This window comes from Myripristis murdjan, chromosome 3 (assembly GCF_902150065.1).
Source record: "Myripristis murdjan chromosome 3, fMyrMur1.1, whole genome shotgun sequence".
NCBI classification, from domain to species: Eukaryota; Metazoa; Chordata; class Actinopteri; order Holocentriformes; family Holocentridae; genus Myripristis; species Myripristis murdjan.
In genome coordinates this window covers 1,529,273-1,601,361 of record NC_043982.1, presented here as the reverse complement: position 1 = coordinate 1,601,361, position 72,089 = coordinate 1,529,273, and the positions used below count along the sequence as shown (strand labels likewise).

Below are 72,089 nucleotides of genomic sequence, written 5' to 3'. Positions count from 1 at the left end.
CCCGGGATTAGGCAAAAGGGAATTTACATTAGTGTACAGTATGTTGCTAATGCCACTGAAATCCACCCCATCTGCCAACCTAATGAGCACAATGAAGAGTCAAGACTGGGAAACAGGCGCAGAGAGCTCCAGGGAAAGAACGGGGAGGCCTGCTGAGCACTAAAGTTATCCTGAACAAGGCTATAATGAATTACAGATCATGACTGCTGCTCAAAATGCAGGGGAATGGAACACCTGTGCTGAAAAAAAAAAAGAGAAGCAGGGAAGATATTAGGGCTTTCATGACAGAATGGCAGACATGGACGGGCGGGGGACTAGTTTATCCTGCAAGTCTTTTTCAGGGATGTGCTGCGCAGCAGATGGGTTAGAGTTTGTGAGTCTGAGATTTCAGTCATAGTGTGAGTACAGCTTTTCCCATGGTTTGTTCTTTGAAGAAGCGCGGCTATAAATGTTGCATGAGGGATACGGGCTAAGCCGGGCCGCTGCGGAACAGTGTGAGTCTGCTGATGCTGAAAAACAAACACTGAACTTTACCCAAACACAAGCGAGCACAAAGTTAACGAGGTGTAGAAATGTGTTTGCCGTCAGCCGAGCTGCAAACTCCTCTGTATTCGGCCAAGGATTCAGGGGGCGACGGGGAGAGAGGCAAACAATCATTTCTGCATCCAGACAGCTACTGTAACACCACACCAAGGAATCCTAACACAAGCAGAAAGGCAGGGCTTACTTGAGACTTCCATCAGCTCCCCTGCCTGCTATCAAAGCTCTTATGTAACGTGTGCAGAACTGCCAGTGAAGGCTCCCCATTCACCAGGATTCAATTCTATTCCACCTTAGGGTTAGACTGATATAGGCTTTTGAAGGCCAGTACTGTCACTGATGTTTTTTGACTGACTATTTTGTACATTTTGCATCTTTACAGGACCATATCAATGATTTGGAATGTTTGGCAGATTAACTACATTGCAATAAAACATGTGGGGGTGCTAAAGATTTCATAATATATAATCAAAATCCCTAGATTTTTAAATTTGAATATTTGGTTGAAACACCCACCTTATAATGTTCTTCTTCTGTGGCTACCAAAGTTGCCAACATAAACCAAAGAATTGATAATTGGCTGTGGAAAGCAAACACTCCAAAACTAATGTGGACAACTTTATTAGGGAATGAGTGATGGAATACTGGTGTGAAGAAAGTTTGAAGTCTCTGTTTGAAGTTCATTTTCATTTCGTAGTGGAATGAGTGGAAACGGATGTCTTAATAAAAGGGAGGAAAAATGATATTAGAGTTCTATGACTGCTGTCTTTCGGAAAAGATTAACAGAAATGTGAAGTATATACATTTAGTAGAAATTATGCTAAACATGCAAAATCACTGGTATGGTCCTTTAAATCTGACCATTTTCACATACAAAAAGCACATCCTTCCAGTGTCTTCAAATTCAACAATACTGAGGTCTGCTTGTGTAGATTCTGATCTAAATGTCACCTGAGGATGAATCAAGGTTAAGGGCCTCAGTCTATTATCAGTGTATTATTAATAAACTCTAAAATTAATATATAGTCATTTACATCATATCCATCATATCAGAGGCCACATCTGATTTTCATAAACAGTCAAAATAAGCCCCATATAACTGGTCGAACCCTGTCTCTGTAGCCCTGCTCTGATTGTGATCCACAGCTCTGCATCTCTGAGCTCGACATTAGCATCAGGCTATTTTAAAGACAATTCATTGCATGTGACAGAGGGTGAGAAAACAGAGTGAGGCTGCTGCTAATCAATAATACCGCTGTTAACACGGGAATGAACGGAGTTAAGCACATACTTAAAGTATGGAGCTGGGATGGGACTAATGACTAATGAATAATGAGATTCCTTTGGACAGGGTGTTAAGTGTTAAGTGTTTTTTGTTTTGTTTTTTTTAAATGAGCCTTCAGTGAGGCTCACCCAGCATTGATAAAGGTGTGGTAGAAAGTGCCCAGCAGGCACACACCGGATTGAATTGGACATTTCAGTGAGATTACACATTGCCACTCACTCACGCTACCCATAGCTTGTTGCTATGACAGCAAAACCAAAATCTCCACCCTTTCCACTGCGACCTGAAAGTACCTTTACCTCTAGTGCGCGTATGTGTGTGTGTGCATGTAACAGCTTGAATTATTTATGCCTACAGTACTTAAACATTGCTGGGAAACTAGCTTTTAAGAAAATGATGAAGGAGTAGGAAAAAATCCTGGACACAGTCTCACACACACACACACACACACACACACACACACACACACGCACGCACCCTTGCATTGCTTTACTGCCATTTATTCCCTTGCCAATAACTTTAACACTACCAAAATGTATCCCCTTGACCCCAGCTTGCCTAAGCGCCACCACAAGATTGTCTCATTTCACTGTAAATCCTACCATTACCTAATCTTAATTCGCCATTTCTAATCCCAGCCCTAAAACGAAGAAGAAGAAGAAAAAAAAAGAAAATTCTCTTGACTTCTAAAGAACTGGCCTCACATCACAAGCGGCTGCCTCTCTGGGGGTGTCTATTCTTATGGGGACACTTGGACCTCAGAGAATATTAAAACATAGATCACACAGGCAAAGACTTTCCAGACAGAGCTCAGAGGAATATACAGGACACACACACACACACACACACACACACACACACACACACACATAAACTGAGATACAAACACCCCCAAATCCGACACACTGGCTGGATTGGTACTCAAGTGTGTGCAGGGTTATAATCTCATCACCATAAATCAATATGTCAGCCATGGAGCAGCATTTACAAGCAACTCAGAGTAAGCAGGAGACACACACACACACACACACACACCACAGACCACAGTGTGGCTGCAGGGTATTCCGTCTCCAGCACATGTCACCTCAAAAATAAGCAGTGGAGCTCAGAGCCATTAGGCCATGACCACAGTTTCCCTTTTCACTGCAACTGGAAAGCCAGTTCCAGCCCATCCACTCAATCGCGGGTAAATCTGTGCCCTGCTTGGCTGTGGACACTGTCACTCATGCCAGGCATCCTCTGTCTGCACGGCCCAGTCATGTTTGCTAACCAGTTATTGATAAGTAAAATATATTCCAAGAAAAAGAAAGCTTGTCCAAGCCACTGAGGAGCTTCTCGGTAAATTGTTTCTTGCAATGGGTTTCTCAAACCCTACACTCAAACCAAACACTGAGAAAAAAAAATTAAGCAGTGTGAATACAAGCAAAGTTAATAAAAGGAGGTGAATGATATGAAAGACACTCAATTTCAGTCTAGGTGACGGGAACTGATGTAAAAGAGTTCAGTCCAGTTCAAATTTTTCAACTTGAGCAAAAAAAAAACAAGCCAAGCCAATCATGTTGAGGCTGGACTCCATCCAGCGGCTTGTAAATGTCTCTCCCCACCTTCCATTTACAACCGGAAAAATGCCCTTTGCTTATTTGTGACCAAAGAAATGGGTACAGTTTATAAAAGCTAAATGAGACGTGGCTGTTGCCACTGACAAGCTAGTAGCAAAGTGATTAAACTGCAGCATTATAAAAAAAAAAAAAAAAAAAAAAAAAATGCAATACTGAAGCAGATGTAACTAATCCACTGGTTGACTGGTTGACTTCAAGCTGGGGTCTGGCTTAATTAAAGTCAACTTGGATGAAACATAAAAAAGTTGAAAACCTCTGAAATAACACTATCCCATTTAAGTTCACTGACCAGAAAATAAGCCAAAAAACAAAAACAACGACAACAACAACAACAACAACAACAACAACAACAACAATAATAATAATAATAATAACAATAATAATTATTTAAAAAATAATAAATAAAATAAAATAAATAGAAAATGTCTTAAAAGTTAGCAAGCAAATAAATAAATATATAGACTATTAAAACATGAATAATATAAAATAATATAATAATATTAGAAAAAATTAATTAGAATATTTGTTATTATTAGAAAGTTAATATTTTGCATTTGATATATTTTAACAGAATTTTAAATATATAATTATAATAAAGTTGTCTGGAATTTTTCCCCTCATTCTTTGATAATTCTCTCTCTCTCTCTCTCTCTCTCTCTCTCTCTCTCTCTCTCTCTCCCTCTGTCTCTATTTTTTTTTTTCTTGGATTTTTTTTGCTGATTTCTTGATTTCTTCTTGTGGTTAAATTTAAGCATTTAACCACAAGAAATCTAATGTCAATCCAGGTTTAAAACAATAACACCAATGAGGGCACACAACTATTTTGACAGAGCTGATGGCATCCTGTGTAGGATTAGGGCTTTCCTGCAACAGTTGCCAATGCAAATATACTGGGAGTTTCCTTCACTTGGTGTATATACATGAGATCAAGAAAACAAGATTCACCTACACCCTTTTTACAACAACCAAACAAATGATGAGTACAGCTGGCATGGCTGTTTGACAGTTTCAGGTTGCTTGGATGAAACTAGTGCTTTAAAAAAGCTCCCAGCACTAATGAAGCTCGCCCTCAGCCCAGACGAGGCTCCTGTGCAAAGCAGAGCTAAAGCTGGTGAAGAAGTGCACTTGATGGTTGGGTTACAATCCAGCAAAATGTGCTCTGTATCTCTGCTGCATTTCCCTTTCCTCTTGAGACTTAAACAGTTTATACAGGAAAGAAGTCACCATCGATCATCAGCTTTGCTCTCATCAGTCTTTCCACATCTCTTTTTTGAATCCACTTTACATAGAGATGAATGAGAACACTTTCTATGAAATGAAGCTCTGCCGGTGGCACGTCTAGGTGTAGATTTATGTCTATCTGAGGCAGGAGGCTCCTATTGTAGCGGGACCTTAGGGAACTGAAAGAATTATCAGTCACCAAGTGCTGCGCCTCCCTCCAACACTTGTAAAACGTCTCAACTCTATTCTCATAACAAATGCTGCTACACTTTTCTTTGCCATGCTCAATTATGCTTATTCCCGTGTGCTTCTGCTAATGTGTTAGATAGGGTTGCACAATATAATGGAAAAAAAATCTGATTGCAATTCTTTGGAAAATTGCAATAATATTTTAGTGGGAATGACTGATTTTGAATCATAATTTTCAACTTAAGTGAAAAAAGTAGCAAAATGAGGCTGATGTGATTTTTGCTGGGGTCTGCACCAAACCGTCATGTTTTCTTTATGTCTGGAGAATATGCAGCTGCTGCGATTTGGATATTCCACTTACCTATACTGCAGTTTCGATACGATTTTGATTGACTGTGCAGCCATTGTACCAGGGCCATGCAGTAAAACCTTGGCAGAATGGCATGCTGTCTGTTGTGAGTTATGGTGCTTTGCTGTGAATGCAACACATTCAAGACTCCATCCACTTTACCATGCTGGGAAGGAGACCACGACATGAAGCACCAAGCCAGACAGGAATATAATACAGAATCCACAAAGGGTAGGGAGAGAAAGAGCAAGAAAACAACCATGACCATGCCACAAAGTGAGCGAGAGAGTGAGAGAAAAACAGCCTCGGATAAAGATGTTGCAGTTTGAGAGATGCTGCTGTGCTTTATTGACTCTCCTGCTGCCATGTGTCCAGGCTGCGTCATCTTCCATCTCACAGCTCAGACCTCTCTCATACGATGAAAAAGAACTGGTGTCACAACTGTGAAAGCCTGACAGGCCACATTTAGTGCATTTCAGCATAGCTTGTCACTGCGTTCCTTGATGTCTTATTATATGCCCACCAGTCACACCTCAAATGCACAGAGCACAGAGATGTGCGACCAAAGCAGCTCTGAGTCAAAGTGCTCTGATGGCAGTGAGAGTACACATGTAGAATGCAGCTGGACTTGGTTTCTTGTGTTAACTGGCTCCATTTTGGTTTGTATGAATCAGTCCCTCTGAGTTTGCAGAGGCAAATGATGCGGGAACATATGCATTACAGTTGCAACGTGTGCAAACAGCCCCAATCTCAACAAATACTGTACGCATATACCCATTGTGACGAGTGCATGCGCTTGTTCACAATGTGATTACTTTGCTTGCTAGGTTACATTGCGTTGTGAGAGGCTCTGATTGTATCTAGTGCTCTGCAGTGACCGAGATTTGACCAAGCATGTAATGGGCTTTTTCTGATTTGGTATTGCCTTTCATAATATTAGATCATTTCAGTAAATTAACAGCTAGAAAGCACAAATTTAGTCACATTAATTAATAGTAAAAACTCATTTTCAGAGTCTACAATTAAACCCAAGCATCATTTCATTTTGACATGTTGATTCCTGTAATCCTGTAATCTAGGAAAACTGAGAGAACTAGGATATTCTGAATGGCAGTAATCAACCTCACTAATCAGCTAGTGCTCCTGAAACAAAATCACATACTGTAGATTAGGAAATAAGGAACCATGCAAATCTGATAACAGTGAAAATTTCAGCCGTGACCAACTTTTTGTGGTTGACAAGCTTGTAGTCTCTGGTGTCATATGCTGAAATGAAGTAGAGACTACACACCGAGAAAAAAAAAAAAAAAAAAAAAAAAAGGCGACTGGGTATCTTTCACTGAGGGATTTCCAAGCAGAATTTTATGGACTGTCAAGCAAGATTGATTCCCTTTAGCAAAGATAGCATGGAGGTGGAGATGTGGCCAGGAAGCAACAATTTCTATGGGAAATATTTTGTTAATTTTGAGAAACACCAACAGTAACAAAACTACTGCCGGGAGATAAAGCTTATCTATCATCTCCACCATAGTCTCATTAGTTCATAGCAATTATACAATGGTATCACTATTAGTTTGACAATGATATATTTGTGAAAAATCATCCTTAACCCTATAAAGCCTGAACTATGAAAGAACTGGCAGAAAATTCCAATTTTTTGAGAATGAACCCTTTATTTAGTCCTATAACAAAATATATATAAAAAACAAAAATTCAATATGTTATTAAACTACCTTTCTGGTGTATGATATATGGTATGTACTTGAAGTGCCAATGGTATGGTCCAGGGTGAACAGGGGAAGTGTTCAAAGGTATACAACAGTATTTTGGTCAAGTATTGATTAAACTGAAAACGAAAAACGGAATTGAAAATGTGTATCATATATGATACAAATGGCTTTATAGGGTTAAAGAGGCAAAGAGAATAATGATGCAATCCAATAACCATACTCTTCAAACTGCTGGAATCTAATGATGAGATGCATCATGCCTCCAAGTTGCATCAAAATATACGACATGTAACCGAGAAACCGAGTCCACCAAAAGTCCACCAAAGTCACTGAGACATTGTGTAATGCAGCAACAATCATAAACAGTGTTGCATATGCACAAGGCCCTATAAACAACAAACTCATTTCACCAGCATCTGCTGCTGATTTAACTGAGAGAATACTGCTTATATATCCCTGTGTGCTAAGCCTGGATGACTTTGTCTAACTTCACCCTGCACAAGCAACTGAGAGAGCCTTGTTAAATGTTTCAAAAGAATCCATCTCGGCTGGAAGGTTATTCAGTGGAAGGCTGTCTTTTATAGAAGGAAGTTCATTCCTGCCTTATGTGGAAAAAAAAAAAAAAAAAAAGCAACACAACATTATAGAAAGAAGCCCTTCATGCCACCCAGCTCTATTCACAGCATGATTACACATTTCCTGGTCGAGACAAATATAATGTCATTCTCCATCTTTGTTCAGCTGTAGCCGTCACGTGAGGGCCTGGCACGCTCTGTTCTGCAGCGACCAGGCCTGTAGTGCTCCAAAAGGCCAAAGCATTCCAGACAGCTCATCCAAGTTGAATCGCTCCAAATAAGGTTTCTTTGTTTCGTTAGGGATCATTTGTATGATATTTGTCAGCTGCAAGGCTTTCAAAACACAATGTACACTCAGGTTCTTAAGCTGATTTATGTGAATGTGTGTCCAAGGCAGAACCGAGAGATCTCCTTATTAACTGCACTCCGATGCCAGATGGATCATTTTACTGCGCCGTGCTGCTTTATTCAATCAAACACAGGGGAAAATGGCTCCACATTACAGAAGTTGCAAAGAGAAGAATGGGCGCAGCGAGGGTGTACGTGAATGTGTGTATAAGAGGGTGGATGTGGGTGTGTATGTGGCTAAACTCAATACCCTTTGACACAGTGTACAAAGGCTTAATTTTCACAAAATACAGAAATGCTTTGAGAACAATTTGCATTTTTAAACTTTTTTTTTTTTTTTTTCCAAACACTGGAGAGTAGCAAATTACCTTACCCTCCTCATCAAAGCACACACAGAACTCTACAGGAATGCAATATGAGGCCAATGCTACTTTTACTACCAAAGACCTACTTTGGTATCACTTACGTTGAAATCAATTTCCTCGCCAAGCTGAGCCAACAGGTATGAACATTTTTTTTGTGATAAACCTTTCAAAAACTAGCTGTGCACTTATGTGTGTGTGTGTGTGTGTGTGTGTGTGTGTGTGTGGTTGTGTACCGATGCACATTTAAATATTCAAGAGTGGGCATGAAAGAATTTGAAGATTCACTGAAAAATGACTGTGGTAATAGCTCTGAATGCACATCCTAAAGAAACTCATTTTGATATCGTACCAAAGTAATTTTAGTCTCATTTGAAACTGTTTGGTGTCTGAAAAACAATGCCCAGTTGTGTTAGATGCTGCTGGTAAACAACAATAATGCGCCTTAGCCTGTGGATCGATGGCTCACATACTAACACTTACAGATGAATATGGAACAGAATGAGCCGTGTATAGACATTTTAGAATCTACCTGAGCCCACCAGGGGAGTAAAACTGCAGAAAGTGAGGCCAGGGGCCATAAAGAAGTACATGAGGAAGAATTAGAATAGTCTGGCTCTGTGTTGCAATCACACCAATAAATAGATCACAAATGAAATGAAGAAACACAAAATATTTGCCCACAAATGATGAACTATAAATTTGTGATCTTACTCTGAGCTCATCACGTGTATTTTTGAATATTGGAATTCAGCAACAAGATGCATTATTTCAGAGTAGTGATGTAGCTGGGCTGACACAAGACCAGAGATCTTCTATTCAGGAAGATATTCCACCTCCAAAGAATATATGAGGCCACCTCCAGGGGGCGACATAGAGCTCTACAACTGGGCAAAACACAGTCAAATGAGTATATGTCGACAGGACTTTTCAAGGAAATCAGTTCTCTAAATTATAATGTTTATTTATTTATTTATTTATTTATTGCTGTGCATTGGTGTAAATGAGCAGACACTGGTTAAGAGGACACACATTCCTATGTGGTAGATGAATGAAATCATGGAGAATTTATGCAACAAGTCAACACCACATAACCTCAATGGTAGTGGAAATCTTCTGATATCACCATGATTTTTTTTTACCAGTTTCAACTGTAGAAATCACAGAGATTTTCCTATGTTATATACATAAGATTATAAAATGTGTCACTATCGGGTACTAGCATTGGCATTACTTTGTACTCGATAAAAAAGCAAATCAGTGGTGAGCAGCGCAACAAGACAAAGTGCAAGGATGCAAAAGGAGGTGAGGTGTTACTGAATAATCTGAAATAGAATTATTTCAGATTATATTTGAATAGAATAGACTCAAAGTCAGGGATATTTATTATATGTTGAGAAATCTTTAGTATGATTTGCAAAATGGTTTGTTATAATGTAAAATGTGGGTAAACTGTAGTACATGGGCCAAACATTCAAAATCATCGGTATGGTCCTTTATGGTCCTTCCCTAGTTTCCTTACTAGCTGCTGCCCAAAAGTACATGAAGCAGGATGTAGGATAGGCAATAGTCCAGAAAATGTGATAGGGCATAATTAACAGTTGTGGTGTAGAGATGCCGACACAAGCGCTGCTGACACTTCAAATGTCCCACCTGCGGCACACACCGGTGAAGTGTAAAATTTGCAATGCAGATCAGTTATCACATCCAGTGCTCTCAGGCCATAAAGTGAAGAAGAGCTGGTAGCTTTGCATTGCACCAACCCTCCACCTGTTGCTCAGTCTGCTTCTATTCCACTTTGCTGCATCACAGTGACACACTGTGATGTTGCTCACACTCACATAAAATGTATGTACATATGTAGAAATACATGTATATATCTGTGATTTGAGCCAAATAAACAGGTAAAATGTATGTATTTTGTCCTCCTTGACTACTTGACACTTATGCATTTTTTGAATATACCCATTGGATTTTGGGTGATGTGTGTTTATGTGCACTTTAAGGCATTGCCTCTAATTTCGTTGTACTACATGTATAATGACAATAAATTTGATTCTGATTCTGATTCTGTATACAGAGATATTGTTGTGTATTGTGTTATATTTATTTTGATTTGAATACATAGTCATTAGAGTTGGTTTCCTAGACCTATATAGTTTTAATAAGCAGGAATTTAAGCCATTTTATATTTATTTTATTTTAAAAATCCAACAATTAAAAAAACAACAACAATAAATTACTTCCAGTTTAAGCCATGCCCAATGAATCTGAACTATTTTGCCCCAAAACAAATACAAATAGTGGTGCCTCCGCACACCTCTAGTATGTATTTATGCACTTATATGTGAATGTCTATGTGCTGGATATGTGTGTTTGCTTTCAGGCTGATGCTAGCCAAGGGATCTCACAAGAACCAACGCCACGGAATCGATGCCACGTGAATGCTGAATTTCACAAAACTGAACAATGAGTAAAGGGCGGATTATGGTTCTGCGTATGCGAAGCTTACAGGGGTATGCGAAACTTGCGGGACATCTGCAACCGCCACAGAGACTTGCCACGCAAAAAATTGTAACTACGTGGACCCCACGTAGCCCCTACGCAGGCCCTAGACAGACAACAAGAGCTATGACTGGTCCACCGAACTACATCATTTCCGGCATTTCGACGCTCCGGCGTCACTTTTCAAGTAGTAAGTGTTTATATGATGTGTATATAAAATTCCTTGTGTGTTTTTGTATTGACTTGCCCTTATAGTCCAACACTTTGCGTTTATAATAAAGCAAGTAAGTTTTGTAAAAAACATGACTCTTTATTTAGCATAGGCTTGTTGGTGTAGGTCACAATATGGCCATATCAATATCACAACAACATGGATTTAAAAAGGTTGTTCGACATTAATTAGCTCCACTTCCAGCATTAATCTTTCTCTCTCTCTCTGGGTGGCCATGTCTTCTATGTTAAAGCCGTAATTTCGAAATTACGGAATTCAACGACTCGAATTCCTATAACGTTTTGGCAGAGAATTGCTTAGCGTATTACGCAGAAGCATACAGGGCACACACCATCTGCATAGCAACTGCGTGCGCGTTGTGTCTAGTGTCCGCAGAACCATAATCCGGCATTTACTGACCAAGACCCTGCCAGGCGCACATGGTAGGCTGACCAAGTTTATTGATGTTGTAAGTTCAAATGGTCTCATAAAATCAATCAATCAATCAATCAAGGGCACATGCTACTAACAGGACACCACAACGACCTGCCCCTCCTGACCCCCAAAATGAAGCCACAAATGGCGATGGAGAAGGCAACATATATAAGCAAAAGTCAGTGCGCAAATGGTGTTTTGGTGTTTTTCAGACGAAAGTTGGAAACACATCCAACCTAAACAAGCCACTGAGGGACAGACATCCTGATTTATATGTTGAGTTCAAGCAGGAAAGTTTCAATTAACGTCATGAACAGCAAGCACTGCAACATACCATGTAAGTCATTTTATAAAATACATCAAAATCGGGCATCCCAAACACGAACAACCAAATAGAGCTGTGTTGAGGTGATATGTAACCTGCCGTATGAGCATTACACACACTGTCACCAAGTTAAGAAGTTCATAATAGTAAAATGAGATGATTGCCCATTTTTTCTGAAGAGCTTTTCAAAGACCCCTTGAAATTTCATTCCCTCAAGGGCCCTTGGGAGTCCTTGAAGAAATGAAGGAAATGAAAGAATAAAGATACTAGGCTGATATCTGTAGTCTATCTCAGGTCAATGGGAAGCCCTTGAATAAAATTCTGGGGGAAACACTGACTGAATATGTAATTTTCTGCATTTTGTTTGGGCATTAAAATGATCAGACGAAAAGATATTGACATGAAAGATCAGCTACTGGTTATCTCAATTCAAACACAGCAGCATCAGCCTCCAGAAACCAGTTTCATTTGAGAATGAATATTTACTGTAAGTGTGTGTGTGCGTGTGTGTGTGTGAGTGTGTGTGTGTGTGTGTGTGTAACTGACCTGGTCATCATATCTGTAGGTGAGGAATTGATCTTCAGTGGTGTCCTCCAGGAAGCTGCCCTGAGGTGAGAGGGCAAACTCTGGCAGGAACACTGCACTCTGGGGCTCGCTCTCTGAACACTGACAACACATGCACACACACACACACACACACACACACACACACACACACACAGACAAATACAATGTCAGTGGGTTAGTCTCCAGGCAGATGCTCGGTAATAACATTAGAGTCCGATCACTCTGCACCCTGGTCTATACACACTAAAGGATAATTCCAGTAATTTGAAGCTTGGGCCTTATTTTGCTATTTTTTGCCATCATGACGATTGAATGTGTCCAAAATTTCATCACTTATTTCACTATGGAGCGCTCATACCTCCATGTCGCTGCTGCTGCTGTCCAACATACACACACGCAGCCAATGGGTGATCTCCAACAGTCCAATCCAAAAGCGATTAAGACATCCTTTCAACACAATAACACTCACACTGCAGTTACTTGTGTCTTTAAATGGCTGTGATTGAACACTTATCTCTTTTATAATAGTCCTTTTGATACTTTTGGAGAATTTGGAAGCTATTTTGTGGCCTCGGTTTGAAAGCTGTTTACTGTTTGTGTTGATATACTCCCACAATTAGTGATGGTGAGACATATCACAACCTAACAAATATTCCCACATATGTGACATGTAATCAACGCTGGAAGGCTGATGTGAATGTGTGTTTACAGTTGCTAGGTCCTATTTTCAGAACATCCAGTGAACGCAGCATGATCAGTTTTACTACTTGCCAGTGAGTGCTGCTGGTTTTAATATCTAAACCATATTATTTTCAAGTTTTAGGCAATGAGTGATGGGACACTGGATGTGAGATGGCCACATTGTTATTGTCTTATTGCGTTGAAAGGATGTTTTAATCACTTTTTGGATTCAACTGTTGAAGATTATCACTTTGGTCATGTCTCTGTGTATATTGGAGCAGCGACCTGGAAGTATGAAATCTCTGTGGTGAAGTAAGTGATGAAACATTCAACAGAATCAATTGACATCATGTCGAAAACTAAGGAAATTAAACCCAGGTTAATAGCAACCCACATTATCCTTTAAACACAGAGGCAAACATACACAAATGTATTCACATTTTTTGAAGCAGTTGGCCAGTTGCATGTGCGCGCTCAACGCTGACCCCAAGGGACCGAATCACAAGTCATAAATCTGGATTTCAATTTCTTCAAGGTTAATTTAGTGAGCTGAGACCTGGACCAAACTGGTGTTTTCTAAACAGATGCTGTGAAATCATCTCCCCAAACAGGACCGGGGCTCCTCGCTCAAATTGCTCTCAACTCACTGGAGAGAAAAGCTGCGTTCGGATATTACCAAACTCTCTGCTGATTCTTCATAAATTCTGCTACACTTGAATATTTCATATCAATTTCTCTGTGATTTATGGAGAAGCCAGCAAGTGTGTATTTCCTATGCTGGGATTTTTGGATGATCAGCATAACCCAAAGGCTGGGAGGAGAAGAGTGATTATCGGGCTAACAGGGACTGGACAGAAGCGGTGCTGCATACTGAAAGACAGAGAGAGATTGGATGGGAGTAACTGGCATCTGGCATGAGAGAGCTCCAGCCATTCCCGAGAGAGAGGGAGAGAGAGAGAGAGAGTATGCATACAGGCCACTTGAATTGTGAGAGAGAGAGATGATCTACCATTAAGATTACTGGGAGTGGTGTCTCCTGCAAGGCTTTTAGAGCCACTTAGAGACAGACACAGCAGAAGTGCCGCTGGTATGCATTTCCCAGAGGACTGTCTGAGGACTGGCACACTTTCATCAGTGACTAACCTCTTGACTCTGGCTCTCTATTTCCCCCTCTCTCTCTCTCTCTCTCTCTCTCTCTCTCTGTGTGTGTGTGTGTGTGTGTGTGTGTGTGTGAGAGAGAGAGAGACGGAGTTCAAGTGTTGCAGTTCCTCTCTGTCACTGCCATTCAAGAGACTTACATGTAAGCTGAATGAAGGATGTGTTGTATTATTTTCCATCAGACCTCATGCAGTGGACCTCGTATTTTAAAGGTGCTACATATTGCATTGTCAATCAATCGTAAGCACATTCATTATGAGATATTAGCATAATTACAACAAATAAGACTATCGCTGGGAAGACTGGGCACCTCCACATTTTTACATCACTGTTTACTGATGGGAGTTCTGCTGATGTAAAAATCACTTCCAACATGTTTATCCTCTTCAGCGCAGGTGGGGGATGTTGCAGGACAAATGTGGTCTTTTCTTTGAGAAACATGAACACCACTTGCATGAAACTGATCGTTTCGACAACATTTGTTTATGACAATTATACAAAGGTATCACAATTAATATGTTGATGGTAAAAAACACTACATGTAGCACCTTTACACAGGAAACATGTCACTGCCCTTGCAGCATATAACGGAGTCTGCTTCTAGACCAATCACTAACATGTCATGTTGCTTGACATGCAATTGTAGTGCCCCCTTGAGCCACTCTATGTTATTATGAAAATGCCACAGGTTCACCAAAATGTGATTAGTGGTGACTAAGATATTATGTGCGATGGATGGATGACTTAATAAACCAACAAGTGAAGGAATGGAGAGTTCCCCACCATCACTAAATTAGATGCCAAATGATGTTTTTGTCATTATTATGGTGAGCATTGGATAAGTTCCCAGCAGGAGAAAAAAAAAAAAAAAAAAAAAAAAAAAAAAAAAAAACATAAGACATATGGAGAGCCCCTGTTGAATGTGGCTGCACAGTTAATTGAAAAAAAAATTGAAAACACAATAGTGACTCTGGTACTTTTCCACAGGCTTATCACACAAGGTTTCAATTTTCATTAGAGGTGAAAAGGTGTTTCATACAGCTTCTTGAACACGATTTTTTTTTTCTGTGGAGAAGTCCTGGTCTACAAATCAAATTGCATTGTTGGAGAAAATCTTCATTTTACTTAAACTCTGCAAATCTCCCCTCCTCCCTCAATCCATTTTATAAATTGTCTGAAAAAAAAGGTGAATGCACTCGTAATTGCGGTGAAGTGTCAATTTTGTGGAGCAATTTTCCGGTCTAGACTCCCACCCAGCCTCCATCCTGCATAGCCCAACTATGTGGTAACCTCAACCCAGCAAACACAGCCACATTGGATATATGTTGATGTGACAGCCTGTACTAACACTGAAGAGCAGTGTAAATATCATGCCAAAATGAAAAACAGGGCATCTGTACTCATCTACAGCTGCTGCATGCATCATTTTGGCACATCATGCCCGTCTGATATCAGTTCAAAACAGTTTCCAAAGCTGCCTTGATATGAGTTTTTACCATGCCATAATCATGTTTTGTGAAAATTCTGCACTTGTTTGGACTGGAATTCATCTTGGAACGATTACCATGTACAAAATACTTGCCAGGGATATGGCCGTGTAAAAGAAAATTTCCCTAATAGTAATGTCATACTGTCAGACTGCATTCAGCTGGCTGTGGGCCTCTGTAATACCCAAAACACAATTAGCAGGTACCATTTGTGCAATTTGCTTACCCCATTAACCAGAGCAGTTTGCAATGAGAACAACTCTCTAGATGAAAGAATAAAGACACCAGCGTGATAATCTGTAGGCTATCTGTGGACCATTTTCATCACTACAACTTATTGCATCAAGTGGTCGCATGGTAACTCTCTCCAAACGCAACTGGGAGCCACAGAGACCTGCCCAGCACCCAGCTACTGTCCACTGCTGCTGTTTACTGAGCCACTGCACTGGAGCAGTGAAGGGTTCAAAGGCCTGACAGCAGTTGCTGGAGGAGGAGGGAGTGTTAGGCATCTTTAACAAGCACAGAACCTCTGAGAGGTGTTCACAACAAGTGCCTGAAGAAAGTGGTCAGGGGTGCTCAGACTCCACTACCATCAGCTCCTTTATTTTTTCTACTGTTGATAACGATGATGGCTCAATCTGAACGTCCCGCCTCATCTGCTGTTCCTGGTTAGATCGTGAAAAGAGACAATGAAAAGCTAAGCTGATTTTACCTTGATGCACTCAGGGGCGGCTGCACACAAAGAAACAAGGATGCTGGTGCTCAGCTGGTGCAAGCACTCAAAGGCCATTGGAAACAATTAAAAAGGGATGCTAATGCTTAGAAAAATGCACGTAGTGGACACAGGACTTTGCACATTCACTTTCCCCACTTATATCTTGGTCCAGGGACTTGAAACATCAACTGTTTGGTCACAAACTGCCTTCTCCACCCCAATATGAGGCCTTGAGGGAAGAACAGGACATCAGCTGATGTGAACTGAGTGACCTTTCACTGCAAACACACACCTACAATCACACGCGCACGCTCACATAATTATACACACATATGCACAGCCCAGCACTCAGACCTAGCCTAAACAGAGCCCATGTGTGACCCTCCAGACCCCCACCCCCACCCCAGCCCACCCCAAATACTCCTAAGCGCACAACCATCTGCTAAAAGTAAAACTCCCAAAGTCCATATGTCTGAACAAGACCAACCAAAATAAACACCTCAACAGCCCTACTCTCTTTCTCTTTTGCTTTCTTCATCTCACATGCACACAGGTGCATGTCTACACCCAAGACTTCAAACATTTCATGGAGACATTACATGGCTATGTATATGTATGTGTGAGCATGTGTCTACATGAGAACATCTGTGCTAGTGCGCCTACAACATGCATGTCTTTGCAAATGTATCCCTCACTGAGCCCTCATGGTGCTTAAAAAAACATGCTGAATTAGCAGTATTCACATGTCTTAATTGATTTATCATATTATGCAGATTTCATCCTCATGTTGCAACTATGACATTAAATAGAGGCACTGACAGATTCTTTATGTTTGGTGATGTTTAGTTGAGGTGATGTTGGAACATACTGTAAGTGTCATTAATTGTGTAGTTTCAGTCGGTCTCTCAAGCTAACCTCTCTCTTCCAGCTTAGAATGCTCTTGAGAGACTCTGCACTGAGATCGGGAAGTTCTCATCTAAAAAAGCAGCTTTTCAGACAGGAAACAATATCCAGCCACCATAAAGTGTTTAGCCATGAATCTTTTCCCCACAGAGACAAAACCAAAAATGGTGAGATAGCTTAAGGTGTTAAATTGGAAATTTACATTGTTTTCCTATGAGAATGAAATGACCAAACACCATGTCTCTAATCAAAAAAGAAAGATCCTCTGCCAAATATGTGAACAGGTGACAGGCAGATTATTGTATGCACCGAAGTCTATCATTAATCATTTATCATTTAAAGTCACAGGATGAATTCTGCAAAGTTCCAAAGGACTGATAGCCTAACTTTATCAAGGACAATATAATAGCTAGCTAGTTTGATCCACCTCCACTTCCTGTATTGGCTTCAGGCATGCAGAAGCATTTAAAAATTGCAGGAGCCATGCGTATTGTTTTTTTTAACTAACAGTGTGGATGGGACAGAACCCTACGGTTTGACCCAGATCCAAGTCCATTCTCAAATAGATAGTTCAAAAGAGTTGACTCTTGGACTGAGATTACATTATATTATTATTATTATATTACATTACTCTTTCTGTCTGACACTTCCACTACTTTGGCCAAATGGCATAAGAGGCGGGAGAAGTATCCTAAGTTGTCTCTATATATACTAAGTATTAAGTAGTATATATATATATATAGTATATATACTATCTTTGTGTGTTATGCTGCAAATGCCAAGCCATCACCTGCACCACTAAAAACTGTGACTGTCATCTGAGCAGTAAAGCATGTACTGTCTGATCACTCAGCACTTCCAAAATAATTTCTGGAGTTGAAGAGTCGATTCTATCAATTCCCAGATTTTAAACCAGAGCTGGAGTCCATTCTAATTCTTGAATTCTAGTTCAGGTAGCATAAAAAGGTCCTAAAAAGTCTTGAGTTTGGTTTTCTGAAACCTGCAGATACTCTGTGGGGGTGAGTCTAATAGGTTCTTCCCTTTTTCTTTCTCAGCTGCTGATAATGCAAAAACAGAATATCAACGGAGCACAAGCACTACATGAGGGCTGAGTTTGGACCACTGCTCTATATAATGTGCAGCCCTCCATAGTGGCTTGCAGCAGTGTGATTTGTCATCACATGCAGAGGGCTATATCCATATTGGGCTACACACACACACACACTCAACCATAGACACCAGCACTTATATGGACTGACATGCCAGCACACTGCTGCCTTAACACACATACACACACACACACATACACACACAGAAATGCCTACACATAAAATGACCTTATACACACTAGCACTTACAATATAAGGGCACATACGTAGTCACCACCAAAGTCATGCCTGCATAAGCCTGTCGCCCACAAAAGCATACACACACACACACACACACACACACACACACACACACACTCACACACACTCACACACAGTTAGTCTGTCCTGCTGTGAAGTTACTGAGTCGTAGCAGCGCAGCCCACCGTAAAGCAGTTCCCCTAATTGAGTTTACACATCAGTGGAAGGACAGTGTCAGGACAGCCTTCACCCTACCAGCACCCTGCAGTGGCTGGTTCACCCTGGTTCACTGGTTTACTTCAGACAAGGCAATACCAGGATAATACCAGGAGAGCACGCCCCACCCCAGGGGATGACGTGCTATACTGTAGGAGGCAGTTGCTCAGCACAGTAGGAGGCATTAGCTGGTGATGCCATGACTGAAACTCCTCAGTAGTACAATCTAAAACCAAGACCTTGGACAGTGTGTCTTTTTCGCACATACAGGGATGGGGAAATAGGCATTAAATCCCAGTCATCTCCATCTGATGAGCACAGACACTAGCATGGGGTTCTGAACCAGTTTCCTGTCAAATCCCCCCTGATAAATTCACAGTAGACCATGGATGCACGGGCTGGGTGCATACATCACTTATAAGCCGTGATTCAGTCCATCCTTGCTGGAAATTCTCTTGCCAATTTTTTTTTTGTCAATTTAAAGTACCCTGATCTAATTTAAAACGTGGCCTGTTGCAAGACACTCAGATGAGGACGCCCACGCAGGCCAACAATTGATTTTGAATCAAGCTGATTTAAAATGTATTTAGAACCTAAACACTGCTGACATTTCCCAGAGCCTTCCTAAGGGTTTGCTGTTTTTGTCCCATTTGAATGTCTTGTACCGCTGCTTCCTATTGGGAATCAATATACTCCCAACTCACACTTGTTTATGAGTGGGTTTTTGTTTCTGGGTTTGTTTGTTTTTTTTTGCTTGTAAGGATTTGCAATATAATGTAATATATGATATAATGTAAAAATACCACTTCCTTGAACATTTAAAACCAACATTTGAATTCATGTCATGGTGCTTACACTACCCGCCACCCTACTGTGGGATCCAGATTTTCAATATGTATTTTTTTTTTTTTTTTTTTTTTTTTCAGAGAGCCAACTAGTGTTTCCTTTCTTGCTGTCATCACATGAAATGGTCACACAGATTCTTTTGTCCTTTACCTAATTCGGCATACAAGGCCTGTTACTGTAAGTTAATATTTTCCTTTTATAGAGGCTGTATGAAGGTATGACAGAGAGGGGATGAGAGGCTTTGATCTCATCATGTCTAAATATACAAAGTCTATTCTGACTCTTAAGACTCAGTACTCAGCACTGAAGTATACAGCTCTACTTCTTACTTCTATACTCTTTGTGATTATTTCAAGAGACTATAAATGTTTTCTGCTGATATTGGGATCTGATAGTTGCAGGAAGAGAAGATCTTCAGTTTTTGTATGTTAGTATCCTTTTCAGCACTGCACAAGTGTCCCTTCGACTTACTTAATGGGATATTGGGTGCTAAATTGCAGTACTGAGCCTTAAAATCTTATTTTACTTAAAGCGAATCAAAAAGTATGCCAGTGGGGTGAGATGATTTGAAAGCTGTTCAAGTGTCACAAGGCAGATTACAAGTTGCTTTGATGAGAAAAGTGGATTTTTCAGCATATTTTTTTCCACTTGGTTTAAGTAAATTATGAACTGGAGACTCTGTAAATCAATCTGTAAATAACATATCAAGATGGATGCTGTGAGCCGACAACACCATTTTATCCTCTATTTTAAGCTGCTGCTTGGCTTCAGCTGGGTCAAAGAAACAAGGAGTCCAGCAGTCATTAATCTTAACAGGTGCTGTTTTTAACCCTGGATGTGTGATGATGAGGTGATGATCTTAGTTTGTAACTTGAACTGTGGCCTGATCCAGCCATGAATAGTAAAGACATACAGGGTAGATCAGTGCTGTCAGGTGCTGAAGATAGACGCAGTGTACAAAGACTCCAAAATCATTGAAATTCACCCCAAACTATCGTGAATTCAAAATCAACTGCGAAGTAGCCGAGACTGTTTGTGCATATATGCTGCACATATGCTACTAATATTTGTCAGAGCCAGAGCGGGCCCAAAGGCAAAAACCATCTGACTGGCTGAGTTCAACCCTGGGGTTTTCCTCCACAGAGGCGCCTTTCTTAAATTTCATGTCACTTTTCAGCAACAGAGACGTAACTAGTAACTGTAACTAACTACTAATTTTCATTGACTTTCACAACACTTTGGTGTGTTTATGTCTGTGTAAAGTTGGTCAGTGTACATGTGTGTATGTCTGTGTATTTAAGGGAGTACATATCTGTGCACATCTAAGAATGTGCATGCTTTTCAAAGGCCGTGATTGAAAGGCGTGCAGTTGCGTGTGTGTACGGGCATGTGACGTCCAGTGCATGTGTTGCAGTGTGTCTACACCGCCTCCTACACTTCAAATGAAACAAAACACAGCTTGCTTCCTGAGATAATTAAGAGTCTCTTGAAGATATGAGGACCCTCGACAGCACCCTAAATAGAACACACGGGACTCTGGGCACTGGAGACTGGGTGGGATTAATCGAGGCTAAGTTGGCGCACGCTCACTCGCCGTGGTCCCCTTTGAGTCAGACCAACCTGCTGGAACATCTTATCAGGCTGATATTTCAGGTCGCAAGAATGCTAAATGGTTTTTACAAAGAATACACAGTAGTCTAATGTCGCATTCCCATCCTGTGGGAATAACCATCACACTGACCTGATAATTCAAAGCAAGTACTCAAATTGGCTTCAGCTTTTTCATATGTAGCATACAGGAATTTACTTAGTGATACATTTAACTTCATGTTTTACAACAAAATGCATACTATAATCTACTACAAATCCTATGCAAGTACCATACTGGCATTTTTATAGTTTTGATCACAAAACACCTTATGTGATGAAAACGGTCGATTTTCAATTCACATCCTCTATGCTTGACTTCAGGTATCCTGTGGTAATAGACCGTCTTCAGCACACGGCTCGTTTTGACATGAAAAAGTAGGGTAAATGCAGGTGTTGCTAATGACATGAATGAAGTTTCAGTTCCATTTAGGTCCAGCAGAGCCTGAGTCCCGGTGCTGTGCATGCTGCTTCACTGAAAAGACTCCGCTGAAGCTAAATGGAATGGAACCTTCATTAGTGTCAATAGCAACACCTGGGATTACCCCACTTTTCATGTCAAAATCGCTGCTGTGAAAAAGGTCCATCACCAAACCCCAAGTAGTATTTACATGTTAAAGCTGCTTTTTATATAGAGTTTAGTTATGTTCCATTGACCTCTTTTAGTTAGTTATTAAATTCTTATTGTATGTAATAGGTTTGCATTTTTCGGGTAAATAAAAACCCAGTTTTTCATTTTCAACTCCTGTCTCCTTGTTGCCTTACTGCTTGGTCCTTAAAACAGATTTACTGGATTTATTCAGTTTAATTTAAATGTTAAATGTGAAATTTAAACACAAGAAATCTGATGTCGATCCAGCATCACTGATCTTATGTTTAACCCTTTGATGCATGAATTATGAAAGCCTGAGTCAAGATTGTTTTCTTATGTGTTTTTACTCTTCTTGGGGCATGAACACTTTTGTGAGTCTGCATACTTCTTTAAGGATGCAGGACTGGTATTACCATGTCATGATACTAGTATTAATATGTTTTCAGCAACAAGAATTGACAGTCTCTGCATAAACCTCAATGGGGGGGAGCAGCAGAGAGCATTCTAACAGCTGATATGCAATTCCACCGAAACTATTGCATTTAGGAGAAAATGACTTTAAAACAGCTGTCCACTGTAGTGACCTCTATGCACCAAAGGGTTAAATACAGAATTTTAACACTGTTTTCTTCATTTGTTGCATTTTTTTCTAGTAATTCTTTGGCAATTTCTTTTTTTAGAAATTTTACTGCAAATGAATATTGGCCCTAAATATCAGTTACCGGTGTCCTTGATTACTAATAATTGGTACCAACCCTGAAAAATCAATATTGTTTGATCCCTATTTTCCAGCTCTCCTCTTTCATCTTTCTTATATGATGTGAATACAGTAATAGCTAAATGAAAAAAAAAACAAAAAACTCCCAAGTCTTTCCTGTAACCTCTCTAACCTCTCTATATTTATGAAACTCAAGTTGAACATGGCAAATTGCCCCCGAGGGATATAGATGTAGTGCGGAGCAAATGAGCTGCTTTCGGAAGAGGTAATTTATCCCAACAAGACAGAGGTGAGGGGTCAAGATGACCATTTTGGCTCAGAACACTGCTCTTATGCCTCCTCTCAGTTTCCGTGCAGTCATTGCTCTAAGGACAAGGATGGCTGTGAGGTGCGGAAACTATTTCAGAGACTGCACTTCTCTCACTGCAGCAAGGATGTTTTTTTGCCGTAATTCTTTGGCCCGGTAAGAACCTGAGACAAAATTGTTGCATATTTCCAAATTGCTACTGATAAATTAAAGCTGCACTAGGCAATTGAGCACTTTGGCGGCCCAAAATAGCAGTAAGAGATGACTGTGTGTGTGTTGGGCAGCAATTTGTACATTTTGACATGAAATGTGCAGGACTGACAAAACAGAGATAAAGATACAAAGATAAAGTCTCCACCAGAACAGAAAGAGGTCTCACTTTGAATCACTCTGCTTGTTCGTATGGAAACAAATCTACAGACATGTCCAGACGCTGTACCATCCCACACTGCCAGGCTGGGTGCCGACTGCAGCAGAAGCTGCAGCAGTGCACATGTAAATGACATTTAAACATGGCAGAGACTCAGCATGGTTTGTTTCTCTTCATTTGGCTTAGGTGCTGTGACAAAATGCTTATAGTGGTAGGGAAAACACATTTTGTGAAGTATATCCACATTTTGGCATATTCCATGATATTCCATGTTTTACAGTTGATTCTATGTTCATTATCAAATTCCGTGATTCCATCCATGTTTTCTGCATCGCGAAATCACGGATGGAATCAATACATTTTTAAATCAAATGTATCGGTACAGAAAATCGACTTACAATGAATGTAAAGCTTGGAATGTGGCCCCCCCACATTCAACCAAAAGGGTTGCCAACCCCTGAGCTACAGCCCATCAGCTAGTGATGCTCCGATGCTCTTTTCTGTTGTAGCCCTACTTCATGAAGACTGACATAAGGCTGGAGGATTTTTGCATAACAAGTCTCACCTGTTGCAGCATAATTCTGCATGAATTCACTGAAACCAAGGCTGTGGTTCCACGTCCTACATGATCCCTGTTCATTTACTAGTGACAAATTCATTCATGTCTAAGTGGAGGCTCCCACTGAACCAAACCATATGTCCCGGTTTCTAGCAATTCTTACAGTGCTTTCAGAACAAAAAACATGTCAATGTCACATTGAGCAGCACCGGAGGCTCACCCCGGGAAACAGTCTTTGTACCCATCTAGTACGTCATTCCCGACCAACATGCCTTTGGAACAACGTGCGCAGATTTAGGCATCCAACCAGCGACTGTGCACCTGGAGAGTTCCTTGTTAGAGTCAGCCCCCTCTACATCCGACCTGCATTAACCTGCATCCCGGGTGAACAGATTGTAATTGGATAGAGCACAAATGCATCAAATTCAGGTATAAACATATGCAAAACGCTTTGAAGATTGGATCGCTCAAGCCACCTCCGCAGGTGGTCAGACAGATTCGGCTACACCGACAACAAAGCACAGTGCACGTCTAGTCCGCATGTAGGAGCTACAGAAAACAGACAGAGTCTTAAGCATACGCATTCAAGCAGGAGGATCATGCAAATCAATCAGGCGGCTCAGACACACTTTGACACACTTTGGATTGTCAGGATACTCATGCGTGGGGAACAAGTAAGACAAGAAGTGTACTATCATTTAAAAAAAAAAAAAAAATGTATGTACACAGATATATATATATATTTTTCTTCTTTTTTTCATTTATTTATTTATTTATTTCAGATGTGACGACATGCACAGCAATCAACACTTTAGTGAGGGAAAATGGATTCAGTATACGAGAGATCCATTTTAATGTTAGGTGTGAATGTAAGCCAGCGAAATCAGATCTAGACACAATCCAGATGTGAGATGCATGTTAATGCCAAGCGGAGGGGAAAGCAGAGAAAGTGCCTGCATTACAAATGATTTTGGACTGTATTGTATTGTTTACAGAGAAAGCTGTAATAGGGCGATTCTCCTTAATGGGACCGCTCTATGCCTCTTAATTAGAGTTAATAAATTATTACGAGCTTCTCCTTAAGCTGGCATTTATCATCTTTTATTTTCATCGGTCTCAGCATCTGCCCTTTTGAATGTCGAGTCATTCCAGGCCATCTCTTTGGAGACTTGCATAGTGCAATCCCACATACACACACATGCACACACGCACGCACACACACACACCATCAGCAAAGGAACATTTCCTTTTCCCATCACCACAGTAACGCTTCTTCCTCTCACCATCTCAGCAGTGATGGATAGCTTTTACAAGAGACCGTCCAATGACAGCAGGCTGTAATGGACTGTGCCGTCCAATGAGGAGACGGGTGTAATGGCGTGTGACACCCGTCACCCACTGCATGTAGTAATAGAGAGGTCTGAGAAGGTTAGGCCTTTTATGAGGGCGAGTCGTAGAGCTTTTACGGCTCCGCACAGACAACAAACACCACTCAGGGTAAACAGAGAGAGGTCAGCAGTGGGGGAGAGAGAGGATCGAAAAACGCTGAGAGAAAGAGAGAGAGAGAGAGAGATGGGGAGGGGGGGATAAGAGGAGAGGGATTGAGGAGGAATAAATAGAAAAATGAGAGGATGAGGAAGAGGAGAGCCACAGATTCCAGCCAGCTGATTGGCAGAGCCCCAGAGCAGAGGAGAAACACAGCTAACGGGTTGGAGTGAATGGCCACACTGTCCATGTCTATGAAAGAGCTTTTCAGGCATGCCTGAGACCTGCTCTTCTCTCTGTACACACACACACACACACACACACACACACACACAAGCCATGTATGCAGTGACTATGAGGGGTGAAGAGGTGACTGCTGAGCTGAGTTTGTGTGGCGTGTGTGGGCATAAAGTGATCTTTTCACTTCTCACCTTTGGCTGAAATACCAGCACTGACATTGAACCTGAGCTGGAGGTGGATCTGTGCCTGTGCCTGTGTGTGTGTGTGTGTGTGTATGTGTGTGTGTGTGTGTGAACGAAAGAGATAAACATGTCAGGAATTCACACTGAGAGAGAGTAGTCATCTCTCGACAACAGCAGAATGTCCTACCAGCTTGAGCTGCTTGGAAAATCTGAAAGTGACAGAGATGCCCTAAAAGCAGATAACAGCGAAGAACTGGAGTGACCACAATTAGGGGCTGGATGTCAGAGCACTGGAGCCATTTTTTAACAGTCATATTTTCATCATGTCAAGAATCCAGTGCAGTTTAACTCGAGCGGCTGGTGCAGAAACAGAGAGAGACTGAGATTTCCACACAATCACTCTGGCCTTGCGATCCCTCTGCCACATATATTTTATTCAACCTTACTTTAACATTAGTTTGCTGCTCTCTCGAGCCTCCCATCCGCACTTGAACACATTCACATGCTCCACTGATTTAAACCCTTATCTGCAGCGCTGCAATTACAAGCAGCTGCTTACTAGTTGCTCCTTCAGGAGATATAAATCCACGACAGGGGAGCAGGGAACGGTCAGGAGACATTACAGGTTAACAAGTTAATGGCAAAGGTAAAGGACTAACTGAAACTTAATAAAGCCACACATGAAACAGCTCTTGTTTCTGGTCCGGAAGGAAGGAGAGAAAGAGGGAAGGAGGTGGCGAGCAGGGCTCAAATCATAATAAACCCCAGAATCGAAATTCACCAAAAAGATGGGAAAAGATAACTGCATTCCAGCCATAATGAATCCACTACTGAATAATAAACATGAAGCAAGCTGTGAATAAATAATGACAACGCCGAGAACAAAGGTGGGGTTAGTGCTACCCGGCAGGCCACATGGTCAAAATTACATTATTCCAGATGGATATCTTAATCGGTCCTCATCTGGGTTTGGGTTTCCTTTGAACAGACGGGGGGCGGGGGGGGGATGACTGACATCGAGAGCCCGGCCCTGACTTTGGCACTATCGCCTGCGAGGATCTAATAGACTCAAATTTGCGAAAGTTCACTGAAAAATCAACCCGTTTCTAGAGGCACAGGCGCTGGTGTCCGCCGGTTCATTTCACACAAGGGGGGAACGAAAGATCCACAACAACGATATATGAAAAACACACAGAGGGCCCACGAGGACCCTAGGAAGTTGTTGGAGGGGCCCCGCTCATGCAGCGCTGTGAACCCGTCCCTGATTTGCACCCTAGATAAGAGCCACCCCAACAGACAGCGATCACAGGCAGTTTTGTTCTCATTAGCCTCTGGTAACCTGGGACTCCTGACAGGCAGGCGAGGATTTGCTCGGACTCCAGCCTGGAGACCGCACTGCCACTGAGACACAACCTGCATCTTTTAACACTTAGACGCACACGTGACTGGAACTTACAGACTGTTCCATGACTCAGTCAAAAATGAATGAGACAATGCATTTTTCAGTCATTTAAGATGATTATTTCCGTCCTTTATTATTATTATTAACATATTCAGTGTGGAAAAGAATTAATTCACCATGGGTAGGCCTATACTTACTATCAAATCAAACTCACAGCTACTTTATGGGCTTCCAAACTCATTACTTATGCTGCAGGTTAGCAGCCATGCAAACTCTACAACAAATGTCATCGTGGCCTCAGCATCTGTCTCTGTCTTGTTGCTCTGTTATATCTACAAAACACCCGGAAAACCTGTAATAAAGTTCACCAGCTGTTTTGGAAAATGCCATGCAAATAAAGTTCCTACTTACTAACTAGCTAAGTTAGCTAGCTACATGGTGTCAGCTGAGAAAGTAGAAAGGCTAATTTGATGTGCAATGTTGTGCAATTGTTATCAATTTAGAGCCATGAAAGAGTTTAAGCAGTAAAAAAAAGTTGTATATAATATTGATAATATTTATGTGATATAATATTTTATAAAATACTACATAAACTTGTCTTTAAGTTGTTACACTACTGACAACTCAAGTGTGTTCAATGGTAAATAGGCTTTATACTTAAAAAGGATCAAATCTTCTCAAAAGATTCCATTAAAGGAAATGCACTTTTGACCCACTTATGGAAACTTGGGGTTGTATCTATTATCTTAAAGTACAAAATGTAAATAAAAAATTTCAATGGGACAGTATCAAGAACAATATTTCTGAGGAATAACTGGAATGCAAAAAGATGAAATGTTTTCATTGAAAAGATATTGCAGAAAAACAATCGACATGGGTCATTTTGGACCCACTTACTAATACCTGTTTTGTTTAGGCCATCGGAGACCTTTCTTTTTGTTTCTCTTTTGCTGCATTCATATTGACCTGGAAGACAGAGTGCTGGCCAGTGTAGTGTAATGGTGGCAAAATTGACTGCAAAAGGTCTGCAGTAAAAGTTCAAATACTTCAACTTCCGCTGCACATTTCCAAACCAAATGTTGAGCCTGTCACATTCCAACTGATATTTGAGCTGGGACAACAAAACTAGAGCTTGATCGCATGCTGTTAAAATAGTTTTGAATAAAATCAGCTTGTGACCTCCAGATGTATTACGACCACAAACGTCGAAACCTGAAAGATAATTTTGAGAAACTAGCCTATAATTAGTGTAAAAAACACAAGGCCAAGAGGACTCTCTACACTGCATTTTACACTGCTCCAGCTCATCGAGGTCGTATCATTAGGGAACGGCTGCTGGAGACTGGGGTACCTCAAATGGAGTGGCCTGCACTTTCTCAGACCTGAATCCCATAGAAAACCTATGGGATCAGCTGAGTCGCCGTGTAGAGGCTCGGAGCTCTGTACCCCAGAACCTCAATGTCCTGAGGGCCGCCCTTCAAGAAGAGTGGGATGCCATGCCTCAGCAGACAATAAGTCGACTTGTGAACAGCATGAGACGTCGTTGTCAAGCTGTAACTGATGCTCAAGGGCACATGACAAGTTATTGACACTGACATTTTTTGTTGTGGTATATCCACCACTGTTGTTGGCTTTTGTTTCAAGAAATTGATGAGGAAATCACCAGTGCATGCTTCTACAGTGCATGCTTCTACTTAAATGCCCTACTTTCATGATATAATATCACTGTAGCGTGAACTTTTTACATTTTCCATAAATTTCACCCAAAAGCCAAATATCCCTAACTTTTTGTGAGTAGTGTAAGTCAAACCAATGACTACCAATCATCTCCACCATCATCTTATTTGTCAAGATATCACAATAAATCTGCAGTCTGCAATCTGACAGCTATATTTAAAATGCTACAAGTTGTACTTTTTCAACATTTTTTAAGAGTATAATACAAACTGCACAGCTTGACAGAATGTGCTGCCACATCAAAGGAAAATAGCTTTTTACTTGTGAAAGTTCAGCCTCTGCTTCCTTTTGTCCCTGTAGTCCCTGGCTGGCTTGTGCAGTCCCTCCCCAACTCTATCATCATTTCTACACACAATGGCAATTGCGACTACATTCCTCAAAGCCATAGCTCATGGTTTGCTGGCATCACAGACAATGCTGTTTTCAGGGCGAGAGGGAGAGAGGAAAAGCTCGGCGCTTTAGTCCGGGTGTTGTTTGTGTGCACGGAGAAGAGGAAGGGTACTGGTGACGGACGCAGGGTTTTGGGTGATGGGCGCTGGGTGGGGGGTTGACTGCAGGGTCGAGTGGGGAAAGGGAGACTTTTTTGGATGGGTTGTGTTTGAACAGCTGTCCCTGCAACCTGGCTGAAGGATGACAGGAAGAGGCTGGCATCAGGAAGGCGGCCCACAGGCCAGGCCGGCAGGAAGTAGACAAATAGACGGAGGTGGTGGAGAGCAGCTCCGGCTTTGTCACAACTCTCCTCCCTTTTCTGTTTTTCTCTCTCCATCACCGTCTCCACCGGCCCCCCCATCCCTCATTTCTCTGTGCCCTGCCTTCTGTGGTGTGCGATAATGCCAGTAAACAAGCTCTGTCTTATTATTCTCCCGCATTTCTCCACCAGTCTATTTTTAATTGCAGAACAAAGCGCTGCACAGTAGAGATGAATGTAACTAATACAAGAAGGAAGTCAAACAATTAAGAGCAATCAGCAAATAACAGCCGCCGGAATCTTTGCCATTTCTTTGCTGTCAGTATAGTGGATTTTCAGTGCAGAGAGCAACCAAGGACAGCTTTGTGAAACTTAGGTAGCTTGTCATATGCCCCCAAAACAGGCAGCTCTGTTTGGTAAAGCCCAGGAAGAGTAAAAAGCTAAGGAAGAGAGCAAAAGAAATCGAAAGAGAAAGGGGACAACGGACAACTGAGGTCAATGAAAACCAGGCTCTAAATCTTGCAGTGCGTCTAGAAAAACACCCTAACAATAAAAGGCAATCAGGCGTGATTCTAATCCCACATCTGCTCGTGATAATCCATGCAGCCAGCCAAGCGTGCACAGTGCCCCCCCCCCGCTCCCGGTCTCATCTACCCCAAATCACTCCTCTATTGTCCACTGTGCCCAAAACATTCCTTCACCTCTCAATTTACTGCATGAAGTCAGAGTTATGCACTCAAACTTTTCTTGTTGCAAACATAAATGTAACCCAGCAGCACATGTTCCAGTTGTTCACAGCAGACCTGGGAGCTTACCGCTTTGAATCTGCTGTACTTTCAAATACGCAGGTGAAGCGTGCGTGGTTTGCCGAGGCACACATTTATACAGCCTCCAAAGTGGTAGCATCATCTGTAATAGCAGAGAAATTGAGTGTTCTTCATTCAGTCAATTTATGCACTCTGCTGAGAGACACTGTGCCTGTCTCTCTAACTAAGCACTTACATGTAAGAATGTGGCTCTTGCTGGCTGGCCTAATCTAATTCCAAGATTGATGTTTTTTCAATTGAGACTGCTGATAGCCAATGTTTTGTGCCAGGTGCTGGCTAAAAAAACAAAACAGAAAATACAAGTATTTGTGTATGTTTCAGGGATAGGGAGATATTCTACCTACAAAAATATGTGGTCCCCCTCTAGGGGGCAATGTAGATGCTAAAAATGGGCTAAACAGTCAAACAAAAAGCAGTCAATGGGACTTGGGAAAATAAAATGTGTTTTTCTACCCTCAGGTTATGCAACCAGAAAACACCATATAGCCTCAATGCAAGTGGAAATCCACCGGTATTCATTATGACTATTGAGCCATGGAACAATGACAGCAAAAGTCATAAAAAGTGATCATTTTATAGTATTTAGCCTCATTGTCCTCTATATATTCTACACTCTTTAGCAAGTGCTCAGCACTGCCCCTGATGGCCAGAAGAGAAAACTCTCCACGGAAACCAAGACGCTGATGATAGCAACAGCAACAACAACTATAATGTGTTCACTGCCTACTTGTGTGGAATCCAATCAATATACTGCATTTGAATTGATTCAGGTTGAGATTTTCCCATAGACAAGCAATCAGTTCTTCAGTAAATACACAGTCAGACAAGGTGCATCATATCAGAGGCAGAAACACTGACTAGGCCAGATGTGATTTTTCATAAAAGGCCAATATCAGCCCTGTAATACCAGTCTAAACTATCCCATTCATGCTGTGGAGGACTGTAGCTGGGACCACAGATGCTGTCAGCAGCAGCAGTGCTTATGTTGCCTCGTGAACAGATACACTGTGAAACCTTTTTATTAGCCTGTGTGGAGTCTAGTGTGTCGCTACTTTCTGTTCATTCATAATTAGAATGAGATAAACAGGCACACGGTGCAGGAACCATGACTTGAATGTGATGTTTTTTAAAGAACCATACCAGCAATTTGCATGTGCAGTGTAATATCCATCTATCTCTATCTCTTTTTATCCAACCATTAGTTTCCATTCATTCCACTATATGAAAATGAATTTTTAGGGACTACAATCTTTCTTCACACCAGTATTCCATCACTGTAATAAAGTTGTCCACATTAACTTTCCTAAAAGCAGCAGCTCTGTTGTGTTTTGATGACTTGAAATTAGGCGGAGTGAAATCGAACATAGCCCCCAGGGAAACATTTGCTTTAAGAGAATAATATACAGCCAATTATCAGTTCTTTGGTTCATGAATGGGGATGACTTTGTTAACTGCAGGAGCAGAACGTTATAAGGTGGGTGTTTTAACCAAAAATTCACATTTAAAAATTGAGGGATTATGATTTGATGTTGTGAAATCTTCAGTAACCCTGCATAACTTGCAAAATGGTTCTTGCAATATACAATATGAGAAACTCTAGTAAACAGGCCAGGCATTCAAAATCACTGGTATGGTCGTTTAAGTGCCCCTCATATTTAAATTAATGTGCAAAATGGTGTTGTTGTGTATTGGGTATTGGATTATTGCTTATGCACATGCACACACTTACATACAAACACACACACACACACAAACACACACATCTGCAGTCACACAGGCAAATTCAGACATACACAACTTAATCAGGCTTTTTGTCTGCTTACAGCTTGGATGGATCCACAGGTGTGCACGTGTGTGCATGCTTGACTAACTGAAGGCAGATGAAGGCAGGGTGAGGAAGCCTCCTAGAAACACCTATCTGCCTGTCTCCTTTCACGCCAGTGGCTTTTCGTTCTCCTAACATATATTTCTTTAAGCGCATCACATGCACAGATCATACAGGCATGACTCAAGTGAGGGAATAAATCAGTGTGAAGATAGATAGATAGATAGATAGATAGATAGATAGATTTTTATTGTCATTGCACAATCATATATGTATAATAATGCAACGAAATTAGGATGGACACACTGTTAAAGTTTAACAACATAAGACCAGAGAGGAGAAGTGAAGAGGAGGTGCACTTTTATTTGCAATATGTACGCTGCTCTGTACCATCATCTGTACAGCACAATCATACCCAGGCAACATTTTGACATTGAGGAGATACGACAGCTTACGCCAGTGTTGAGAAGCTGTGTAAATACACCACTTAAATGCAAGAGATGAAGTGCATAGTCACACAGAGCTGCTTCCCTCATGATTCAGTGAAATCAGGATCTAAACTTCTGCCTGATAGCAGCTCAAAACAGTCCCAAAGCTGATTAAATAGGATTTTTTTTTTTCTGTGCTTTAGCATTATATTGTGAAAATATTGCGCTTGCTTGGGTTGACATTGGACTTGACCTCCTCCTACACCTCGCCATCTGTCAGATGCTTACTGGGTAGAAACATAAACAAGTTGTCTCCCTGCTAAATTACATAGACGTTATTTCAGATGCAGACAAGCAACGCATGCAGTTTCATGTTTGCCGATGCGATCGCTGATGTTGCATTTGATGATGCATTTAACCCAGAGTCCCTGCTGATGACACGCCATGTAAGAGCAGACAACAAGCAAAAAAAGTCTAACTCAAATATAGCACAGTGTTGAACAGATTGCTGCTGTGGCTGCACAGCATAGCTGACCAATCTGTGTGAAGACAGCTTAGGCTCTATCCAAACATTTTAATTACATGTAAGTGTGCTTGATGATTGAGGTGCTTCCAGTCGTCACCTATTACCACAGGTAATGCATGTAAAGTGTTTCATTGCGACAGCACAGGCTCTCTACCTTCAGTCCAATACATTAAAGTTGCTTTAATCTATGATTACAGGCTGTCAAATTCAAAACACAACGTCAGACATTAATCGCCAGATGGGCAACATGCCTGTGCTACTGATGTTATGCTGACTGACGCACACTGGCTCAAAGTTAGGCCTGCAAATAGGCCTGCATTCCACTGTTTCACTAATCTGCCAACTGAAACACTTTTCTACTGAGCTGAAACAGTGATCAGCTGATCACCCATGACCTATGTGGAATGTTTACAAGCAGATAATGATCGGTAGCTGATCGGGATTCCCACTTTTTAAAGGAAATTATTTTCCAGGCTTTTTCAAGGATATATTCAGTGACTTACACGTTAGTTAATGCTCACAGAATATGAGCAATAACTCTCTCCCCCAGGTGGCAGTCTGGAGGGGATCATGCATTTAAGTCGTGTAGCTGTTTGTATGTGTGTATCTGTCTACAGCTAATCTCACATACCACTGGGCCTATCAACCTAATATTTCTAATATCAACTAATTATGTACAGTTATGACTGTGTGATTAAGGATCTCTCCTGGTTGCAGTGACTCAAAACCTGTTTTATATCGCAAATGACTGCAACTCCTCACTCCTCTGAACCGGCCGGTAGGGGCTGCAAGTGATCAACAGCTGCTTCAATTTGGAATCTTTGGAATCTTGTTGCCACAGATTTAAACACACTTACAATCATGTCTTCTTGACAGAGATTCAAAAGTTAAAGTACGTGCCGCAGCACATTAGTTGAGTGGATTCTTTTGTTGACATTTTCACTTTTGAAATTGCCTTTTTATGTCGGTCTTTTGAAATTGTTCCTGCCCAGATTTGATTGCCAAAGTAAGACAGTTGTGGCTTGTATTCATTCAAACAAATATTACAGCATTGTGGTGGTTTGAAAACATTCAGTGATGTCAGCCATCTGCTGAAATGCCTTTGTCGGATTTGTCTCAATATAGCCTATCTACTCTGCTTACACCTTGATAACGTACTCTGCATATTGTCTCTCCTTTATTCTGCTACTCTCATGCATACATGCTGGACAGAGAGCCTGCCCTGCAGTTCTTGTGCACGCACCCACATGGGTGACCCCTCTATTCAAAACCACAAACTCTGTGCAACAGCATGCACCTAAATATCAACCCTCACTACAATTTACAGCATTTAAAAGGCGCTCTTCACCAGAGCAACTTACAATGTGTAGAATAAAGAAGAGAGAAATAATAAAGCAGGAGAAAATGCAATGTAAAGCTGTACAGTTTCTCCCAGGCCCCACTCACCCAGCCAATTAAGATTCCTCTCTCTGTCCCTCTGGAGGAAGGCTTAAGGCTATCACGATCTCCTGCTTTCATCATAGCACCTATTCTGACAAGCATTGGCCTCTACAAATCACTAGCATTTTATTTTATTGATTCTGACCTATTTATTGATCACTTCACTTTGCAACAATTCCACTCTCTGCATTTTTGTAGGCCTATTAGCTGGCCTTGCCTCAATAATTGGTGTATTTGTTGATGCCATTCCTACTGGATATTGCATGGGGTGTAGCAATCAGGGTTAGAGTGATATGGCTTTTCGCAGTCGCCAGTAACTGTGCTGACATTCAAGGTCTTAACATACTTAACTTTAAGCATCATTAGGTCATCATGGAACATGGAACTCCCCATTGAAACCAAGATTAATGAAATTAAATGAAAAAATAGTGAATAAATAGTTAAATAACACGTGGCTTTAATGTCCTTGTAGTATTTATAAAGTTGTGAGGAGGGAGAAATTTGTCATATCACACATAGGCAACATGACTGATATCTGATATTCAATTAAAAAAAAAAAAAAAAAAAAAAAAAAAACCTCATATAACCCCATATACAGATGTAATCCCTAGTCAAAATCTACAAAATCTAAGAATGTTCAAACTTAAATTTCTTCATCACTAGCATAAAAATCAACCACAGGTATGGCGTGCAATGCTCAGGAGCCACAACACCCAGCAACAGACCGAACAGACCATTCCTGTGCTCCTCACGTTCCCATGCATGAGCTAATAAAATAAAGATCACAATACAGACCAGGCCACAAAGATAACTAGTATTTGTATCACCAGGCCTTTTCCAAATATACATCCCTTTGCCCAGTTGGTGTGATCACCAGGAACACCAGGTCCTCTGCAGCTTGCTGCCAGGGATTAAGCTGCTTCTATATTTGCCAGGGGAAAGCCATTGCAATGTATTGCTTCATAAAAGGAAGTGACATTTACTTCGGCACATACACTGGCACAAAGAATCCAGCAACCTTTCCCCGCTGACCAACAGCTGCTCCACCTGAACAAAATCAACAGAAATCCAGTGCGGATTTGATCCAGGCAGGATTGAAACGGTTAAACTGACCATACAGGCAGTGAAAAGTCCTCATAAAGCACTGCTATGTGCAGGGTTTGCAGTCTATAAACCCAGACAATATTGTTGTTTGATTCACTGTTGTTTAAATCACCACATTTAAAAATTAATGATCGGTCTTGGCTATAGGCCATCAAAAAAAAAAAAAAAAAAAAAATGAAAAAAGACTCAAATAGGCACTGAAAACTGCAAGCTTCCCATCCATCCTTGCATTCATCTCAAGTACCTGTGTGAGAGTGGGAAGCAGGGAGAGGACCAGGACAGCCCTCCAGAGGATGGATGACTCCATGGTCATCTTCATCTCCATCTTCATCTTTCTCCAGGTCATGGTCTCTCTACCAGAGTGTAGGCACTAATCTGCAAGTGAAGCGTCACAATATGTTAATCTGCCTCTCTGTGGTCTGTTTTACTTTATTGGTTCACTCTGCAAGTCCTTAAGAACAATTTCATGCTACCACAGGAGATAAAACAGTAAAGCAGAGTAAGGTCACTCCCACTCTAAGCCCCTCTGGGATATCATGGGGATGGTATAGAGACTTCTCATTTAGGTTGTGCACTAGAGAGAGGGAGGCAAGGGGAAATTCACCTGCATCAAGGCACTGTGCAGTGCCACAGTGGCTAGGACTGCCATGCCTGCCCCAAAGCTTTATTATTATTATTATTATTATTATTATTTTAAGATCTAGTTATTTACTTATTTACTTTTCAAGTACGCTATGTCAGTATTGCATGAAGTGTGGGCATATGAATCAAAGCAAGTTTCTAAGTTTCCAAGGGTGAGAAAAAGCGCTTTCGGGGCTTTATGGTCTGTGTTCATAGAAGTATGCGCATCAGCAGCATCACAAACTAACACGGTGCATTTGCCAGTGAAGCAGTCTTAATTGGTTGCAACAACCGCAGGGAAACAGTAGTGCTGACAGCCCGACATGATAAAGGATGACTATCACCTAACTGGCCGGAGAGAAATAAACAGCTCACCTTAAGGTGGGATAGGCTTTGCGCTCCCTATGCGCTCATATGGAGATCCACATCAGTAATTTCTCCCTAAAAAAAAAAAAAAAGCCTGATTTGGTCACCAAGCTCCGCTTCCCGGCGTTCACACCATGAGCATAAAAAATCAAATGTCCACAGAGTGAATTAATGTGATCGCTTCACGTCTCAGAGGGTGATCTGCCCGGAGTTTCTCTCTCCTGTAAACTGTCTCCAGGCTCGGAGCGGCGCAGAGCCCGTCTGGCAGCGCTGTGACAGGAGTTGGGACCAGCATCAAGTTACATACAACAACACATACAACTTCCGCTTATCGCTTTCACAATAGAAGCCTTATTTACCTAACGCGCTACAATATCCAATTTATTTAAAGACTAAAAAAATAAAGACTATGTTCAGGGGGAAACAGCTGTTATTTTATTCGACAAAGTTCTTTTAATGGAAGAAAACGAGAAGTTGTGTCCAAAAAATCATCTTGTATGATAATCGGGGCAATTATCATGCAAAAATTGCAAGATCTTAGACTTTAGACTTCGGTCTAAAAAATAATCAGACTGACGAAACATACCGCTCCGATGGTGCCTTAGAGATGGGTTTGCAGAGCTGACGATACAGCTGAGTGATTCGGTGGCACTTGTGGTTTTTTAGAAAGCCTTCAGCGATTAACATCCAGTTCTATTAGAACCTGAAACTTGTATATTAAAGAGAGTGTCGCATCTTTTCCGGTTTCATCCTGGTTGTCTCCGGCTGCTTGACGCAGCGCTGCGCAGGCGAGCTGATGACCAACAAGCCCCCTCCACCTCCCTACCCACCCCGTCCCACATGGCATTAAAGGGAGAGAGGGGGCCAGCCAACCACATTCTAATATCCTTACCACTATCAAGCTTTATGATCTTCATCACACCGTTATTCCTATGGTAATCCTATACGGTCTTGTGTGTCTGTGGGACTTAGTGAATTTCTAATGACCTTATCATCGTTTAATTCCCCATAGTGTCACTAATACGCCTATAATATTCAGTTTTGTAGTGATACTGTTTTTTTTTTTTTTTGTTGTTGTTTTTTTTGTTTTTCATAAGGATAACTTTATTTCTAACATCATCAAGTTAATAAAAGAGCTACAACTGCTACCACCACCACCACCATCATCATCATCACATTTTAATCTCACTTGCACACTTTACATGGAAACCTGATTAATAGATATCAAAGGAAAAGAAAGCTTTCCATAGAAGCTTATACAGTCAGCCATCAAAATAGTCTACCAGAAGGTCAGTAACTGTGACAAAGCATGTTTGAAGCTGGGGCTGGTTGAAGCCATCCTAGTCACAGCAGTTTCACCTGGCCTGTGGTTTCTGTCAGGGTCCATCATTCAGCTGGGTGCAATACAGTGGCCGCTCCTCATTCCCCTGCACAGTTCAGCCAAATAGAGCTATCACTCGCCATGGAGCAGCGAGGATCAAAGGGTGTATAGCTATTTGTGTGTACGTGTGTGTGTGTGTGTGTGTGTGTGTGTGTGTGTGTGTGTGTGTGTGTGTGTGTGTGTGTGTGCGTGCAAGCCAGGGGGACACAGACCCCCTCACCACCCACTCCAACTCTTTTATTGTGAGGTGAGGAATAGAAGCTGGCAGTGTATGAAGGGACTGCTTTTGACTTTGACTAATGAGGACATCAGAAAAGCTCAGAGAGCCAGAGCTCAGGGCCCTCAACTCTACTGCACCAGCTGTTTACTGACTGACTGACTGTTACACTGACTGACTGACTGACTGACTGACTGATTGTTACACTGACTGGCTATTACACTGACTGGCTGACTGACTTTTACAGTGACTGGCTGACTGGCTGTTACACTAACTGGCTGAGTGACTGTTACACTGACTGTTTTATGACGGATTGACTGCCTGTTAAATTGACTGTCTGCCTGTGACTGACTGTTTGTGACACTGGCTGAGAGGCAGTGAGCACCAGGTGCCTGCAGAGCTGAAGTGAACAGGCTGCAGATTTCCAGACTGAACTGAGCAGCTTTGCAGTTTTACTTCTTCAGCTGTGTGTGTGTTTGTGTGTGTGTGTGTGTGTGTGTGTGTGTGTGTGTGTGTGCGCGCGCGCGTATGTATGTATATATATGTGTGTGTGTGTGTGTGTGTGTGTGTGTGTGTGTGTGTGTGTGTGTGTGTGTGCTGGTCAGTGAGAGGTTCACAGGATTTCTAGACTCTGCATGGCGTTCTGGCGCCCCCTCGTGTGCAAACACCATCATCACCCATTCACACAGACGCATTCTGGTCAAATGACTCCATAAGTTTGACCTAGAATTTTTAAGCAGATCAATTAGCTGGGTTTTTAAATCTGATTTAAAGTTGACTTCATGTCAGCATTATAAACTATACCATCCAACTTATAAAAATACTTATAAAAATAAACCCACACCAGAAATGCAAATCTACACCCAAATACATATAGGCAAATATATATGAGGGAAATGCATGCCATTTCAAGTAGACCCTAATATTACAAAATGGCCCATAGTGCTCCATTTATATACTTATATACATAGTAAATAAATACATTTTGACACACAATATAATTAAATACATAGTACAAGTTTTGAAACGTTTCCTGTGGAAAATTTATGTTGTGGATAATTTTATTTATATTCTTAAATAAATCCACTTCTCCAACTGTACATAAATCAGTAGCTTACCGACTTATATGAATATATTAACTTCTATTTTGAAATGTATGTCAGTATATGTGGTGTGTATGTCTGTAGCCATATATTTTTGCATGTGAGAATCCAAATATTTCATTGGACACATGTATATTAAGTCTATATGTTGCTGCTTATCTGACCTGTGTTAATGATGGGGTGGGGTGGGGGGTGGGGTTCATTGTTACCTGCATAAAGCTAAAAAAAAAAAAAAAAGAAAGAAAGAAAAGAAAAGAAAAGGAAAAGGAAAAGGAAAGCAAAGAAAAAGAAGACTTTTCCTTTAAATGTGGTCTTGTGGTAAGTGACATCAGCTCTGGGTTTTGGCCAGTCATCTCGGTATCAGCTGATAGCCCGTAAGAATCCTAGCTCAGTCAAGTCACACTGATTTACACAAGAAAATACCGGATATTATGCGATTTTGCCTTCCAAATAAAGGCCCAATAAAGACAAATCGTAATTTAGATAAAAACAGATAAGTTAAACTCTGGACCGTACTTACACAACATATATTGTATCGACATAACCCTTGAATAATCGCATTAAATATGGATGTAAACCATTAACGGAATGTGGGAAAAACTCACTAAACTCACTCACTCTCTTTTTATTTGAGGTTAAAAGCTAAAACAATCTATTTTTCGTTATACCGGTGTTTGACTTATTGATCTTGGACTGCTCTCCAAACAAATTCAGTTTATTCCATCACAGCTGCATAATTGTTCCTAGAGGCTACATAGTGGAAGCTTGATTCAGGTTCTTGTAGGATAGGGTTAGAAAACGGAAGCCTAAGCCGTAGGCATTAGGAAAAGTTGGGTCAGTTATGTTTTACAAGAGAACACACATCCCTCCGATTTATCTGCCATAAGTTTTGTCCCGTCAAACTTCTAGAATTTTTGCAGCCAAACACTGTGCATGACACACTATTCAATAGAAGTACATAGCAATGGATGTATAATGTGAAAATCCCATTTTACTCACAACGGCAATTATGTCATAATTTATAGTAGATTACTCCTGAAGTACAGCACTGACTTTAATGTGCTCGTTTTATATTTCATAAAAAGGAAATACGCGGGTTAATGCTACTATATATTGAAAGTTATATCCGGAAGTTGTCCGTTTTATTCTGTGCGGCTTGACAGTGGTTATTTCAGTGCGTCAACTCGTGAAATAAAGTTAAATTGATTAATTTCAGCCGTGTTCCCTGGATGCATTGTCGCGTTTGAAAACGCCCACTTGCAAGAGACGCTGGGATCCAGGTTGGCCGTGGGCAGTGATGATTTATTCACTTTGCTCGTTTGCTTCCATATTTTACTTTTAAATTGTGTTTTTTTAGCATTCTTATATCACTCGTTTATGTATGATCGGGGTGGACGTTGCTGACCTCTGGAGTCCATTGTTTTGTATATTTTAGAGACCTAGTTTGATTGATTGTGGACCCTGTAGTGAAAGCCACCACCATGGCCTCTGCCACATCCACCCCGGCCGCTTCCAGCAGCCGCGCCAGCCGCTCCGCCAGCCGCCGCACCGCCACCGGCCTGTCTGCATCCAGCACCAGCCCGACCTGCCTGTCCCGCATCCAGGAGAAAGACGAGCTCCGACACCTCAACGACCGCCTCGCCAACTACATCCAACGCGTCCAGGAGCTGGAGAATGAGCGCTCCAGCATTCTTATTGAGCTGGAGGAGAAAGATGAGTCGAAGAGCAGGGAGATGGGCAACGTGCGGCGGCTCTACGAGGTGGAGTTGGCCGACGTCAGGAAGTCTCTGGACGGCCTGGCCGCAGAGAGGGCCCGGCTGCAGATCGAGTATGGGAGTCTCTGCGAGGAGCACAGGAAGCTCCAAGCCAGGTAGTAGCTGCTGGTCAGCCCTGACACGTGCTGCTGTCTTCCAGGGAGACAGCGTGAGCCCAGACGCCGTTCAAAAATGTGACTACTTACGGCTGCTTTGCCTGTTGGCAAAGGAACAAACGTGGTAGAGCATGGATTAAGGTAGCTGAAAAATTCTTGGGACGTACAGTTTAATTCGGCATGCATTTATTACGCCAAGGCATTTCATGAAACTTTCTAGATGGCAATGATGAGAATAACAAGCGAAATGATGAAGTGATGCAAGTGTTGTTTGGATAATATAATGTAGATTTCAGAGGTGGCTTTTAATAAGTTCACAGGCAGTACTTGGAGTATGTGAGGTTTCCTTCAAATAGCTATAAATAAAATATTGGTGACCTGAGATGCTTTCATAATTGTGAGCATGAACAACTCTCTTCCACAACTAGGAATCAGATAACATCTCTAGAAAAGTAAAGTCTTGGACATCTTCTTTGACCTTTTGACCTTGGATAGTGTCAGTTTGTCCAGAACTTTGCTCTCCCCATCACTGTCAGGCCCTTACATCACAGGACTAATAGCCTTGGCATTTTTTCAGTTTCAGTTTGATGACACTGACAGTCTTTAATGGTTTTGGTACAAGTCTGGCTAAATTGTTGATCAGCAGACCACATTGTTAGCTCTGCCTCATATTTTCCAGTATTTCCACATTTTAAATGTAACAAAGTTGCATTTAAAACTTATGTCATGGTTTGGCATAATATATTCAGCAACTCTGGTAACAAACAGGTGCAAGTGCACATCCTCCATCATTCTTCTTGGTTGGGATACTGTTGAGCGCCTGTTGTTTAGGATTAGAATCAGCTTTGTCAATCAATCAAACTTTATTTATATAGCGTCAAATCACAACAGAAGTTATCTCATGACGCTTTACAGGTAGAGCAGGTAAGGACCACGCTCTACAAATTATCAGAAACAAGAAACCCAACAGATTCCCTCCTGAGCATGCTCTTGGCGACAGTGGCAAGGTAAAACTCCCCTTTAACGGGAAGAACCCTCAGGTAGAACCAGACTCAGGGTGGACGGTCATCTACCTCTACCAGTTGGGTGGGAGGGGAGAGAGAGAGACAAGGAGACAGAGACAGGGAGATAGGGACAAACTGGGACAGCAGACAACAGCAGAAACATCAGGGTATGACAAGCATGCACAGAAAAAAAGGGGTATGGGGGGGACAGGAAGAAGAAGAAAGGAAGAGGGGAGAGGAAGATTAGAAGAGAGGAAAGTGCTCAGAGCTTTGTCCTTTTTTCATGTCGAAAATGTCATCTTATAGCTGCTATTCAATAAAGCAAAAACACAAAGATGTGAACTGGGAAATTAAAGTTCCTTGAAAAAGTTGATTCTGTATAACAGAGTTCTGTGGAGTGGATGTTTAGTTTGAATGGAATGTTGAGGGATGTGAATTTTATAATGAGGGCATATGCTGTAAGAGTGATGAAAGGTGTGTGTTGTTTCCTTGTCCTTTTTCTGCTTGGATGGGCAGGTGATTTAGGAATGGACAGATGCATGACTGGTTCATCAGGTGCATAGTCACCATTAGACCTGATGTGTGCTGCTCTCTCTTGTATGGAGAGTACATTATGTTAAGTAACATGAATTCAGATCCCGTTTGATCTGTTGGCATTTTCTGGTAAAGTAAGTGAAAATGCCATCTAGTAAACAGCATTTTTGTTGAATAAAATCTTAATGTTTTTAAAATCCTGCTGCTTGCCACAGTCTGTTCTCCAAATTTTTTGGTGAGGCAAAAAACTGAGAATAGCCCAATTCAAACATCTTTATTGTCCCGGAAGGGCGATTGGTTCATCATGGTTAAATACAAACAAACAAACAAACAAAAAAACATTAAAACAAAAACAACAATGGGGGCAACAGCGGATGAAGAGATTCTAAAAATTAGGCTAGATTTAATTTGCTGCTTGGTGGATCAGGTGTGTACAAAATTGCATACCAGTTCTTAATAAATAAAAGGTCCTCCTTAACCCACATCTTCTGTACTGATGATCTGAGAAACAAGGTAGAAAATGACTGACATCTTTGAATGGATTATACTCCCTATATGAGAGGGAGCAGCACATGTCGGGGCAGGGTGCCTGACTGTGGTGAACGCTGGACTTTCATGGTTGTTTTCCCCCTCATCAGGAACCAGAAGAAGGAGGCTGACCTGGCTAACGCTCTGTCCCAGTGGAGGAACGCCGAGGCAGCCCTGAGCGCCAAGGAGTCCGACTACACAAAGCTGCTGGCAGACAACAGGAACCTGAACAACGACCTCACTGACCTGCAGGGCCAGCTAGGAAATGTATGGGCCAGGCCTCGACCGCACAGGTTCCCTTTATGATAGCAAGAGCTGCACAGGGCGTTGAGACCATGTCACACGCTGGTGGCCATGTTGGAGCTGCTCAGCTCTTCATAGATAAGGTTGGGGGCACATGTGGCATAGACAGTGTGGCACACTTTACTGTCCTCGACAGTTAAGCTAAGCACAAGCACAAACACCAAACGCCAACTAGCCAAATGACCACAGCAGATATTTTAATGTCCATTCAGGTTCTGTGGCTTTGTCTGTAAATGATGTTAGCTTGTTGGCTAGCTAGCCATTATACGTAGTCAGCTTACTGCCATTGTCTTTGAAGCATGAGAGACTTAACAGCAGCTACTGTGACTGTAGCCAGCACTGTATGTTCACATTAGGCTAGTTGGAAAGCTAAATTAGCCTGTTGGCTAGCTAGCTTGTTCAGGTTCACTGAGCTGACTCTCTAAAGGTTTGTAATAGAGTTTGTGCTAAATAAAACCCACCGTTCACTTTTAGCTCTAATGTTACTGCACTTTATATGTCTAAGTTCACATGGACTTCCACTGGAAAAGATGTCTGGTCCAGCAATAACTTACGGTTATTACTATTATAATGAATACAGTTTCTTGTTTCTCTGGCATACAAGATTAGAGTCTGTATAAGAAGAGCAAAATAGGCACATAGAGCAGGGATACTCAAATCATTTGTGCCAGGGGCCAGTTTTGGAAGATGAGAGGGGGCCACCAGGGGCCGCTCTTGATAAAATGACCCATTATCAGTAAAGACATTAATTTCTTTCCTTTCAGAATTGATATAACACAGTGATTTGTCCTGCTGTAGCTAACATATTAAGCATGGGCTATAATAGCAGTAACACCTTTCCCTTTCAAAATGCATCTTTAACAATAAGCAGAATACCACCAGTATCACAATCATTTATCCTTTTTGATGAACTTTGATGAACATTGTACATGTGGCATCTAGACACTGTCCACAACAGCAGTAATTACATTTAAGCTTCTTTCATAAACCACCAATATCAGAATCATGTATAACATACCATGGTGTCTATTCTAATCATGTGTCAAAAATAGCAGGATTTATATTTTGACTTCTGTTGTTTCAAAAATGTATTTTTACCAACTACAAGACTAATACCACAAACGCCACAGTAATTCATTCTCCTTGGGCAACTAATGTTACACAAGGAGTGTAACAGCTGATTGTTACCAGGGGAATATGCCTTTGCACTGCCGTCACGCCTGCTGAGTGTTTGTAGCTTTAAACATCTGATGAGTTAAAAGCTCTCTACTTCCTGTTTACATCCGCATTTTCTAACACCTGCCAGTTAGTTTTCAGTTTTGCCTTCCGTTTTTGCAGCTGATAGTGCATTGCTCTCTGACAGAGCATAACATAATACGCACCCGGGAAAGATTTGTCCAGATTAGTTTTATAACCTATACTTGGAGACACTGAGACAGGTGTGTGTGGGGATAGCAAATTCAGGAGGAGTGGCAGCGTGGCAAACCTCAGAGGAAACACAGTAATGCTGTAAAGACGCTAAAATTATCATCACGGTAACTTTTTTTTTCAGCAACAGGAAACCATTGCAGTAGAAATTAAGCTGTAGCAGCCAGTTAGTTATACTTTGCTGGGGAACTGTGGCACTTCAGTTTCTTCTGCAGTATGCTTTGGGATGTGAATGGCTTTTGGGGGTCACCATCAGTGTGGTGGGGGCAGACTTTGTGCCACAGAGTTTGATAGATGTGGTGTGGCCACAGAGTTTGATAGAGTTTGATGTGGTGTGTGTGGTCACCAGTTGGAGGCTGTACTGGCAGACACCAAGACCCAGCTGAGCTCAGAGATGCTGAGGAGGGTGGACCTGGAGAACCAGCTGCAAACACTCAAAGAACAGCTGGACCTCCAGAGGAACATCAGCGAGCAGGTAAAAGCTGTTTTTTTTTTAAGATGGCTAGAGATAAGAACCTGTGTCTGCACTGAATGAACAGAGATATCAGATAGTGCTGCTCTCAGACAGTAATGTTGATGTTTAGCAAACCCAAGACACCACTTGAAAAACCACATAAAACCCTGCTAATTAATCTAGCTCAGAAAGAAAGTGGGAGGGGTGCAGATTTAAGTGGAGTAATGTTAACTTTAATGTTGGCTGTCTATAGCGAGAGTGTAAAATGTAGAGGAAAGCATAATGTATAATGTACACTAGTGTTAAGAATTTTTATTTTTGTTATTTTAATAATCATGTGTTAACAGTATGTCATACAAAATAAGGTTTAAAGATGTGGGCCACATATGTCAGTGACAAATGACAGTCAGTAATCCATTGTTTGTGTGGCATAAAAGATTTGTGGTTAAGACGTGCAGGGTGCAGAAGTTCCAGGCTTTGACATGATAGTCAGTTACTGTAAGCACACACAGCTAAGCTTTCACAACCTGCTAGATAAGGGGCACTATCAGCTGCTCACTCAGAGGAGCTAAATTTGATCAGGGTCAGGGAATGGCTAGAAAACTGTGGAGTATAATTAAAAATAGGTTAATGAAAGGTCTATTCCAGACTGGGAAAGCCAAGGAATATAATTTATGAGAAGTCTCTGAATATAATGAAGTTTTGTCAGGCTCAATTAAAAAATAGCTAGTTATTCAACAAACATAATCTTTTTTTTTTTTTTTTTAAATTGAGTACATGCTATGCTCACTTGTCCTGCAGCAGAAAACAGAATAATAAGACCTCTGTGGTATCTTACGTTTTGGTTAAAGAATAACTGAAACCCAAAGCCAAAATCTGTGTGATCCCTGACCCCTAATGGTGAAATGGTGCCTGGCCTTTGGTGGCAAATAACATCACCACCCATAGTGAACAAGTAGTGCTGACCTGTTTGATATGGTAAACCAGTATCTTTTGTGTGTGTGTGTTTATGTTTATGCCTGTGTGTGGTTTTGTAGGAGATCCTGGAGATCCGGAGCCGTCACGAGAGCCGTCTTGTGGAGGTGGACGCAGGAAGACGAATTGAGTTTGAGAGTAAACTCAATGAGGCAATGAACAAACTCCGCCAGGACCACGATGCACAGATCCAACAGTACAAAGAGGAGCTAGAGAGGACCTTCAGTGCCAAGGTACACACATCACTCCCCCCCCCCCCCCCCCCCCCCCCCCCCCCCCCCCCCCCACACACACACACACACACACACACACACACACAAAACAGCATGGAAACTCAGTCCAGCTTCATTGCTCATGTCAGCACAACCACTCACTTGAAACTAATTCTGCCTTCATACTAACCCCTTTGTCTTACCTGCTGGGAACTTACCTACCCCAAGTTCTAATGGGGAAAAAGTCATGTTTAGACTTATTACAGTAGCACCTTGCTATCTAGCCTAAAGGCAACTGTTAAAATATTTTTTTAAAAAATGGGCAACTGTTAAAATAACTGGAAAATAACAATTTCCCAAAAATTGTTTACAATTTTGGTAACATTTTTCTGTAGAAAACACCTGTAGATACCCTGTTGTTGAACATTGGTCCAAAAGCTCGCCTGTCCTGCAGGTTTTTATTCCAGCTCTACTCTGGCACTCTTGAACCAGTTAAGGCCCATGCAGCTTCAAGCACATGCCTGTTCAGGTAGATCTGCCATTTAGCATGAAGGTCATAAATGGATCAGATGTGAAAGAATAGAGCTGAAACAAAAACCTGCAGGACAGTGGGTCCTTTAGGACAGGTTTGGGAACTGCTGCTGTAGAAGACTGCAGGCGAAAATCATACATTATTTATAGCACATCCTCCTGCAAGTGTGTGTGTGTGTTGGGGAAAAAGTCATTTTGTACAGAAAATTAGCAGGTTTTGCTGATGGGTGAAGGGATGGTGGCAGTGAGAGGATTAGTGCAAGAGATGGAGGTCAGAGCAGATCATATCCAGCTTGGATTTTAGATGCCCTTTTAATGTACTGTACATGTTATTTTCAAAAGGCTACACTGGTAAAAAGATGTGTCATGTCATGAAAAGTTTTTTTTTTTTTTTTTTGTAATATCATTTAAATTTCTATTCAAATTGCTTGTGTTTGCGTTGCTTTCTGTTTGCGCTGCAGCTAGAGAATGCCCAGCAGGCTGCACTGGACAAGAATGAAGTTGCTTCAGCTACCAGAGAAGAACTGGAAACCACCAAGCGCCGAATGGAAACCCTCAACTTCCAGCTTCAGCAGTACCAGAAAGAGGTAGGCAGGCTGAAGAGGCACAATAGCAGAAATAAGTCCATCCCACCCCCAGACAAATAATCTAGAGTACATAAAGAGAATAAAGAGCTCTCTTAAAGAGCCATACCACTAATATTGAATGATTGGTCCAATTAAAGATTTCACAATATATAGTCAAAATCCCTTGAATGCAGAAAGTTTAAAGTCTCAAAGTTCTGTAAACCAATGGCTGGATAAAAGATAGGAAAAGTGATATCGCAGTTCTATAATACAACTGCTTGCTTTGGGAAAAGCTTAGCAGAAGCATGTACATATGTACGTTTCATAGATATCATAGATTATTTAAACATGCAAGATCACTGCATGTTTAAATAACGAAGTTTTTTTTTTTTTTTTTTTAAAAAAAGAAAAGCAAAAAAAGAGCAGCAAAAGCCTTTCAAGGTTAAAGCTGCCCTAGGCAACTTCACATTTGGCAGCTTCATGACCCAGAAATTATGTAATGTGGCATAAGTAAACCGTGCACCCCTCAGACATAAATATCTCCTTAACAGCTCTTGAGATTAGACAGGGTGAAGAGTAAAGTAAATAAACGGTGCTCAGCAGAGTCCAAGAGCACAGGCCATTAAAACACCAAACCAAAAGAAAACTACCACAGGAAGGCACAGTCACAAAAGAACAGCAGTAATTATATTAAAATAGTAGAATCCAGATATTTTAAGACCACTTTTAAAACTGCTGAATCTGCTGAATAGACAGAGGATATTACAGTATATGCCTCAACATCACCTTTAGCTTTTAGGTTGGAGTAAGCAATGACAAGGAAGCTTTGGTGGTTTACAGGCAGAATAAGGAGTCAATGTGTAGAAAGGTTCCATACTGTGTAAAGCCTTGCAGGTAATCCTAAAATCTGTTCTAATCTCCCCCAGTAGAGTTGCAAAGTGGGCAGGGCTACTTATGGCAGCCAGGGTCCCAGAAGTAAAAATCTCATTTCATTTTCCAAATTCAATCTTGCGTGATGGCCCATTTAAGCATTTCCAGTATTTTTATGGGCATGGATCTCTCCTGGTTGAACTGTGACTTTTTTCAATTAACATGAATTATTTCAATCCAGTTGTCAAAGCTACACAATTGTGTACATAAAAATGTTAGGAGATACACCAACTATGAGTCCCACAGTGCATTGCCTGAAGAAACAGCCAGTCGTCAACCTTAAAATTCTTTTGCTGTGCTGGTAAAGTTGAGCTACGTGGCTTTGTCGTCTTTATACACACATTTTTTGTTAATTTCAACCACAACAGTGCAGTATTTTCCTGATTGCAAGCACTGATCTGGAATACAATATTGAATATATTTTGCAGCTTTAGTCGGCTTCTTCACCCTAGTAACCATCTTCCCATCTTCATTCAGATATCTTGAGGTCAGAGGTCAAGGTTCCCCCTTGAAAATGCCATTTTTCCCTTGCCAAAATGTAGCCTAATTTGGAGCAATATTAAGTCCCCCTGTCAACAAGCTAGCATGACATGCTTGGTACCAACAGATTCCTTAGGTCATCTAGTTTCATATGATACCAATATCTCTACTTGTGGAGTGGCGTGGCTCAGGAGGTCAAGCGGTCGTCTCGTAATTGGAGGGTTCCCTGTTCGATCTCCGGCTCTCCCAGAGTGTGTTGAAGTGTCCTTGAGCAAGATACTGAACCCCTCACCACTTCAGATGGACAGCTAGGCATCTTGCATGGTAGCCTCTGCCATCAGTGTGTGAGAATGGGTAAAGTGCTTTGAGTGGTCAGTAGACTAGAAAAGCGCTATAGAAATGCAGTCCATTTACCATTTACTTGTTGATCCGTAAAAATGATGAAAGAATCATGATACTTTAGTGAATCTTTTTTCCCCACCCCTACTACTGTAGCTTTCAATGTTGTGTTTCTTTCATGCCTCTGTCAGAAAGGGGTGCTGGAGGGCCGGGTTCAGGACTTGGAGAGGACTCTGGACAGTGAACGTGGGGCTTGGCAACAGAGACTAAGTCAGAAGGAGCAGGAGTTGCTGACCATGCGCAGCCAGATGTTCAGCCAGCTGGAGGACTATGAGAACCTGCTGGATGTCAAGCTAGCTCTGGACATGGAGATCAACGCCTACAGGAAGATGCTGGAGGTGGAGGAACAGAGGTATAGCCGCACATGGAGGATACATCGGGCAGAGTGGTGGCCAGAAATCATTCTGTGCAGCATACAATACTAGCACAAGGCGCTGCCCACGATTCATCAGATGTTTACTCTTTTAAACTGGGAGACATCATGTAACTAGCTTGCATTTTCACCTTGCATTTATCTGAATTTTGTACATGGACGGTGCCTAAATTTGATTTAGCTGGATTAAATTCACATTCAAGTCTCATTTCTCATTTCTTCACTAAAATGTAGAATCTCACTGTGCATCACTTCCTCTCATATGCATCCATTTAAAACTGACAGGAAACACTTTGCATTACTTCCCCTCCATCCACAAATACCCTGACACGGTATTTTTTTGGATGTAGCTGCCTGCCTTGTGGGATGAATCTGATGTCTTAAAAATATTCTTGTTTAAGTTCCTCCACTATGAAAATGAGAAAGTCACTGAATTTACATTTGCTTCTTAATGAGGCCAAACAACCATCTCATTTTCTTGCCTTTTTGTCCCTTCAGGTTCTAATCCATATCCACTCATATTGTTTTCTAGACTGCACCTTTCACCCAGCCCCTCTCAGCGCACAGCGGTGTCCCGGACACACGAACATGGTGTTCGCAGACAAAGAGGGAAGAAACGCAAGCATGAGGGCGCATCAGGCAGCTCACCTGCCTATAAAATGTCTACACATTCAACAGAGCATGGTGCCATGAGCGTGGCAGAGGTGGATCTGGAGGGAAACTTTGTTGTACTGAAGAACAACTCTGAGGCGGTAAGATTCTGAGTACTCGGTTTGCCTTGTGTTTGTGTCCTCATCAATACACTTATGCTGGAAATGGCTTCGCTTAAATAGTTTTTAGTCTTTCCAGAGTGCTTTTAATTTGGTAGTTAGTTACCAAGATACAGAGAAAACATACTAAATTCAGTTTTTAGGACTTTGCTTTTTAGAGACTATCTTGTATAAAATTTTATTTTTCCTCCTTAATTTACTAAAAACTCTCCTTTTGAGTGTTTCCTGTCACCTGATGTATTGGGTTGTTCGATGTTTTTACCTCATCATGCAAAACATTTTATGAATTCTGATTTCAGATAAAGGCTTTATCATATAAAGGCTTATCAATAATAATTAACTTTGTTTGTCAAATCAGATGACTTAATTAAACATGAATGATTAGTTTTAGGTAATATAACATTATTGTCATCAGGTCGGACTCTAACTGCTCTTTGAAACACCCTTCTGGATGACTGTTTGACCCCCATAATTGTTTTCTTCTGTCTGCATTTCCAGGAACAGCCACTAGGTGGTTGGGTGGTTCGGAGGACTTACCCAGACTCGGCTGACATCTCCTTCCAAATCCCTTCCTCCTGCATTGTGGCTGGGGGGCAGACACTAACTGTGAGTAGTTTGTGTGTTACATGATTATAAAGTTATATTTAGTTACTTAAGTTCCATCATTTATCATAATAATGCATGTAGGATTAAATGCAGGGTTATTGAAATGTGTTTACCTCACTTTTCACGTGTGAATTTATCAGGGGGTAGGCTACTCTGCAGTACGCTTCATAAAGTATATGAGTTAACTTATTTCATCTGACACACTGAAGTTTGTATGTAGTGTAATACGCAGCATGTTAGCTGGCACAGCTTCATTTCAGCTTTGTTCAAAACAGCCATAGGGAATGGAGAGAGTTTTATTGTTGAGTCTGTAAAAGGGTAAACAGCGACAATAAAGTTAAGTCATAGCATAATCCATATGCTATGAGGCCAAATGACTGCACTGGGGGTCCAAAAGTCCAATCTTCATCTCATTATCTTATAGTTTTTCCACAATGTTGCCTTCAGATGCTGTCAGACATAATGTACTGCAAGTAGAGCGTGGTTGAACAGCCCAGAAGTGTGTACACAAATGGGAAATTTGCATTATACCCATGATGTCAAGCTCTCAAATTCAGGTGTAATACAGCTTTTAGCCAATAAAAGTATGAATTATTAAAATTGAGGTAAATGTTCTTTTCATTCTGCTGTTCTTCTTTTCAGTCTGCTGTTGCAATCCAAAGAGTCTCCTTAAAGCAACTTTAGTTTCAGTTTATGTTGTTTTTTCTGATTTTAAAAATCCCCTCCAGATGTTTGCTAAACGTTACCGGTGTTTCTTGTGAGCTATTCCTTTAAAACACTTAAAATCTCCACCAAGCTATTGGGAGTCCTAGTAGTAGGAGTAATAGGGTTACATTCAAGTGTGTGTGTGTATGTGTGTGTGTGTGTGTGTGTGTGTCAGATCTGGGCAGCGGATGCGGAGCCTGAGTCCCAAGCTGGGGACTTGGTTCTCCAGGGCCATAGGAGCTGGGGCCCAATCACTGATGTGAGGGTGATCCTCCTGAACTCCAGTCATGAGGTAACTACAGCAAAGTGCATCTCAGAGAGTGAAACCACACAAACCAAATCACAATCAGCAGCTTTCTATGCCATTCACATCTCATTTAAGACAGGAAAGACTTCCTCATTCCGTGTAAGAATTCAGCTCTATTTGAAACAAGTGAGGTTATCTCCCAGATAGAGGATTTTTTTAACTTCTTCTTTTTTTTTTTTTTTAAAGAAAGATAGTATTTAAGACTGAAATTGAGACTGTGTGACTTCTTATGATAGTCATTTTTTGCAGTATATCTGTGAAACAAGTGAAGCGATCTGATATATGAGAAGAACCTTGTCACAGCAAGCATTGCAGGTAGATTACAGGGATCATCTGTTTCCTGAGCTGAAAGCATAACAAGTCAATTGAAGCAAATCCAATTTTTAATCCAAGTTATAGACAAAACAATAGAGTGCACATTTAAAGTCTGCATGGGACAAGATTAAGTATCCATTAAATGATTCCATTTATCCCATACAGCCCGCAGGATAAGAGCAACTTGTCTGTCTCTTCGGTTGGTATATGGATTTAAAATCAGGGATCTTGGTATTAAAATGTGTTAAATAAATCTTTAAAAATATTCCGATATGGGAAGTAGGATTTTGATTTTTCTTTTTTCTAGCATTGCGATTTAAAATCTTGAAATAATTAGTAACATCTATTTTTAAAATAATTTACTGAATGCCATATTTTTTAATTGTTAAATTGGTCTGTATAATTGGTCTCTGGTATAGACTAACCAGGGTGGCAAATAAACTCTCAACCTGCCACAGCGTGTGTGGAATGCCCACATTTTATAGCCACTCATTTACAAGGGGCATTTTTACTGATTTGTTAATCACCGTTTTTCCCCTGTTTTTGAAACAAAGTGAATATGCTCAGGTTTCAATTGGTTAATTCCTTCTAGTTTTAACTTTTTGTCTCTATGACTTTAACTGCCCCTTGCCTGAGCTATAAACTCAAAGTAACGTGAACTCAACGCAAAGTGAATGTTACATAATCATGTTGTGGTTTTGCTCTCATCCTTTTACCACCTATCATTAAATGCTCTTTTCTTATGCATTTCGCCTTTGTTTTTATTGTTTGATATTTCAGGCTTTTTCATTTAACTTGCCACTGTGTCTGGAATAAAAACCTTCCACTGCAAAAAAAATTTTGAACATTTGCCACCCTGAGCTTAACATTAATATGGGGCACACTGGTGAAAGGGAGGAAGCACCACTTTTCTATTTGTTGACACAAGTGTTAGGTTCAAAGGAAATGCCTTTGATGTTTTTGATGTGCTAAAAAAACTTCTGGCATGAAAATGGTCAAATTTGAAGGTACCAGATCTAGTTTTCATTGTAAGCACAGTTGGTTTAGTACCAAAACCCATAGTGTGTGTCCTTGAGATCTAACTGACAGTTTGAATGCTTACCTCAAAAGACATTTACAAAGACATAAATTCTCAGAGTTCCCACTTCTCCCAGTGTGCACTGTAGCACCACTAGTGGTCACATACCTTTTTTTAAAAACTGAATAGACATAAATATCCAAATGTATTGGTATCACCCTTGAGATACCTACATCAGTAAAACCCTGATGACAAGCCTGTGTTGCAGATCAGTATTTGTCATATTGTATTATGAATGTTAAGCAGATACCCTTCACATTAGAGGAGACAGTTTTGTATTTGTACTTGTGAATAAAATACTGTTATTATAAACACAATTGGTCGATACGTGTATGTATACTTGTATATTGTATATTTGTATACTTATATATCCTTTTATATTTTTTATTCTTATTTTTATATAGTCCACTTGTGTGCACTGAGTGCACTGTATGTGTGTATGTGTATGCCTGTACTGCTGCTGTCAACACTGAATTTCCCCATTGTGGGATAAATAAAGGCATACCTTATCTTATCTTATACCCTTTGTCACAATTTAGGAGATGGCAGAGCGCAGGGTGGTGTGTATGCAGGGCAGAGGTGACGAGGAAATTGAGCTGGAGTTTGATGAAGAGTGTGTCGCAGGCAGTGACATCAAGCACTTCAGGAGACAGGTGAACACACACACACACACACACACACACAGGCATGCAAATACCAACTGTTAATCCAACATGAACTGTGGAGTCTTTCCTTAAAGTTATCTGAAAAGTGACCTCAGTGCTCACTGTTTTTATATCTTCTGCACACGCTGCAGCCAAAGAGAAGAAAAAAGAAATGTTGCTCTGTGTCTTGAGTGCAGAGAAAGCAGCCTGCTGCTGTGTAGGTGAGGAGCTGAAGCCCAGTGATCCCCACCTCTCCCCGCTCACCTGCTTTCACTCCCGCATGGCTCCAAGTGTTGTGAAATGCATTGCTTGTTAAAAAGATGTTTGATTTGCCGCTGCCTTTATCGTATAGTTGCCACATTTCGACAATGCCGGTTAAATATGTGCGACATATACTGCTAAAGACGTGGGCCCCCATTTATCAGTGCATTATGGTAACAAATAATCCATTTTCTGTCACTGATCAGATTCAATATGGAGAAGTCAAGGAGGAAGGAAAAGATCTGTACTGTCAATTGTACTGTCAACTGTCGTTGTTGTCACAGAAGTGGAGGCAAAAGAAAACAGTAAATGGACTGCATTTCTATAGCTCTTTTCTAGTCTACAGACCACTCCAAATTAGGCTAAATTTTGGCAAGGGAAAAATGGCAGTACTCATTACTGGCTTGACCAACAAAAGGAAGAAGGTAGCAGTAAGCAGTAAATTCAACATCATGAGAAAGCAGAACAGTTGATGGGGAAATAAAAATAAAGTAGGGCTGTCAACTGATAATCTTTTTAAAAAATATATGATTAATCACAAGGTGTAGTCAAGGATCAGTCATGATTCATCGCTTTTTTGGGTGGACATAAAAATAAGAAACACATTTTTGAGTGGAAGGGGTCTTTTTTTTTTTTTTTTTTTTTTTTTTTTTGTTAAGAAATGTACCGGTGGCCTAAATCATCAGCTTACTTGCCAATGTCTAATGAACAAATTTGTCAAATATTCAATCATCTAAAATAGAATTATGAATGCACAACACACTTTCTTATATACACTATAACGTGTATATAAGAAATTACTAATATAAAGTCATCCTTTTTCCTTTACAATCTGCTTATTTGATTCATTATCCCCTCTCCATTTAGTGGATTTTTCTTTATAGTTTGCTAAGTTTGCCCCCTCTCCATTGTGGATTCATTAACAATTCTAACAATTCCACCACAAGATGTTGTGTACACATGGTCAGGGCTGTGCTTAAATTTACACACTTTCTCAAATAGAGGTACAAATTAATAAACACCACATATGGTGTAGAAATAATCATATGCATGGTTTAAACACATATCTGTGTACACAGTTGATAAATGAGAATCTCCAGAAGTGGCAGCTTTTTGATAGAGGGGATCTCAGAATTTTCTCAACTCATAGAAACATGGAAAACATAAAAATCACTGAGACTGGAGTTAGTCATTTTAAGACATTCTCAGACCTCAGCTTCAGGTCACAGACAATAGACAGAACGACATCATTCCTCGCACTACAAGTCTTAAAGGACCATCCCAGTGATTTTCCATGTTTAGCGCAATATCTACAAAATCTATATACTTCACATTTCTGCCAATATTTTCCCAAAGCATGTAGTTGTGTTTTAGAACTCCAATATCATTTTGCTACCATTTTTCCAGTCATTGGTTTCCATTCTTTCCTCTTCGACATGCAAATGAACTTTCAGAGACTTCAGCCTTTCTTCAGCTGTAGTAAAGTCGTCCACATTAGTTTTCCTAAAAGCAGCAGCACTGTTGTGTGGATGACTTGAAATTGGGCAGAGTGGTAATGACTCTTAGCCACAGAAGCAGGATATTATAAGGTGCTGTTTCAACCAAAAACTCAACTTTGAAAATCAGTGATTTTGATTTTGTCACAGCAAATCTTTAGTACCCCACATGATGGGGCATGTAAATGATATTAAATGGGCCAAACATTCAAAATCAATGGTGTGGTCTTTTTAATGTCTCAGGACTAGGGTTGTGACAATACCAGGAATTCAGTAGTCGATACCAATACCAGTGAATTTCCACGATTCGTGATACCTGTTTTGACACCATGGGGGGAAAAAAATGAAAATAAAAAAAATCCCATTTACTTAAGCATGCACTCATTTTTTATTAAAATCTGTTGAACATTCAAGTATTGCCGTTTGTAGTACTTGTATGTATGCATGTATGCACTTTTGCATATTGGGTTTTGTGAATTTATTATCCCCTGAGCATCTGCCTCAAACACAAAATCCTTCCATACATGATTCTTGCTCTGTTAGCGCACACTTGAACAAACGGAAATTTTATGTCCACTGCCCCTGTCAGTTCTGGAAGAATGTTCTGGTACCAACAGTACCTATGGTGCCGTGAAAACAGGCACCATCATATTTTTGGACTGTTGGCATCGATTTGGTACCCAAGTATCAGTTCTCATGACATCCCTACTCAGGACAAACTTTGTCCCTACAAACTTTGTCCCTACTCAGGACAAAGTTTGTCCTGAGTAGGGACAAAGTCTACAGTCCACGACAACTGGACATCAAACTAAACTACTTCAGACTAAACTCCTGCAGATAAAATGGCTTTTTCATTAATTTCCTGTAATTTTACATCTTTGCATGAGGAAAGATGTTCTCTGCTAATTAAGGGACCAATGACCATCTGAAAAGTACACATTTGGGAAAATGCAAATAGATTTAAGGCAAAAAAAAAAAAGGCGAGTCTTGATATAATTTACTTTTTAATATTTTTTCCCTTTGCTTTAGTGTTTTCATTTCCTTTATGTACTTTTTAGACAGTCCCTTAGGCGTGAGTAATGGATTTTCTTACCATAGACAACAGCGCAAGGCGACTTTCATAAAACATCCTGCATTATCATAGGCGAGGCAACAAATTTGCATGCAACTAGCTGCTTGTTTAATGTTGACATCCCCACTTAAAGATATTTGCTTGCAAAGTGTGAATATAGGGTGCAATATCCAACTTTCCAACAGTTTGAGGGAACGTTATGTTCTTATCTGAGGCAGTTGTGTCTGATAACCAATTCTACTGAACTTTGACAAAGTTTTTCCTGAGACCTGAAGCGTCTTAGTGTGAGGAACGATACTGTTTTGTCTGTCTGAGTTGGAGGTCTTAGAATGTCCTAACGTTCACTGTACTCAGATTTCCACACGACAACAGTATATGGTTTGTTGCCCACCAATAACAACCTGCTCTGTGGCATGCTTTCCCTCTGTTGCATGATCCCTGCTAGCAGGCTGCTCATGTAAGAACTAATTTGCCCACAGAGGACAGCACGTGTCCCACGATGGCAGTTCATGAAATGCCCTCACTTGACACTGTTGTGTTTTGTCAGGATCTGTCTAAGGAGGCGAGCTGTGCTGTCATGTAAGTTACTCCCTCCTCCACGTCCCACTGACCTCCGTCTGTACCTGGAAAACCTGGAGCGTTTGTGGTCCTGGAGGAAGTTGGTCTCCTGCTGCCATATGGATCCACTGCTCATATACCAATCAGCATTACTGTCTGAGACCCAAACCAAGCGCATGAAATTTGTTTTTCACTTCATCTGTGAAGTTGGTTGCCTCATATTCAGTAGGACTTCTCATTCAGCAAATACATTTTGCTTTGCTTTTTGTGTTTGATAGGGCATTGAAGTAGAGTACACCATTCTAGCTGTTACTTTCCGCTGGGACCATAGGGCTGTTGGCTGCTGTCTTTGTTTCCCAAAATTCAAAGTCACTCAGTATTTTTACACCTTTTGTGGGGTCACAAGATAGTTTTACTCAAACTTTTCCAACAGACTGCACCTCATAGTTGCTCTAGTTTTTTGTACCAGTAAAAAGAGCTCAACACTCAGTTGGAAATTGACAGTGGTTTCAAAAAACAGTTGTAAAGTTATAGAACTTTTACCACAAGATTTTACTGAAATTTCTCATTGAATGTGAATAGTACTCCATTTGAACAACATTGGTTATGGCGGTTATATTTCTTGTCCTCCTCCTGTAATGGGTTTTCCATCACTTTGGTCGAAAACAGTATGCAGCAGTGGATGACGTGGTTTCTTTAGTATTATTGCAATTTTTATGCCAACTTGAAGACAATAGTTAAATTTTGCCTTGACTTATCCAATTTAAATGGGTATGTGGGAATGTAGAGGCACTGAAGCCTCAGTTGAAGTTAACCTATACAAATAAATTGTTTCCATAATAAAGTTTCCTAAACAAGTACAATTAGTACAACTTGGTTATTTTTTTCTTTACAGTACAAGCGCTTTTCACCTGCAGTCACCAGAACTGCAAAGTCACAGCAGATTGTTTTCATTTGGTGGAAACCTCATTCCACGTGAAGCAGCTGATGCACAGGATCGTCACAAAAAAATTGGCTTCTTTCTCAGAAAATATTGATTGTCAGTGTGTACTGATCTGAAGTAAACCAGGTTCCAAGGCTAACTGTTTGAAAAACCTCACAGGGGTTTTTTCAGGGGACAGTCTTCTGACTTGGGAAAAGTGTCACATGATCTCGCATCAGTTCTTCACAGTGATATGTTTTTTGGCCTTTGCCCCTTTTTTAAAGGTAGTTTCTCAAAGTCAGAGACCATTTTCTTCTTTGGTCTCATTACTTGATTCATAAAACAAGCTTGGAAAAGAAAAAAAAAAAAAAGACAATTTAAATGCTGGTGTAATTTACTTTTCACTGAGCAGTCCTCTACTTGTCCTAGCTCTTTCCTGTTCTTTAAAAAAACAAAGGAATCCTCCGTCAGCTGCCATAACACCTGTGGATGAAGAAGTGTGCTGCAAACCCAAAAGCACTTTTCCTCTTCATTGCTGCCTCCGTCCCTGGTTTGAGGTGTCTACAGTGTTGTAGATTGTGGATTACACCATGGTCTCTTTGTTGGTGGTCTTGCTGAGGAAGTTTATGGAGAGGGTCTGGTGGTTTTGTGTGCTGTGTACTGGCAGTGGAATCTGCAGTCTCACTCTCTGATCTGTCTGCTTCCATGTCCTGAAAAGATGCATATGATAGCGCAGAGACACCTGAAAAACAATATTAATAATTTTAGTATCTGCCACCCAGTATTGTTTTAAAAAGTAAAATTACATTGTCACTTAAAAATTTAAAAATATGCAGCTACTATTAATAAACAGAAAATCCTGTTCATTATTTAAAAAAAAATCATTTAAAATATCATTTAGAATGATAATGAGTACTATAGTCACACCAGTCCTTATGGGAATATTACAGTAATTCCTCAGGAGATACAAAGTATACCAAGGTCTCTATTAGTTCACTACTGAGCACCACAGACCCTAAATCTGTATTGAAATATTATTTAGTGGACAGTGGACACTATATTGATTTGTTATGCATCCATAGAAAAAAAATAAGTGAAAATGTACTGTTTGGAACCATATTGCTAAGGAAGCATATTTTAACAAGTTATCACATTTAATGTACTTTTCACATCATGACACAACCAACATATCTCATAATAACAAACTTTTTGTTATGCCAGTTTATCGCATTGTAACATTCAATGTTTACCGTTACATCCCATGAGTATGTGATGTTTGGTGTGAGACTAATACATGTATATGTATGTGTGTGTACAGGAAATTTCTGGGAAAATGTTAGTTATAATGTGACAGTATCCTGTTATAATGAGAAAAGTTTCTCATTATAAACAGATACTGAGCTATTTTTTTCCCCAGTGGCAGTAGTACACTGGTGTAATTGGTTAAATGTATTTCATTTATGCTATACATATGAAGACATACAAACTATTTCTTCACTGGCTATCTATTGAGTGGTGTGGTAAACTCCTTATATAAACAATGCAACAGGTCAGGAATCAGTGGAATCACTTACCACAGTCCAGAAAATGTATATGGTGAAGAGGGCCAGGGTGAGAACCAGGAGTCCCAGTGCTTCCATGCCATTGGTGTAGTAGAGGTCCATAGCTCCCTGAACACACAGCCATCCAGAGAGGCTGGCCAGGGGCGTGATGAACAGGAAACACACTGCATCACCGCAGAGCGTCCTCCTCTGGTGCTGCATGGACGGAGAGCACAACCACTGGAAGAGGAGGCACATGGAGGGGGGTTAACAACACATAGAACATCAATGTAGTTCAACCAAAATTATTGAGTGTTAACCCTATGAGGGCTTGTGTGTCTGTGGAGCTAATGTGACTTTGGTATTATTTATTTCATATGGTATCATAGTATAATAATAATAATAATAATCCATTTTATTTACAGGCGCCTTTCTAAACACTCAAGGTCACCGTACAATAGCAGCAACAGTCAAACAATCAATCCACAGTAAGTTCCTATAATATTCCAGTAGAGGCTCTTGGCAAAATATAAATATCAAACTGCAAGCCTCTGCATCCTGTCTGCTGCTACAAAGGTAATTAAAAGGCTTTATGAAAGGGGCTACAGTGTTAAAAACATGACCAGCACACACTGACCACATCATGTTTTTAACAGGTAAGGTGGCACTCAGTAGAGTGCAGACCTCCACCATCTCTATGCAAATATTAAACTTTTCTCAACTCTTACTTTTTATGCTTTCAAGTGAAGGTATAAGAAAACATCAGAAAGGCAGAAAAAAAAATGGACAAAACAACAGAATATTTGTTTACACTCTTTGGATAGTCCCATACAGATGTTCAACAGAATGGAGGCTGATATACAAGTTAAATATCAGCAACACTTCTGTAGTATAATAAGTCATAAATTATATTTCAGCAACATACTGATCAACAGTTGGTCTATTGGCATTCTGTTTTACATGTTTGTTGAATTTAAGCAAACATGGAGGCCTCGTTGACATTAATGCTTGAGGCCTGCTGCATTATTATGAAATCCACCAAAGTTCTGGGCAAACTGAACTCTGGATGCCCAGAATGCTGTGGGTGGGGTGAGGGCTTTTTTTATACGTGCCCACAGGGCTGAGGTTACACTGCTGGCTGGATATGGGCTTTCTTGGACGTGCCCACTTGGTGCAGGTTAACTATCTGGTTGGGTGAGGACTTGCGTCTCTTTTAGCAAATGGGCAACGGGCCAGGTTTTATAACCAGTCACAAGTCAGTATTAATATTCTATTGAACTCTTGTTATATTTGAGGAACAATATATTGAGCAAATCCAAATGCCATGTAGCATGTGGGCCCATAACCTCTATACAACACTGCATGTGAGCGTCAACGTGCCCCATTTTGGATGACGTCATATTTTCCAGCGGTTCCAGATTAGTCATCATTACCCAATCACCAGATTCTTTACATTAAGTGCAAATTAAGTTGCAACAGAAAGCTTTTTAGTGCGTTTCGGACAGGCTCATTCACTGACTGATCCAAAGTGAGTCTTTTCCATGCAGTTTCATTTTGGACTAATTAATCTACTGAAGTATGATCTTAGCTGCTGGCAGTAAACACACCCATTCAACATTTAGATATTTTCTCACTACCCCTAATCCTCCCTTTGGATCCCAGTGTACTGCGCAGGTGTCACTTGAGTATATGTACACATGTCATTGTGATTGTGTGTGTGTGCGTACGTGCATGTGTGTGTGTGGGCATATTCTTAGGTCCACTTAGCTAGCTCTAGATAGGTCCTCCTTTTGTCTCCAGAACAGCCTGAATCGAGGTCTGGATTTATCAGTGCTGGACACATTCTAAAATGGATAGTGTACTGTGTGAATGTGAGTGTGTGTGTGTGTGTGTGTGTGTGTGTGTGTGCGTGTGTGTGTGTGTGCAGGCCTATGTGAGCGCATGTACTTGTGCATTTGTGCATGTATGTGCATGCGTCCAGTGTTTTGTGACAGCAGGCTTAAGATGTTCATTGTGTAGCTTAACTTGGAGTGGCACATGGCCTTTAATCAGCAGATTACTGGAGCTGGCTACACATGCAGCAGGAAGAAGAGGAGGAGGAGGAGGAGCCCACTAATATAGATGCCTGTCCTGTCCTGTGCAGAGCAGTACTGGAAGGAAACACTATCTAATCTGGCTCTCAAGCTAAGTGGCTTTAGGGGTAAAAGCAGTCCAGTTAACAGCAACAGGCTGTCCAACGTGAAGGCAGCAAGTGGCCGAGCGACTCCTCCCACTGGACGTGATGTGTGCTCTCTCATTGATGAAAAAAAGAGGGGATCTTTGGTAAAGCACTCAGTAAACCTTTGGAGTTGCCCAAATACTCACTGAAAAATATTCCTAGTTAATAATCAAAGGAATGTCTCAATCATGTTAAGTGAGTATATGATGACCTCACACAGCATTACAATAGCAAGCAGGCAGGTGCTTCATTCTCATTTCAAAGTTCATCAGCAGTGTGGCCTGATGACCTTGCTACTTTGCAAACAGGTGTACAGTTGCAGACATTACCAAGTGGTCTGTTATTTTCTTTTGTGCAGTCAGTACAAAAGAGAAGTGGGGTGGCGTCCCCACCCCCCACACCATGTGGTCGTCCCCTACCTCTGTGAATGGCTTTGGCAGGCGTTCCAGTGCAAACTGGTGATGGCAGAGCTCACAGTGGCTGCTGTTGGAGGCGGTGAGCCAGTGCTCCAGGCAGGCTCGGTGCACCATGGCCAGGGTGCCAGAGCACTCACAGGGGGACAACAGCTCCTCGAGGCCCCCGCCCTCGTGGCAGATCCGACAAAATGGCTCCTCACTGCACAGACTAGAACACAGGGGATAATAGTTCTTTTAAAGGATGATGTAAGTGTGTGTGTGTATGTTCCTTGCAACAAAGAATACCACAACAAAGTACTTTGTTGTGGTATTCCTACAGGAGGGCTTGCCGGACATTTTCATGTACCTCAGAAACTACACATCCCCAATTAATTTAGTACCAGGGACTCCATAATGGAAGATTTTTGTTTTGTAATTAGCTAAATTTATCTTTATATTTTTGTAATTTGAGATTTTTAAGCTTTTATATTTTGTAGATCTTTGTGGAGTATGTTGTTTGAAAATTATAAATGCTGGTGATGTCATGTAGGCCCTCAACTATGCTCAAAACTGAATATAATGTATAATTCAAAAGTCTCCATGCTTTTTACAGCATCTTAAAAAAGATGTGGCAAAAATCCAAAGCACTAAGATCTGTAGATGAAATAGAATCATTAAAAAGTTGTAGCACCTGTTGTGGACACCTGTGGCTACTGAACCTTCTGATGAATCTTACTTGCTGTGATATCCTGATGAAGGTAGGAATGCTAAAACATGTTGGTGGGTGAAATAAATTTAAATAAATAATACATTGTGTATGAAAAGGAGTGTGAGGCCTTCTTATGTTTGATCTACTATTGCACGTTAGTTTAAACTGTCCATGGAGAAAACCTCAGGGAGAACCTGCAGGACCCCAGACCACATTTTTAGAATCGCAGTCCTGTGGCGCTTAATCTATCACAGGACAATCCGTTTCTGTAGCAATGCATGACATCACGTCCAAGCTCAATCCATTCATGGGCTGATTGTTAAATATTCAAACTGTGATGAGTTCAGATTCAAAATTGGGGTCCAGTTTCTTGAAATCTGTAAATAGTGTGTTCCCATGTCCCAAATACTGTTGTCTCTTCAAACAAAGTGCATAGTCAAAGAGTTAGCTGCAACCCAAGCCACTCTCATCCCAGGTCAAATACTGAGGCTTTGTCACACCCCTTCAGCGTCTGACACTGATGCCACAGGCACCCTTTGGTGTCTGTATGAGCTGCACTTGTTTTTAGCACGTGTCAGTGTCACATGGTTAGGATTAGGCACCAAAAATCACTTGGTTAAAGTTAGGAAAACATCAGTTTAAGCAGCAAAATGGTGTTGCTTCACCAAAACTGAGACATGTTGCTTCCGCTTGAGAGGGAAAACAATGAACATGAAAGATCTGTGTGTATTAAGCCCACCCAACATGGACTTTCTCTCTCCTTACACCACGTGATGTCCCCTGACCTCCTCCTCTACACCCTCCACATCATTTTGACATGTTCATTTGTCAACTGCTAGGCCTCTGGGGTCAGATCTTGGAGAGAACCATAGGCGGTTCTAGGGGGTGGCAGGGGGTGGCAGCTGCCCCCCTAGAAAAATGCCTTGCCACCCTAGTTGCCACCCCAATTTCAGACAATTTATTTATTTATTTTTTTAATTGTGGCTGTTCGGAAACTCACTGTTACGAGACTCAAATGTCCGAGTGCAAGTAAATGCAGCAAAAGATGACACTCCTACTATTTAAGGGATTGATAAATAAATAAATAAATGAATAAATAAATAAATATTTCTAATGCCACCTTTTGGTTTTCTATTCAATGCTTTACTCATGTACCACAATAATAGAATGTTTTTGAGTTAAAATATCCTCATTTGGGGGTTTTCCAAGCAAATATTGATATATGGGATCGTTTGGTATTAATTAGCATATATATTTCTGCCACCCCTTAAAATCTCCATGCCACCCTCTTGCCACCCCATGAATATTTGTCTAGATCCGCCCCTGGAGAGAACATACATTTTCCATGTAGTTAATACATTCAGGCCAACACATTTTGAGTGATGGGACAACAACACAAACACTTAACAAAACTAATATCTTCAAATCAGTTTTTTTGTGTGGTTTTAATGCTGTGACCTACTGTACTTGGAAATTCCAAAATAAAACAAAACAAAATCCCAGCAGTGTGGGGCCACGCCCAGTGTATGCTAATCATCAGATTTTCATGATAAAACTTTTTTTTTTGTCAGTGATTGACAGCTGGCTGAGGTCTAACATCTGTGCCGCTGGTTTTTGCTCAACATTTCACCATCAAAGTTGCTACAATGTTGTATGGTAGCTGATAGCTTACTGCACTGGTCATCACCAAGTAATGAGCATATGAGGCACACTGTAATGTTGTTATGGTTGTGAGGATGTTGTAGTGCTTATTACTGCTGTGAACATCCCCTGGATCCCATTTAGATCACAGCTCGGAGCGACTGATCTCTCCAGCTTCAGTGGAACACAGCATAGGCACTTCTCATGTCAGATGCTCGGCTCAGGACTGAACCCAGCCACATAAGGACTGAAGGCCTTTGCACACCAAGTCCGTATTTTTTGTATGCGTTTTTTTAATCTGTCATCCGATAAAAATCATTACGCACAGAAACCTTGCACATTGAGTCCGATGTGTTGTATTATTCTATTTGTTGCCAAATTCACAATGCGAGACAAAAAGGAAACATTGGAATTATTAAATCCTGTGAAGCTGTCAAGAGCAGCAAGGAGCTTGACAGACGATTCAAATTGTGCCAAGTGCCCACCGGGTGATCACCAGAGAAACTGAATAGGTTCATCTGGTGATCAGCCTTTCCAGATCCAGTTGTGCGTAATGGTTGAGTTGCCTCATGGCCCAGTTTGTGCACACAGTGTTTACACCTTCTTGAGAGTATTAAATTGTTCCATTAATTTATTAAGCTTGTTGCAAAAAAAAACTCAAAAAAATGTAACCTGTTCTGAAGACTTTGATAATGGACAAAAGTGTTGGAGTGTAAACGTGATTGACACAAAATGAGGGCGTATTTATTTTGATTTTTGGATGAAAATTACGGACTTGGTGCACAGAGGCCTTCAGCCTTGACACGTGGTGCATGCTCTACCAGGTGAGCCACCAGGCGCCCATAGGTGGCTCTTTTTAATTAGACGAAATGCACCTTTTGTACAAACCTAACAGCCCACCCGTTGCCCAGCTGTTGGACTGTGGACTGTTGGACTCCCTCACAGTCTGCTGCCTGTAGCATGTTGCTAACAATTTAGTGCAATGTCAGGGACAGGGATCCTTCAACCTCAGTCAGGTAATTAAGAAAGTGAAAGCATTATGCTCCACAGTATGTGTCTTTTTTTTATTTGGCTGTTGTTAGTGTTCAGTAAGTAAGTAAATCATTTCTATAGCACTTTTTGCAGACATGAGTCACAAAGTGCTTCACAAGAGCATTGTAAAACATACAGAGAAAATAGCTTTAAAAAATGGACAGGCATGGTGCCCCTGTAGCTCACTGGATAAGAGCGTTAAGGCTCATTAAAGCTGATCGCAGTGTCCTGGGTTCAAATCTGACCTCAGGCCATTTGCTGTGCTCTCTCCCCTGCCTTTCCCGTGTCTCTCTCTACTGTCACTATCAAAATAAAGTAGAAATGCCAAATAAAAATCATTTAAAAAAAATAAATAAATAAAATAACAGCCACCTGAGGCATGTATAAAAAAGTTCAGCAACTAAAAACATAGTTCATATGAAAAGCACAGTACATAAAAATAATACAAAATGTGCATAAAATACATATAAAAATACACAATAAATAGATAAATGCAAACTTTGTGTTTACAGATTACACAACTGCCTGTCTAAATAGCTGTGTCTTTAGCTGCCTTTTCAAAGAGCCCACAGAATCAGCAGGGCGTGCAGAGCTCAGTCCCCCAAACTCTTGAGGTGAGTGCATGGGACTGACAGCAGATTTAATGTGTTAGGTCTATAAGAGGGTGCGCCAGTAAACAAGGCTGTAGTTCAGTCAGATGTGCAGGAGCCTGTGTGTGCAGAGCTCTATCAGATAGACGGAGCATCATGTATACCTGTCACTGATGTGTGTCGGTTCTACAGAGGCGCTCTCCTCAGGATGGTCCATTACTTCCTGGTTGCAGCTGTTTCGCTCCTCCTCCAGCCCCTCCTCAGGCATTAATTTCACTTCCCCTGCTGGGCTGGGCACCCAGGGGCCCATGAGGGGCTGCTCTGTTGTCATATCTGCAATATAAGGGGCCATTCACTCATGTCAGGAGCATCACCCCTATTGGCAGACACAGGGAGACAGGTGGGAACTGGATTTCAGAGTCTGATGTAGATAGACTTGCTTTATGTGGTTACTCACAACTCAGTGCACTTTGAACCCTTTTAAAGGAAGGATCCTTGATGTAAAAATAAATTAATCAATAAATATTTCTATAACACAATAGCTCAGGGAACATCCAAAGAAAAAGACATGACAGTGGTGAACATATTTGATTGACAGGCGATCTCTGGGAAGTGCCTGCCCAGTTATTAGAAAACACTGTTGTCATTTGACGTCTCTGCAAACCAACACACCCTTTGAAATGTGATGATTTCAAGTACGTGATGTAATATAAAGCCAACAAGCAAATATTAATAACTTAAATGTTGATATGCAGGGTATTTTTGGTTCAGACATGTTGACATTTCAACATATGTGTTGGTTCGCTGGAACGTAAAATGGCAGCATTTTATTCTAGCAACTGGGTTGGAAGTGCACTGCAAAAACACCACAGACACTTACCTTTTATTTTCTTTCTAAATTAAAAGTGTAACATAAAAAAGTTTCAGAAAACATAATAAATTAAATAGTTGATTATTTGCTATATTGTTACAACAAGAAGGACAAAGTCCAGTTACCGGTTACCTGTTTTTACCATCATCGACTAGTATAATAATGTAAATTGTATTTTATTTGTTTTATTATATTTCTACTTTGTTTACACACAACTTGTGCTTCACAAGGATCGAAATTGACACCAGAAACGGCAAAAAGAAATGTAGCACTTTTTTTTTTTTTTTTTTTTAACAATGTACATTCATTAACAAATTTAAAGCCAAAAATACAAAACTTGCAAACCAGTTCACAAATAAGTTTATGGAGTGTGAATATACATAAATTATGCAAATGGACACGTTTGTGTGGAAATGTATGTTTAAAAAATAGCCTTTATATGCAAATCATGAGATTTTAACAAAAACTGTAGTAGTTCTACTGTATGCATTTTTACATATCTACATTAGAGTGCGGATTGGATCGCATATTTTTGTCTAACCACATATTTTATCCAAGTCCAACCCCAACCCAACAGGCATTCTTCTCTGTTTTTTTTTTTTTTTTTTTTTTTTTTTTTTTTGGTGTCCAAACCGGAAGTTGGTGTCCAAACATGAGGTTTTGCTTGTCCACCATCGCTAGGTTAGCTTTACCGCCTTAAATAGCCTTTGTGTTGCCTTCAGTGTCATGACTGAACAGATCATAGGTCCATCATTGCTATCCATTTCACTCTAACTTCCGAACCCGGCCCACCCTGTTGGGTCTCATCAGGCTCAGGTAGGGTATCCGCGCTCTAATCTACAAGCCAGTTTACCTTTTTCAAGATTACATATTCAAATGTCTCTCCATGTATGGTGTCTAACAGTTGTTCTGCCTCCTTATGAAACTGTTTGATCTGTATATGTCTGCTTCTTCCTGCTTGCTGTCACTCTGGATGGATGATCTGTGATTATATGAATGGCTGTCAAACCCTCTGGAACCCTCACTTCTCTGTTGGAGCAGGACGCGTGTTGAAGGCCACCTGACCCTGATCTTAGCAGACGTGTACTGGAGCTGCTGCTGTCTTGGTTCAGACAGGTTTCTTGAGGCAGAATATTGTTTGGTATAGCAACTTAATTTCATGCATACTGTATATCAAGATTCAGACTCATAGGACGATAATCTGTTAATGTTCTAAATGTCACTGTCTTGTCTTTTACTGATTTTAATAGTGTTCTTTTTTTAACACCACTAACATATTATGTCTTTTGTCATTAATTTCCTATATATTTCCTATATTCTATTGAAATATGTGATATTGTGTGAGTGTTATAATGCCACTAAATGCCTTATCTTATCTTAAACTGATTTTAATTGTCTCTCTTTTACCACCACTAACTTATTGTCTTTTTTAGTTGATTTCCTATTTATATTCTCTTTACATTAAATTTGATAATGTTCTAAATGTCACTAAATATCTTGTCCTTTCTGTTTTTGTTCTTTTTAACACTACTAACTTAGGTCTTTTTTGCTACTCATCTTTTTTGTAGTTGATTTTCTGTCTTATCTTATCTTATCTTATCTTATCTTATCTTATCTTATAATTTACTGGTGTTCCCCTCCTCACTTTTACATGACTGAAAAAAGACAGTGCTACTGCTTAACAGTTATGCAAAGCCCAAGCCCCACAGTGAAAGACACATACCTCAAAATAACACCTACCTGAAAGACAGCAGGTCACCTGTTGTGATATACTTTGCATGACTTGCAGACCCTGTTACTGATAAGTTCCTATTTATGCCGTCCATGCACCCACAAGCAGTGACACATGAATCACAACATTAAAGTGTTTGCAGAGCCTATCACATGCCAGCCTCATGCAAGCCAATCCCACAGCCTATAAGGTGGAAGACAGCAGATATTCCCCACAAAGAACATCACCCGACCAGCCAAAACAGTATCAGCAGTAGTCTTACCATGTGCTTGTTATCCACCAATACTCAGATGTGTCACGATAGCTTCCCTTAGGATGAAAACCAGCACTTTCTCGAGGTGTTTATCGGAGAGAGGCAGTTAGGAGGTGTTCCTCCTCCTAAAGCCTGCTAACAGATTACCAAGGCTGACAGTCTGCGGTGAGAATAGTGAGGGATTAGATGAGGGGGAAAGTAAGAGCCAGACCAGACAAATGGAAATCACCTCATAGTGAGTTAGACCAGGCAGGAGCACCACCTCACCATATCCCCCCTAATCCTGTTAGGGGGCTACCAGGCAGGCAGCAGTACGCTCCTTTCACTGGCCTCCCAGCTCCTATGGTAATTTAGGCTGTGGTCTGGTAGAGGAGCTCTGCTGTTAGCACAGCCTCAGAGACCAGGAAGCTGGTGAGGAAAGCAGGCCTGCTGCTGTTGTGGGGTAAATATCTGTGGTTTTAGAGTGGACGCCTGTGGAGGCTTTCCTTCTTTCATTCATCTTTATTCAGTCAGGTACAGTCTCACTGATATGGAGCTCTTTTCTGCAAGAGAAACCTGAGAACAAAAAATATTTAGAGAAAACAATTGGTCATTCAGAAACGCAGGAGCACAAGTAAAAAAAAAAAAAAAAAAAAACGAAGCAAATATAGAAAATCAGAGATATTGCTGTTTTATGATCACTGAAGGGAACGGAAAGTTTTAATTTGCGTTTTGCAATCTGTTTCATTTATAAGGTGCTCTGTACCAGAAACTGAGCATTTTAAACGAATCAGTTTTGTAACATGGTAATGGTAAATTATTGCACTTAAAAGAGTGGAACCATGAGGTGCAAGGCTAGCTTCAAAAGGAGATCCTCAGAGCTAAAAACAATTGGTTGCATTTACCTTGGTTGTAAGGCTGGGCTGCACCAAGGAGTTGGTGCCACCGGAAGAAATCTGATTAAGTCATGGTTTACCATTGAATTCTGTTGCACCAAACTTTAAAACTACTTGAAGAACTACCTGAAGATGGATTCAATTTAGCTTTTACTCCTAAGCTAGATTAAATTTAATCGCACAAAAATTTCAAACTTAAATTTGAGAAGCTTTAAGTTTTAACCCTTTGAATTTCTTTGAGATTTAATAAACCTTGATTAGTTTTTGATTGTGCAACAGAGCTCTTCTTCAACTTAGAGTGGAATTTTCTCATTTAAAATTTCTTTTCACTAAACTAATTAGAATTAACCTTACATTAAACAAAAGAGTGCACTCAGATGAGCCAATCTCAGCAGCCAATTGTATTGTCAAATGCTTTTCTAATGCTGATGTAAGAAACAGTGAAAAATGCTGGTGCAAAAAACAGTGACAGCTGTTTGAGTCGTCGTCTTTTTTTTTTTTTTTACAGTCATAAGGCATCAGGCTATTTAACCCAGTTACCCCCTGCTTGTTGAAAGATTACATCAGCCTCTGACACTTTTTACGGTGTTTCAGATGTTTTTCACCCACAATCAGAGAGAACATTGCCACATAGGATAAAAATATTAGGCTGATAGGTCCAGTAGTATACAAAGAGAGAGGCAGGGAGAGAGCAGTGGTGGTTCAGCGAGCTAGACAGTAGCACAAGTAGAGAGAATAAACATTGTTCAAAGGTTCTGAATCACCGCAACCACAAGATTCTTTCATCACATAGTCATAACTGTGCACAAAATTATAGGCTGACAGGCTCAGTAGTTTGCAAAATTAGCTGTAAATGCAGACAAACACATATGACCAAACACATGATCTCTGCCACCTGACATTGATAATTAATCCTTGTTGGTGTAACTGCGCCGAAAAACAGAGACAAAAAATACTTTCCTACAGAATCACCAGCATATGATTTGTCTAGAGCTCTGTCTCTGACCGTAAACCTTGTCGTTACTGATTTCTTGAGATGCAGTTCATTCCAGAATAAAAATGTTCTCTAATGACACACTGGTGGTATGTTCCTCTGGTTAAATGTGTCAACTAAATGCCTAAAATATTATTAAAAAGAAGATAAAGAGTTTGTTCAATTAATAATCTGACATCCCTCGCGTTAGTAGTGACTGCAAGTGTAGTTATATTGTGCTAAACTTTACAAGCATGAGCACATCACACATATAGTACTGTCAGTCTCTGGCGGTGTGTGTACTGTTTTGAGAGCAGGCCGAGGTTCAGTGAGAGGGAGCAGTGTTGTGAATCATGCCTCACTGCTTACCAATGGGCCGTTGTCTAGGACTTACTGGTGTGACGCTCGGTTGTGTCCTGATGGTGAATGCAGTCTGGGGCAAACAGAGATGCGTTCAATATGCCTCCAACAGAGCTGCACAGCTGAAACTCGCCTTTTGTCTCTGTCTGAACCTCCCTCTGCAGCAGGATGCTGTAAATAGCATAAAGGACATAGAG

General features: G+C 40.8%; 3 protein-coding genes across 6 annotated transcripts in view; 1 reads left to right on the top strand and 2 right to left on the bottom strand.

Annotated features, from left to right (window-relative positions):
- The window catches only part of LOC115356997 (ADAMTS-like protein 3), a 141,761-nt gene extending 104,859 nt beyond the window's left edge, over nucleotides 1-36,902 (bottom strand). Inside the window, exons 1-3 of the mRNA XM_030048316.1 lie at nucleotides 36,690-36,902; nucleotides 35,938-36,068; nucleotides 12,241-12,360 (exon numbers count right to left, since the gene is read on the bottom strand). Coding sequence (XP_029904176.1) covers nucleotides 12,241-12,360; nucleotides 35,938-36,039 — 222 coding nt within the window. The 5' untranslated portion in view covers nucleotides 36,040-36,068; nucleotides 36,690-36,902. The remainder of the gene's footprint in view (nucleotides 1-12,240; nucleotides 12,361-35,937; nucleotides 36,069-36,689) is intronic.
- Nucleotides 36,903-40,535: 3,633 nt separating this feature from the next.
- On the top strand, nucleotides 40,536-58,638 carry lmnl3 (lamin L3). Its single transcript, XM_030048150.1, has 12 exons — nucleotides 40,536-40,661; nucleotides 40,817-41,251; nucleotides 43,428-43,584; nucleotides 45,398-45,523; nucleotides 46,540-46,710; nucleotides 47,682-47,807; nucleotides 49,727-49,947; nucleotides 50,501-50,720; nucleotides 51,237-51,344; nucleotides 52,225-52,341; nucleotides 54,289-54,402; nucleotides 57,770-58,638. The coding sequence occupies exons 2-12, from the start codon at nucleotides 40,863-40,865 to the stop codon at nucleotides 57,803-57,805; spliced, it is 1,785 nt and encodes a 594-aa protein (XP_029904010.1). The 5' UTR covers nucleotides 40,536-40,661; nucleotides 40,817-40,862; the 3' UTR covers nucleotides 57,806-58,638.
- Nucleotides 58,518-69,813, bottom strand: LOC115356866 (E3 ubiquitin-protein ligase MARCH3). 4 transcript variants are annotated; one of them, XM_030048152.1, is made up of 6 exons: nucleotides 69,694-69,813; nucleotides 68,553-68,681; nucleotides 66,993-67,204; nucleotides 62,881-63,085; nucleotides 60,277-60,483; nucleotides 58,518-59,444 (listed from the first exon to the last, which is right to left on the bottom strand). In XM_030048152.1, the coding sequence occupies exons 3-6, from the start codon at nucleotides 67,178-67,180 to the stop codon at nucleotides 59,286-59,288; spliced, it is 759 nt and encodes a 252-aa protein (XP_029904012.1). In that variant the 5' UTR covers nucleotides 67,181-67,204; nucleotides 68,553-68,681; nucleotides 69,694-69,813; the 3' UTR covers nucleotides 58,518-59,285. The 4 variants fall into 4 exon arrangements, with proteins under 4 accessions (XP_029904012.1, XP_029904015.1, XP_029904011.1 ...); XM_030048155.1 differs by having other exon boundaries at nucleotides 66,993-67,161; XM_030048151.1 differs by lacking the exon at nucleotides 68,553-68,681.
- Nucleotides 69,814-72,089: the final 2,276 nt, after the last annotated feature.

Excerpts from the sequence above, each read along its gene's own strand:
- lmnl3 (XM_030048150.1), top strand. The coding sequence starts at position 40,863 with ATGGCCTCTGCCACATCCACCCCGGCCGCTTCCAGCAGCCGCGCCAGC. Across the intron at positions 41,252-43,427 it reads CACAGGAAGCTCCAAGCCAG|GAACCAGAAGAAGGAGGCTG; the intron begins GTAGTAGCTGCT and ends CCCCCTCATCAG. Across the intron at positions 46,711-47,681 it reads AGAGGACCTTCAGTGCCAAG|CTAGAGAATGCCCAGCAGGC; the intron begins GTACACACATCA and ends TTTGCGCTGCAG.
- LOC115356866 (XM_030048152.1), bottom strand. The coding sequence starts at position 67,180 with ATGGCCCCTTATATTGCAGATATGACAACAGAGCAGCCCCTCATGGGC. Across the intron at positions 63,086-66,992 it reads CCGACACACATCAGTGACAG|TCTGTGCAGTGAGGAGCCAT; the intron begins GTATACATGATG and ends CCTGTGTTCTAG. Across the intron at positions 59,445-60,276 it reads TATACATTTTCTGGACTGTG|GTGTCTCTGCGCTATCATAT; the intron begins GTAAGTGATTCC and ends ATTGTTTTTCAG.